Raw genomic sequence first — 72,089 nt, forward strand, 5'->3', positions numbered from 1 at the left:
GCTAAAATATAAGGGGAATTTTTGACTTTTTGACCCTAAATAAGTGGAATTTCTGTCTTTTTCCCTCAAAACAAAGGAAATTTCTGTCTTTTTTACCCCAAACTAAGGGGAATTTCTGACTTATTACTCTGAAATAAGTGAAATTTCTGCAATTTTGCCTCAAAATAAGCGAAATTTCTGGCTTTTTGCCCCCAAATAAGGGGAATTTCAGCCTTTTTACCTCAAAATAAGGGGAATTTTATCATTTTGGCCACAAAATATTAGAAATTTCTGGCTTTTGCCCGCAAAATAATGGAAATTTCTGGAATTTGCCCCAAAATAAGTGGAATTTTTGCAATTTTGCCCCAAAATACGGGAAATTTCTGGAATTTTGCCCCAAAATATGTGGAATTTCTGAGTATTGCCCCAAAATAAAAAGAATTTCTGTCTTTTTGCCCCAACATATAGAGAATTTCTGCATTTTTGCCCCACAATTAAAGGAATTTCTGCAATTTTGCTCCAAAATACAGGGAATTTCTGCATTTTTGCCCGAAAATAAGGGGAATTTCTTACTTATTACCCTGAAATAAGTGAAATTTCTGCAATTTTGCCCCAAAATAAAGGAAATTTCTGCATTTTTGCCCTGAAATATATGAAATTTCTGCAATTTTACCCCAAAATATGGTGAATTTCGGCCTTTTTGCCCCAAAATAATGGGAATTTCTGCCTTTTTGCCCTAATATAAAAAAAATTTTTGCTTTTTTTCTCTGAAATAAGTGAAATTTCTGCAATTTTGCCCCAATATAAGATAAATTTCTGCAATTTTTCCCCATAATAAAGGAAATTTCTGCAATTTTACCCCAAAATAAGGGGATTTCTTCCTTTTTGCCCCAAAATAAAACAAATTTCAGTTTTTTACCTAAAAATAAGTGAAATTTCTGCAATTTTGCACCAAATAAGGTAAATTCCTGCAATTTTGCTCCAAAATAAAGGAAATTTCTGGAATTTTGCCTCAAAATAAAGAGAATTTCTGTTTTTTGGCCCAAAATAAAGGGAATTTCTGCCTTTTGCCCCAAAATTAGGGGAATTTCTGTAATTTTGCTCCAAAATACGGGGAATTTCTGCCTTTTTGCACGAAAATAATGGGGATGCATACCTTTTTGCCATATAAGGGAAATTTCTTCATTTTTGCTCCAAAATAAAGGGAATTTCTGCCTTGTGGCCTCTAAATAAGTGGAATTTCTGTCTTTTTCCCTCAAAACAAAGGAAATTTCTCATATTTTTGCCCCAAAATAAGGGAAATATCTGACTTATTACCCTGAAATAAGTGAAATTTCTGCAATTTTGCCCCAAAATAAGGGAAATTTCTGCTTTTTTTCCCTAAAATAAGTGAAATTTCTGAAATTTTGCCAAAAAATAAGTGAAATTTCTGCAATTTTGCCCGAAAATAAGGAAAATTTCTGCTATTTTGCCCCAATGGAAAAAAAATTTCTGCAATTTTGCCCCAAAATAAGGGGATTTTCTGACGGTATGCTCCCGAAAAAAGGAGATTTTCTGTCTTTTTGCCCCAAAATAAGGAGAATTTCTGCATTTTTGCCCAAAAATTATGAGAATTTCTGCAATTTTGCTTCAAAATACGGGGAATTTCTGCTTTTTATCCCGAAAGTAAAGGAATGTATACCTTTTGCCACAAAAAAGGAAAATTTCTTCATTTTTGCCCCGAAATAAGAGGAATTTCTGCCTTTTTACCTCAAAATAAGAGAAATTTCGAACTTTTTACACAAAAATAAACGGAATTTCTGTCTTTTGCCCCAAAATAAAAGAAAATTTTGAATTATGCCCTGAAATAAGTGAAATTTCTGCAATTTTGCCCCAAAATAAAAGAAATTTCTGCTTTTTTGCCACAAAATAAGGGGAATTTCTGTCTTTTGCCCCAAAATAAGGGATTTCTGCCTTTTTGCCCCCAAATAAAAGGAATTTCAGCCTTTTTATCTCAAAATAAGAGGAATTTCTGCATTTTTGCCACAAAATATTAAGAATTTCTGCATTTTTGCCACAAAATAAGAAAATTTCTGTCTTTTTCCCCTGAAATAAGTAAAATTTCTGCAATTTTGCCCCAAAATAAGTGAAATTTCTGCAATTTTGCTCCAAAATACGGGAAATTTCTGGAATTTTGCTCCAAAATAAGTAGAATTTCTGAGTTTTGCCCCAAAATAAGGAGAATTTCTGTCTTTCTGCCACACCATATAGGGAATTTCTGCCTTTTTGCCCCACAATTAGGGGAATTTTTGCAACTTTACTCCAAAATACGGAGAATTTCTGCCGTTTTGCCCGAAAATAATGGGAATGCATATATTTTTGCCATAAAAAGGGAAATTTCTTCATTTTTGCTAAAATATAAGGGGAATTTCTGACTTTTTGCCCCTAAATAAGTGGCATTTCTGTCTTTTTCCCTCAAAACAAATGAAATTTCTGTCTTTTTTCCCCAAAATAAAGGGAATTTCTGACTTATTACCCTGAAATAAGTGAAATTTCTGCAATTTTGCCTCAAAATAAGCGAAATTTCTGCCTTTTTGCCCTCAAATAAGGGGAATTTCAGCCTTTTTACCTCAAAATAAGGGGAATTTTTGCATTTTTGCCACAAAATATTAGGAATTTCTGCCTTTTGCCCCAAAATAAGGGAAATTTCTGGAATTTGCCCCAAAATAAGTGGAATTTTTGCAATTTTGCCCCAAAAAAAGGGAAATTTCTGGAATTTTGCCCCAAAATATGTGGAATTTCTGAGTATTGCCTCAAAATAAAAAGAATTTCTGTCTTTTTGCCCCACCATATAGGGAATTTCTGCCATTTTGCCCCACAATTAGGGGAATTTTTGCACTTTTGCTCCAAAATACGGAGAATTTCTGCCTTTTTGCCAGAAAATAATGGGAATGCATATATTTTTGCCATAAAAAGGGAAATTTCTTCATTTTTGCTAAAATATAAGGGGAATTTCTGAATTTTTGCCCATAAATAAGTGGAATTTCTGTCTTTTTCCCTCAAAACAAAGGAAATTTCTGTCTTTTTTGCCCCAAAATAAGGGGAATTTCTGACTTATTACCCTGAAATAAGTGAAATTTCTGCAATTTTGCCTCAAAATAAGCGAAATTTCTGCCTTTTTGCCCTCAAATAAGGGGAATTTCAGTTTTTTTACCTCAAAATAAGGGGAATTTTTGCATTTTTGCCACAAAATATTAGGAATTTCTGCCTTTTGCCCCAAAATAAGGGAAATTTCTGGAATTTACCCCAAAATAAGTGGAATTTTTGCAATTTTGCCCCAAAATAAGGGAAAATTCTGGAATATTGCCCCAAAATATTTGGAATTTAAGAGTATTGCCCGAAAATCAAAAGAATTTCTGTCTTTTTGCCCCAACATATAGAGAATTTCTGCATTATTGCCCTAGAATTAAAGGAATTTCTGCAATTTTGCCCCAAAATACAGGGAATTTCTGCATTTTTGCCCGAAAATAAGGAGAATTTCTTACTTATTACCCTGAAATAAGTGAAATTTCTGCAATTTTGCCCCAAAATAAAGGAAATTTCTGCATTTTTGCCCTGAAATATATGAAATTTCTGCAATTTTACCCCAAAATATGGTGAATTACTGCCTTTTTGCCTCAAAATAATGGGAATTTCTGCCTTTTTGCCCCAATATAAAAAAAATTTTTGCTTTTTTTCTCTGAAATAAGTGAAATTTCTGCAATTTTGCCCCAATATAAGGGAAATTTCTGCAATTTTTCCCCATAATAAGGGAAATTTCTTCAATTTTACCCCAAAATAAGGGGATTTCTTCCTTTTTGACCCAAAATAAAGGAAATTTCAGCTTTTTTACCTAAAAATAAGTGAAATTTCTGCAATTTTGCACCAAATAAGGGAAATTTCTGCAATTTTGCCCCAAAATAAGGTAAATTCCTGCAATTTTGCTCCAAAATTAAAAAAATTTCTGGACTTTTGCCTCAAAATAAAGGGAATTTCTGTTTTTTGGCCCAAAATAAAGGGAATTTCTGCCTTTTGCCCCACAATTAGGGGAATTTCTGTAATTTTGCTCCAAAATACGGGGAATTTCTGCCTTTTTGCCCGAAAATAATGGGGATGCATATTTTTTTGCCATATAAGAAAATTTTCTTCATTTTTGCTCCAAAATAAGGGGAATTTCTGCCTTTTTGCCTCTAAATAAGTGGAATTTCCGTCTTTTTCCCTCAAAACAAAGGGAATTTCTCTTATTTTTGCCCCAAAATAAGGGAAATATCTGACTTATTACCCTGAAATAAGTGAAATTTCTGCAATTTTGCCCCAAAATAAGGGAAATTTCTGCCTTTTTTCCCTAAAATAAGTGAAATTTCTGAAATTTTGCCACAAAATAAGTGAAATTTCTGCAATTTTGCCCGAAAATAAGGAAAATTTCTGCTATTTTGCCCCAATGTAAAGGAAATTTCTGCAATTTTGCCCCAAAATAAGGGGAATTTCTGACGGTTTGCTCCCGAAAAAAGGAGATTTTCTGTCTTTTTGCCCCAAAATAAGGAGAATTTCTGCATTTTTGCCCAAAAATTATGAGAATTTCTGCAATTTTGCTTCAAAATACGGGGAATTTCTGCTTTTTATCCCGAAAGTAAAAGGAATGTATACCTTTTGCCACAAAAAAGGAAAATTTCTTCATTTTTGCCCCGAAATAAGAGGAATTTCTGCCTTTTTTCCTCAAAATAAGAGAAATTTCGAACTTTTTACCCAAAAATAAACGGAATTTCTGTCTTTTGCCCCAAAATAAAAGGAATTTTTGAATTATGCCCTGAAATAAGAGAAATTTCTGCAATTTTGCCCCAAAATAAAAGAAATTTCTGCTTTTTTGCCACAAAATAAGGGGAATTTCTGTCTTTTTGCCCCAAAATAAGGGAAATTTCTGCCTTTTTGCCCCCAAATAAAAGGAATTTCAGCTTTTTTACCTCAAAATAAAAGTAATTTCTGCATTTTTGCCACAAAATATTAAGAATTTCTGCATTTTTGCCACAAAATAAGAAAATTTCTGTCTTTTTCCCCCGAAATAAGTAAAATTTCTGCAATTTTGCCCCAAAATAAGTGAAATTTCTGCAATTTTGCTCCAAAATATGGGAAATTTCTAGAATTTTTGCCCCAAAATAAGTGGAATTTCTGAGTTTTGCCCCAAAATAAGTAGAATTTCTGTCTTTTTGCCCCACCATATAGGGAATTTCTGCCATTTTGCCCCACAATTAGGGGAATTTTTGCACTTTTGCTCCAAAATACGGAGAATTTCTGCCTTTTTGCCAGAAAATAATGGGAATGCATATATTTTTGCCATAAAAAGGGAAATTTCTTCATTTTTGCTAAAATATAAGGGGAATTTCTGAATTTTTGCCCATAAATAAGTGGAATTTCTGTCTTTTTCCCTCAAAACAAAGGAAATTTCTGTCTTTTTTGCCCCAAAATAAGGGGAATTTCTGACTTATTACCCTGAAATAAGTGAAATTTCTGCAATTTTGCCTCAAAATAAGCGAAATTTCTGCCTTTTTGCCCTCAAATAAGGGGAATTTCAGTTTTTTTACCTCAAAATAAGGGGAATTTTTGCATTTTTGCCACAAAATATTAGGAATTTCTGCCTTTTGCCCCAAAATAAGGGAAATTTCTGGAATTTACCCCAAAATAAGTGGAATTTTTGCAATTTTGCCCCAAAATAAGGGAAAATTCTGGAATATTGCCCCAAAATATTTGGAATTTAAGAGTATTGCCCGAAAATCAAAAGAATTTCTGTCTTTTTGCCCCAACATATAGAGAATTTCTGCATTATTGCCCTAGAATTAAAGGAATTTCTGCAATTTTGCCCCAAAATACAGGGAATTTCTGCATTTTTGCCCGAAAATAAGGAGAATTTCTTACTTATTACCCTGAAATAAGTGAAATTTCTGCAATTTTGCCCCAAAATAAAGGAAATTTCTGCATTTTTGCCCTGAAATATAAGAAATTTCTGCAATTTTACCCCAAAATATGGTGAATTACTGCCTTTTTGCCTCAAAATAATGGGAATTTCTGCCTTTTTGCCCCAATATAAAAAAAATTTTTGCTTTTTTTCTCTGAAATAAGTGAAATTTCTGCAATTTTGCCCCAATATAAGGGAAATTTCTGCAATTTTTCCCCATAATAAGGGAAATTTCTTCAATTTTACCCCAAAATAAGGGGATTTCTTCCTTTTTGACCCAAAATAAAGGAAATTTCAGCTTTTTTACCTAAAAATAAGTGAAATTTCTGCAATTTTGCACCAAATAAGGGAAATTTCTGCAATTTTGCCCCAAAATAAGGTAAATTCCTGCAATTTTGCTCCAAAATTAAAAAAATTTCTGGACTTTTGCCTCAAAATAAAGGGAATTTCTGTTTTTTGGCCCAAAATAAAGGGAATTTCTGCCTTTTGCCCCACAATTAGGGGAATTTCTGTAATTTTGCTCCAAAATACGGGGAATTTCTGCCTTTTTGCCCGAAAATAATGGGGATGCATATTTTTTTGCCATATAAGAAAATTTTCTTCATTTTTGCTCCAAAATAAGGGGAATTTCTGCCTTTTTGCCTCTAAATAAGTGGAATTTCCGTCTTTTTCCCTCAAAACAAAGGGAATTTCTCTTATTTTTGCCCCAAAATAAGGGAAATATCTGACTTATTACCCTGAAATAAGTGAAATTTCTGCAATTTTGCCCCAAAATAAGGGAAATTTCTGCCTTTTTTCCCTAAAATAAGTGAAATTTCTGAAATTTTGCCACAAAATAAGTGAAATTTCTGCAATTTTGCCCGAAAATAAGGAAAATTTCTGCTATTTTGCCCCAATGTAAAGGAAATTTCTGCAATTTTGCCCCAAAATAAGGGGAATTTCTGACGGTTTGCTCCCGAAAAAAGGAGATTTTCTGTCTTTTTGCCCCAAAATAAGGAGAATTTCTGCATTTTTGCCCAAAAATTATGAGAATTTCTGCAATTTTGCTTCAAAATACGGGGAATTTCTGCTTTTTATCCCGAAAGTAAAAGGAATGTATACCTTTTGCCACAAAAAAGGAAAATTTCTTCATTTTTGCCCCGAAATAAGAGGAATTTCTGCCTTTTTTCCTCAAAATAAGAGAAATTTCGAACTTTTTACCCAAAAATAAACGGAATTTCTGTCTTTTGCCCCAAAATAAAAGGAATTTTTGAATTATGCCCTGAAATAAGAGAAATTTCTGCAATTTTGCCCCAAAATAAAAGAAATTTCTGCTTTTTTGCCACAAAATAAGGGGAATTTCTGTCTTTTTGCCCCAAAATAAGGGAAATTTCTGCCTTTTTGCCCCCAAATAAAAGGAATTTCAGCTTTTTTACCTCAAAATAAAAGTAATTTCTGCATTTTTGCCACAAAATATTAAGAATTTCTGCATTTTTGCCACAAAATAAGAAAATTTCTGTCTTTTTCCCCCGAAATAAGTAAAATTTCTGCAATTTTGCCCCAAAATAAGTGAAATTTCTGCAATTTTGCTCCAAAATATGGGAAATTTCTAGAATTTTTGCCCCAAAATAAGTGGAATTTCTGAGTTTTGCCCCAAAATAAGTAGAATTTCTGTCTTTTTGCCCCACCATATAGGGAATTTCTGCCATTTTGCCCCACAATTAGGGGAATTTTTGCACTTTTGCTCCAAAATACGGAGAATTTCTGCCTTTTTGCCAGAAAATAATGGGAATGCATATATTTTTGCCATAAAAAGGGAAATTTCTTCATTTTTGCTAAAATATAAGGGGAATTTCTGAATTTTTGCCCATAAATAAGTGGAATTTCTGTCTTTTTCCCTCAAAACAAAGGAAATTTCTGTCTTTTTTGCCCCAAAATAAGGGGAATTTCTGACTTATTACCCTGAAATAAGTGAAATTTCTGCAATTTTGCCTCAAAATAAGGGAAATTTCTGCCTTTTTGCCCTCAAATAAGGGGAATTTCAGTTTTTTTACCTCAAAATAAGGGGAATTTTTGCATTTTTGCCACAAAATATTAGGAATTTCTGCCTTTTGCCCCAAAATAAGGGAAATTTCTGGAATTTACCCCAAAATAAGTGGAATTTTTGCAATTTTGCCCCAAAATAAGGGAAAATTCTGGAATATTGCCCCAAAATATGTGGAATTTAAGAGTATTGCCCGAAAATCAAAAGAATTTCTGTCTTTTTGCCCCAACATATAGAGAATTTCTGCATTATTGCCCTACAATTAAAGGAATTTCTGCAATTTTGCCCCAAAATACAGGGAATTTCTGCATTTTTGCCCGAAAATAAGGAGAATTTCTTACTTATTACCCTGAAATAAGTGAAATTTCTGCAATTTTGCCCCAAAATAAAGGAAATTTCTGCATTTTTGCCCTGAAATATATGAAATTTCTGCAATTTTACCCCAAAATATGGTGAATTACTGCCTTTTTGCCTCAAAATAATGGGAATTTCTGCCTTTTTGCCCCAATATAAAAAAAATTTTTGCTTTTTTTCTCTGAAATAAGTGAAATTTCTGCAATTTTGCCCCAATATAAGGGAAATTTCTGCAATTTTTCCCCATAATAAGGGAAATTTCTTCAATTTTACCCCAAAATAAGGGGATTTCTTCCTTTTTGACCCAAAATAAAGGAAATTTCAGCTTTTTTACCTAAAAATAAGTGAAATTTCTGCAATTTTGCACCAAATAAGGGAAATTTCTGCAATTTTGCCCCAAAATAAGGTAAATTCCTGCAATTTTGCTCCAAAATTAAAAAAATTTCTGGACTTTTGCCTCAAAATAAAGGGAATTTCTGTTTTTTGGCCCAAAATAAAGGGAATTTCTGCCTTTTGCCCCACAATTAGGGGAATTTCTGTAATTTTGCTCCAAAATACGGGGAATTTCTGCCTTTTTGCCCGAAAATAATGGGGATGCATATTTTTTTGCCATATAAGAAAATTTTCTTCATTTTTGCTCCAAAATAAGGGGAATTTCTGCCTTTTTGCCTCTAAATAAGTGGAATTTCCGTCTTTTTCCCTCAAAACAAAGGGAATTTCTCTTATTTTTGCCCCAAAATAAGGGAAATATCTGACTTATTACCCTGAAATAAGTGAAATTTCTGCAATTTTGCCCCAAAATAAGGGAAATTTCTGCCTTTTTTCCCTAAAATAAGTGAAATTTCTGAAATTTTGCCACAAAATAAGTGAAATTTCTGCAATTTTGCCCGAAAATAAGGAAAATTTCTGCTATTTTGCCCCAATGTAAAGGAAATTTCTGCAATTTTGCCCCAAAATAAGGGGAATTTCTGACGGTTTGCTCCCGAAAAAAGGAGATTTTCTGTCTTTTTGCCCCAAAATAAGGAGAATTTCTGCATTTTTGCCCAAAAATTATGAGAATTTCTGCAATTTTGCTTCAAAATACGGGGAATTTCTGCTTTCTATCCTGAAAGTAAAAGGAATGTATACCTTTTGCCACAAAAAAGAAAAATTTCTTCATTTTTGCCCCGAAATAAGAGGAATTTCTGCCTTTTTACCTCAAAATAAGAGAAATTTCGAACTTTTTACCCAAAAATAAACGGAATTTCTGTCTTTTGCCCCAAAATAAAAGAAAATTTTTAATTATGCCCTGAAATAAGTGAAATTTCTGCAATTTTGCCCCAAAATAAAAGAAATTTCTGCTTTTTGCCACAAAATAAGGGGAATTTCTGTTTTTTTGCCCCAAAATAAGGGAAATTTCTGCCTTTTTGCCCACAAATAAAAGGAATTTCAGCCTTTTTACCTCAAAATAAGAGTAATTTCTGCATTTTTCCACAAAATATTAAGAATTTCTGCATTTTTGCCACAAAATAAGAAAATTTCTGTCTTTTTCCCCTGAAATATGTAAAATTTCTGCAATTTTGCCCCAAAATAAGTGAAATTTCTGCAATTTTGCTCCAAAATACGGGAAATTTCTGGAATTTTGCCCCAGAATAAGTGGAATTTCTGAGTTTTGCCCCAAAATAAGGAGAATTTCTGTCTTTTTGCCACACCATATAGGGAATTTCTGCCTTTTTGCCCCACAATTAGGGGAATTTTTGCAATTTTGCTCCAAAATACGGAGAATTTCTGCCTTTTTGCCAGAAAATAATGGGAATGCATATATTTTTGCCATAAAAAGGGAAATTTCTTCATTTTTGCTAAAATATAAGGGGAATTTTTGACTTTTTGACCCTAAATAAGTGGAATTTCTGTCTTTTTCCCTCAAAACAAAGGAAATTTCTGTCTTTTTTACCCCAAACTAAGGGGAATTTCTGACTTATTACTCTGAAATAAGTGAAATTTCTGCAATTTTGCCTCAAAATAAGCGAAATTTCTGGCTTTTTGCCCCCAAATAAGGGGAATTTCAGCCTTTTTACCTCAAAATAAGGGGAATTTTATCATTTTGGCCACAAAATATTAGAAATTTCTGGCTTTTGCCCGCAAAATAATGGAAATTTCTGGAATTTGCCCCAAAATAAGTGGAATTTTTGCAATTTTGCCCCAAAATACGGGAAATTTCTGGAATTTTGCCCCAAAATATGTGGAATTTCTGAGTATTGCCCCAAAATAAAAAGAATTTCTGTCTTTTTGCCCCAACATATAGAGAATTTCTGCATTTTTGCCCCACAATTAAAGGAATTTCTGCAATTTTGCTCCAAAATACAGGGAATTTCTGCATTTTTGCCCGAAAATAAGGGGAATTTCTTACTTATTACCCTGAAATAAGTGAAATTTCTGCAATTTTGCCCCAAAATAAAGGAAATTTCTGCATTTTTGCCCTGAAATATATGAAATTTCTGCAATTTTACCCCAAAATATGGTGAATTTCGGCCTTTTTGCCCCAAAATAATGGGAATTTCTGCCTTTTTGCCCTAATATAAAAAAAATTTTTGCTTTTTTTCTCTGAAATAAGTGAAATTTCTGCAATTTTGCCCCAATATAAGATAAATTTCTGCAATTTTTCCCCATAATAAAGGAAATTTCTGCAATTTTACCCCAAAATAAGGGGATTTCTTCCTTTTTGCCCCAAAATAAAACAAATTTCAGTTTTTTACCTAAAAATAAGTGAAATTTCTGCAATTTTGCACCAAATAAGGTAAATTCCTGCAATTTTGCTCCAAAATAAAGGAAATTTCTGGAATTTTGCCTCAAAATAAAGAGAATTTCTGTTTTTTGGCCCAAAATAAAGGGAATTTCTGCCTTTTGCCCCAAAATTAGGGGAATTTCTGTAATTTTGCTCCAAAATACGGGGAATTTCTGCCTTTTTGCACGAAAATAATGGGGATGCATACCTTTTTGCCATATAAGGGAAATTTCTTCATTTTTGCTCCAAAATAAAGGGAATTTCTGCCTTGTGGCCTCTAAATAAGTGGAATTTCTGTCTTTTTCCCTCAAAACAAAGGAAATTTCTCATATTTTTGCCCCAAAATAAGGGAAATATCTGACTTATTACCCTGAAATAAGTGAAATTTCTGCAATTTTGCCCCAAAATAAGGGAAATTTCTGCTTTTTTTCCCTAAAATAAGTGAAATTTCTGAAATTTTGCCAAAAAATAAGTGAAATTTCTGCAATTTTGCCCGAAAATAAGGAAAATTTCTGCTATTTTGCCCCAATGGAAAAAAAATTTCTGCAATTTTGCCCCAAAATAAGGGGATTTTCTGACGGTATGCTCCCGAAAAAAGGAGATTTTCTGTCTTTTTGCCCCAAAATAAGGAGAATTTCTGCATTTTTGCCCAAAAATTATGAGAATTTCTGCAATTTTGCTTCAAAATACGGGGAATTTCTGCTTTTTATCCCGAAAGTAAAGGAATGTATACCTTTTGCCACAAAAAAGGAAAATTTCTTCATTTTTGCCCCGAAATAAGAGGAATTTCTGCCTTTTTACCTCAAAATAAGAGAAATTTCGAACTTTTTACACAAAAATAAACGGAATTTCTGTCTTTTGCCCCAAAATAAAAGAAAATTTTGAATTATGCCCTGAAATAAGTGAAATTTCTGCAATTTTGCCCCAAAATAAAAGAAATTTCTGCTTTTTTGCCACAAAATAAGGGGAATTTCTGTCTTTTGCCCCAAAATAAGGGATTTCTGCCTTTTTGCCCCCAAATAAAAGGAATTTCAGCCTTTTTATCTCAAAATAAGAGGAATTTCTGCATTTTTGCCACAAAATATTAAGAATTTCTGCATTTTTGCCACAAAATAAGAAAATTTCTGTCTTTTTCCCCTGAAATAAGTAAAATTTCTGCAATTTTGCCCCAAAATAAGTGAAATTTCTGCAATTTTGCTCCAAAATACGGGAAATTTCTGGAATTTTGCTCCAAAATAAGTAGAATTTCTGAGTTTTGCCCCAAAATAAGGAGAATTTCTGTCTTTCTGCCACACCATATAGGGAATTTCTGCCTTTTTGCCCCACAATTAGGGGAATTTTTGCAACTTTACTCCAAAATACGGAGAATTTCTGCCGTTTTGCCCGAAAATAATGGGAATGCATATATTTTTGCCATAAAAAGGGAAATTTCTTCATTTTTGCTAAAATATAAGGGGAATTTCTGACTTTTTGCCCCTAAATAAGTGGCATTTCTGTCTTTTTCCCTCAAAACAAATGAAATTTCTGTCTTTTTTCCCCAAAATAAAGGGAATTTCTGACTTATTACCCTGAAATAAGTGAAATTTCTGCAATTTTGCCTCAAAATAAGCGAAATTTCTGCCTTTTTGCCCTCAAATAAGGGGAATTTCAGCCTTTTTACCTCAAAATAAGGGGAATTTTTGCATTTTTGCCACAAAATATTAGGAATTTCTGCCTTTTGCCCCAAAATAAGGGAAATTTCTGGAATTTGCCCCAAAATAAGTGGAATTTTTGCAATTTTGCCCCAAAATAAGGGAAATTTCTGGAATTTTGCCCCAAAATATGTGGAATTTCTGAGTATTGCCTCAAAATCAAAAGAATTTCTGTCTTTTTGCCCCAACATATAGAGAATTTCTGCATTTTTGCCCCACAATTAAAGGAATTTCTGCAATTTTGCTCCAAAATACAAGGAATTTCTTCATTTTTGCCAGAAAATAAGGGGAATTTCTTACTTATTACCCTAAAATAAGTGAAATTTCTGCAATTTTGCCCCAAAATAAAGGAAATTTCTGCATTTTTGCCCTGAAATATATGAAATTTCTGCAATTTTACCCCAAAATATGGTGAATTTCTGCCTTTTTGCCCCAAAATAATGGGAATTTCTGCCTTTTTGCCCTAATATAAAAAAAAATTTTTGCTTTTTTCTCTAAAATAAGTGAAATTTCTGCAATTTTGCCCCAAGATAAGATAAATTTCTGCAATTTTTCCCCATAATAAGGGAAATTTCTGCAATTTTACCCCAAAATAAGGGGATTTCTTCATTTTTGCCCCAAAATAAAGGAAATTTCAGCTTTTTTACCTAAAAATAAGTGAAATTTCTGCAATTTTGCACCAAATAAGGGAAATTTCTGCAATTTTGCCCCCAAATAAGGTAAATTCCTGCAATTTTGCTCCAAAATAAAGGAAATTTCTGGAATTTTGCCTCAAAATAAAGGGAATTTCTGTTTTTTGGCCCAAAATAAAGGGAATTTCTGCCTTTTGCCCCAAAATTAGGGAAATTTCTGTAATTTTGCTCCAAAATACTGGGAATTTCTGTCTTTTTGCCCGAAAATAATGGGGATGTATACCTTTTTGCCATATAAGGGAAATTTCTTCATTTTTGCTCCAAAATAAAGTGAATTTCTCCCTTTTTGCCTCTAAATAAGTGGAATTTCTGTCTTTTTCCCTCAAAACAAAGGGAATTTCTCTTATTTTTGCCCCAAAATAAGGGAAATATCTGACTTATTACCCTGAAATAAGTGAAATTTCTGCAATTTTGCCCCAAAATAAGGGAAATTTCTGTCTTTTTTCCCTTAAATAAGTGAAATTTCTGAAATTTTGCCACAAAATAAGGGAAATTTCTGCAATTTTGCCCGAAAACAAGGAAAATTTCTGCTATTTTGCCCCAATGTAAAGTAAATTTCTGCAATTTTGCCCCAAAATAAGGGGAATTTCTGACGGTTTGCTCCCGAAAAAAGGAGATTTTCTGTCTTTTTGCCCCAAAATAAGGAGAATTTCTGCATTTTTGCCCAAAAATTATGAGAATTTCTGCAATTTTGCTTCAAAATACGTGGAATTTCTGCTTTTTATCCCGAAAGTAAAAGGAATGTATACCTTTTGCCACAAAAAAAAAAATTTCTTCATTTTTGCCCCGAAATAAGAGGAATTTCTGCCTTTTTATCTCAAAATAAAAGAAATTTCGAACTTTTTACCCAAAAATAAACGGAATTTCTGTCTTTTGCCCCAAAATATAAGAAAATTTTGAATTATGCCCTGAAATAAGTGAAATTTCTGCAATTTTGCCCCAAAATAAAAGAAATTTCTGCTTTTTTGCCACAAAATAAGGGGAATTTCTGTCTTTTGCCCCAAAATAAGGGAAATTTCTGCCTTTTTGACCACAAATAAAAGGAATTTCAGCCTTTTTACCTTAAAATAAGAGGAATTTCTGCATTTTTGCCACAAAATATTAAGAATTTCTGCATTTTTGCCACAAAATAAGAAAATTTCTGTCTTTTTCCCCTGAAATAAGTAAAATTTCTGCAACTTTGCCCCAAAATAAGTGAAATTTCTGCAATTTTGCTCCAAAATATGGGAAATTTCTAGAATTTTGCCCCAAAATAAGTGGAATTTCTGAGTTTTGCCCCAAAATAAGGAGAATTTCTGTCTTTTTGCCCCACCATATAGGGAATTTCTGCCATTTTGCCCCACAATTAGGGGAATTTTTGCACTTTTGCTCCAAAATACGGAGAATTTCTGCCTTTTTGCCAGAAAATAATGGGAATGCATATATTTTTGCCATAAAAAGGGAAATTTCTTCATTTTTGCTAAAATATAAGGGGAATTTCTGACTTTTTGCCCCTAAATAAGTGGAATTTCTGTCTTTTTCCCTCAAAACAAAGGAAATTTCTGTCTTTTTTGCCCCAAAATAAGGGGAATTTCTGACTTATTACCCTGAAATAAGTGAAATTTCTGCAATTTTGCCTCAAAATAAGGGAAATTTCTGCCTTTTTGCCCCCAAATAAGGGGAATTTCAGCCTTTTTACCTCAAAATAAGGGGAATTTTTGCATTTTTGCCACAAAATATTAGGAATTTCTGCCTTTTGCCCCAAAATAAGGGAAATTTCTGGAATTTGCCCCAAAATAAGTGGAATTTTTGCAATTTAGCCCCAAAATAAGGGAAATTTCTGGAATTATGCCCCAAAATATGTGGAATTTCTGAGTATTGCCACAAAATAAAAAGAATTTCTGTCTTTTTGCCCCAACATATAGAGAATTTCTGCATTTTTGCCCCACAATTAAAGGAATTTCTGCAATTTTGCTCCAAAATACAGGGAATTTCTGCATTTTTGCAAGAAAATAAGGGGAATTTCTTACTTATTACCCTGAAATAAGTGAAATTTCTGCAATTTTGCCCCAAAATAAAGGAAATTTCTGCATTTTTGCCCTGAAATATATGAAATTTCTGCAATTTTACCCCAAAATATGGTGAATTTCTGCCTTTTTGCCCCAAAATAATGGGAATTTCTGACTTTTTACCCTAATATAAAAAAAATTTTGCTTTTTTTCTATGAAATAAGTGAAATTTCTGCAATTTTGCCCCAATATAAGATAAATTTCTGCAATTTTTCCCCATAATAACGGAAATTTCTGCAATTTTACCCCAAAATAAGGGGATTTCTTCCTTTTTGCCCCAAAATAAAGGAAATTTCAGCTTTTTTACTTAAAAATAAGTGAAATTTCTGCAATTTTACACCAAATAAGGTAAATTCCTGCAATTTTGCTCCAAAATAAAGGAAATTTCTGGAATTTTGCCTCAAAATAAAGGGAATTTCTGTTTTTTGGCCCAAAATAAAGGGAATTTCTGCCTTTTGCCCCAAAAATAGGGTAATTTCTGTAATTTTGCTCCAAAATACGGGGAATTTCTGCCTTTTTGCCCGAAAATAATGGGGATGCATACCTTTTTGCCATATAAGTGAAATTTCTTCATTTTTGCTCCAAAATAAAGGGAATTTCTGCCTTGTGGCCTCTAAATATGTGGAATGTCTGTCTTTTTCCCTCAAAACAAAGGGAATTTCTCTTATTTTTTACCCAAAATAAGGGAAATATCTGACTTATTACCCTGAAATAAGTGAAATTTCTGCAATTTTGCCCCAAAATAAGGGAAATTTCTGCCTTTTTTCCCTAAAATAAGTGAAATTTCTGAAATTTTGCCACAAAATAAGTGAAATTTCTGCAATTTTGCCTGAAAATAAGGAAAATTTCTGCTATTTTGCCCCAATGTAAAAGAAATTTCTGCAATTTTGCCCCAAAATAAGGGGAATTTCTGACGGTTTGCTCCCGAAAAAAAAAAGATTTTTCTGTCTTTTTGCCCCAAATTAAGGAGAATTTCTGCATTTTTGCCCAAAAATTATGAGAATTTCTGCAATTTTGCTTCAAAATACGGGGAATTTCTGCTTTTTATCCCGAAAGTAAAAGGAATGTATACCTTTTGCCACAAAAAAAAAAAATTTTCTTCATTTTTGCCCCGAAATAAGAGGAATTTCTGCCTTTTTTCCTCAAAATAAGAGAAATTTCGAACTTTTTACCCAAAAATAAACGGAATTTCTGTCTTTTGCCCCAAAATAAAAGGAATTTTTGAATTATGCCCTGAAATAAGAGAAATTTCTGCAATTTTGCCCCAAAATAAAAGAAATTTCTGCTTTTTTGCCACAAAATAAGGGGAATTTCTGTCTTTTTGCCCCAAAATAAGGGAAATTTCTGCCTTTTTGCCCCCAAATAAAAGGAATTTCAGCTTTTTTACCTCAAAATAAAAGTAATTTCTGCATTTTTGCCACAAAATATTAAGAATTTCTGCATTTTTGCCACAAAATAAGAAAATTTCTGTCTTTTTCCCCTGAAATAAGTAAAATTTCTGCAATTTTGCCCCAAAATAAGTGAAATTTCTGCAATTTTGCTCCAAAATATGGGAAATTTCTAGAATTTTGCCCCAAAATAAGTGAAATTTCTGAGTTTTGCCCCAAAATAAGTAGAATTTCTGTCTTTTTGCCCCACCATATAGGGAATTTCTGCCTTTTGCCCCAAAATTAGGGGAATTTCTGTAATTTTGCTCCAAAATACTGGGAATTTCTGCCTTTTTGCCCGAAAATAATGGGGATGCATACCTTTTTGCCATATAAGGGAAATTTCTTCATTTTTGCTCCAAAATAAAGTGAATTTCTCCCTTTTTGCCTCTAAATAAGTGGAATTTCTGTCTTTTTCCCTCAAAACAAAGGGAATTTCTCTTATTTTTGCCCCAAAATAAGGAAAATATCTGACTTATTACCCTGAAATAAGTGAAATTTTTGCAATTTTGCCCCAAAATAAGGGAAATTTCTGTCTTTTTTCCCTTAAATAAGTGAAATTTCTGAAATTTTGCCACAAAATAAGGGAAATTTCTGCAATTTTTCCCCATAATAAGGGAAATTTCTTCAATTTTACCCCAAAATAAGGGGATTTCTTCCTTTTTGCCCCAAAATAAAGGAAATTTCAGCTTTTTTACCTAAAAATAAGTGAAATTTCTGCAATTTTGCACCAAATAAGGAAAATTTCTGCAATTTTGCCCCAAAATAAGGTAAATTCCTGCAATTTTGCTCCAAAATAAAAAAAAAATTTCTGGAATTTTGCCTCAAAATAAAGGGAATTTCTGTTTTTTGGCCCAAAATAAAGGGAATTTCTGCCTTTTGCCCCAAAATTAGGGGAATTTCTGTAATTTTGCTCCAAAATACAGGGAATTTCTGCCTTTTTGCCCGGAAATAATGGGGATGCATACCTTTTTGCCATATAAGAAAAATTTCTTCATTTTTGCTCCAAAATAAGGGGAATTTCTGCCTTTTTGCCTCTAAATAAGTGGAATTTCTGTATTTTCCCTCACAACAAAGGGAATTTATCTTATTTTTGCCCCAAAATAAGGGAAATATCTGACTTATTACCCTGAAATAAGTGAAATTTCTGCAATTTTGCCCCAAAATAAGGGAAATTTCTGCCTTTTTTCCCTAAAATAAGTGAAATTTCTGAAATTTTGCCACAAAATAAGTGAAATTTCTGCAATTTTGCCTGAAAATAAGGAAAATTTCTGCTATTTTGCCCCAATGTAAAAGAAATTTCTGCAATTTTGCCCCAAAATAAGGGGAATTTCTGACGGTTTGCTCCCGAAAAAAAAAAGATTTTTCTGTATTTTTGCCCCAAATTAAGGAGAATTTCTGCATTTTTGCCCAAAAATTATGAGAATTTCTGCAATTTTGCTTCAAAATACGGGGAATTTCTGCTTTTTATCCCGAAAGTAAAAGGAATGTATACCTTTTGCCACAAAAATGGTAAATTTCTTCATTTTTGCCCCGAAATAAGAGGAATTTCTGCCTTTTTACCTCAAAATAAGAGAAATTTCGAACTTTTTACCCAAAAATAAACGGAATTTCTGTCTTTTGCCCCAAAATAAAAGAAAATTTTGAATTATGCCCTGAAATAAGTGAAATTTCTGCAATTTTGCCCCAAAATAAAAGAAATTTCTGCTTTTTTGCCACAAAATAAGGGGAATTTCTGTCTTTTTGCCCCAAAATAAGGGAAATTTCTGCCTTTTTGCCCCCAAATAAAAGGAATTTCAGCCTTTTTACCTCAAAATAAGAGGAATTTCTGCATTTTTGACACAAAATATTAAGAATTTCTGCATTTTTGCCACAAAATAAGAAAATTTCTGTCTTTTTCCCCTGAAATAAGTAAAATTTCTGCAATTTTGCCCCAAAATAAGTGAAATTTCTGCAATTTTGCTCCAAAATACGGGAAATTTCTGGAATTTTGCCCCAAAATAAGTAGAATTTCTGAGTTTTGCCCCAAAATAAAAAGAATTTCTGTCTTTTTGCCACACCATATAGGGAATTTCTGCCTTTTTGCCCCACAATTAGGGGAATTTTTGCAATTTTGCTCCAAAATACGGAGAATTTCTGCCTTTTTGCCCGAAAATAATGGGAATGCATATATTTTTGCCATAAAAAGGGAAATTTCTTCATTTTTGCTAAAATATAAGGGGAATTTCTGACTTTTTGCCCCTAAATAAGTGGAATTTCTATCTTTTTCCCTCAAAACAAAGGAAATTTCTGTCTTTTTTGCCCCAAAATAAAGGGAATTTCTGACTTATTACCCTGAAATAAGTGAAATTTCTGCAATTTTGCCTCAAAATAAGCGAAATTTCTGCCTTTTTGCCCTCAAATAAGGGGAATTTCAGCCTTTTTACCTCAAAATAAGGGGAATTTTTGCATTTTTGCCACAAAATATTAGGAATTTCTGCCTTTTGCCCCAAAATAAGAAAAATTTCTGGAATTTGCCCCAAAATAAGTGGAATTTTTGCAATTTTGCCCCAAAATAAGGGAAATTTCTGGAATTTTGCCCCAAAATATGTGGAATTTCTGAGTATTGCCCCAAAATAAAAAGAATTTCTGTCTTTTTGCCCCAACATATAGAGAATTTCTGCATTTTGGCCCCACAATTTAAGGAATTTCTGCAATTTTGCTCCAAAATACAGGGAATTTCTGCATTTTTGCCCGAAAATAAGGGGAATTTCTTACTTATTACCCTGAAATAAGTGAAATTTCTGCAATTTTGCCCCAAAATAAAGGAAATTTCTGCATTTTGCCCTGAAATATATGAAATTTCTGCAATTTTACCCCAAAATATGGTGAATTTCTGCCTTTTTGCCCCAAAATAATGGGAATTTCTGCCTTTTTGCCCCAATATAAAAAAAATTTTTGCTTTTTTTCTCTGAAATAAGTGAAATTTCTGCAATTTTGCCCCAATATAAGGGAAATTTCTGCAATTTTTCCCCATAATAAGGGAAATTTCTGCAATTTTACCCCAAAATAAGGGGATTTCTTCATTTTTGCCCCAAAATAAAGGAAATTTCAGCTTATTTACCTAAAAATAAGTGAAATTTCTGCAATTTTGCACCAAATAAGGGAAATTTCTGCAATTTTGCCCCCAAATAAGGTAAATTCCTGCAATTTTGCTCCAAAATAAAAAAAAATTCTGGAATTTTGCCTCAAAATAAAGGGAATTTCTGTTTTTTGGCCCAAAATAAAGGGAATTTCTGCCTTTTGCCCCAAAATTAGGGGAATTTCTGTAATTTTGCTCCAAAATACGGGGAATTTCTGCCTTTTTGCCCGAAAATAATGGGGATGCATACCTTTTTGCCATATAAGGAAAATTTCTTCATTTTTGCTCCAAAATAAGGGGAATTTCTGCCTTTTTGCCTCTAAATAAGTGGAATTTCTGTCTTTTTCCCTCAAATAAAGGGAATTTCTCTTATTTTTGCCCCAAAAGAAGGGAAATATATGACTTATTACCCTGAAATAAGTGAAATTTCTGCAATTTTGCCCCAAAATAAGGGAAATTTCTGCCTTTTTTCCCTAAAATAAGTGAAATTTCTGAAATTTTGCCACAAAATAAGTGAAATTTCTGCAATTTTGCCCGAAAATAAGGAAAATTTCTGCTATTTTCCCCAATGTAAAGGAAATTTCTGCAAAATTGCCCCAAAATAAGGGGAATTTCTGACGGTTTGCTCCCGAAAAAAGGAGATTTTTCTGTCTTTTTGCCCCAAAATAAGGAGAATTTCTGCATTTTTGCCCAAAAATTATGAGAATTTCTGCAATTTTGCTTCAAAATACAGGGAATTTCTGCTTTTTATCCTGAAAGTAAAAGGAATGTATACCTTTTGCCACAAAAAAGGAAAATTTCTTCATTTTTGCCCCGAAATAAGAGGAATTTCTGCCTTTTTTCCTCAAAATAAGAGAAATTTCGAACTTTTTACCCAAAAATAAACGGAATTTCTGTCTTTTGCCCCAAAATAAAGAAAATTTTAAATTATGCCCTGAAATAAGTGAAATTTCTGCAATTTTGCCCCAAAATAAAAGAAATTTCTGCTTTTTTGCCACAAAATAAGGGGAATTTCTGTCTTTTTGCCCCAAAATAAGGGAAATTTCTGCCTTTTTGCCCCCAAATAAAAGGAATTTCAGCCTTTTTACCTCAAAATAAGAGGAATTTCTGCATTTTTGACACAAAATATTAAGAATTTCTGCATTTTTGCCACCAAATAAGAAAATTTCTGTTTTTTTCCCCTGAAATAAGAAAAATTTTTGCAATTTTGCCCCAAAATAAGTGAAATTTCTGCAATTTTGCTCCAAAATACGGGAAATTTCTGGAATTTTGCCCCAAAATAAGTAGAATTTCTGAGTTTTGCCCCAAAATAAGGAGAATTTCTGTCTTTTTGCCACACCATATAGGGAATTTCTGCCTTTTTGCCCCACAATTAGGGGAATTTTTGCAATTTTGCTCCAAAATACGGAGAATTTCTGCCGTTTTGCCCGAAAATAATGGGAATGCATATATTTTTGCCATAAAAATGGAAATTTCTTCATTTTTGCTAAAATATAAGGGGAATTTCTGACTTTTTGCCCCTAAATAAGTGGAATTTCTGTCTTTTTCCCTCAAAACAAAGGAAATTTCTGTCTTTTTTGCCCCAAAATAAGGGAAATTTCTGACTTATTACCCTGAAATAAGTGAAATTTCTGCAATTTTGCCTCAAAATAAGCGAAATTTCTGCCTTTTTGCCCTCAAATAAGGGGAATTTCAGCCTTTTTACCTCAAAATAAGGGGAATTTTTGCATTTTTGGCACAAAATATTAGGAATTTTTGCCTTTTGCCCCAAAATAAGGGAAAATTCTGGAATTTGCCCCAAAATAAGTGGAATTTTTGCAATTTTGCACCAAAATTAGGGAAATTTCTGGAATTTTGCCCCAAAATATGTGGAATATCTGAGTATTGCCCCAAAATAAAAAGAATTTCTGTCTTTTTGCCCCAACATATAGAGAATTTCTGCATTTTGGCCCCACAATTAAAGGAATTTCTGCAAATTTGCTCCAAAATACAGGGAATTTCTGCATTTTTGCCCGAAAATAAGGGGAATTTCTTATTTATTACCCTGAAATAAGTGAAATTTCTGCAAGTTTGCCCCAAAATAAAGGAAATTTCTGCATTTTTGCCCTGAAATATATGAAATTTCTGCAATTTTACCCCAAAATATGGTGAATTTCTGCCTTTTTGCCCCAAAATAATGGGAATTTCTGCCTTTTTGCCCTAATATAAAAAAAATTTTTGCTTTTTTTCTCTGAAATAAGTGAAATTTCTGCAATTTTGCCCCAATATAAGATAAATTCCTGCAATTTTTGACCATAATAAGGGAAATTTCTGCAATTTTACAACAAAATAAGGGGATTTCTTCCTTTTTGACACAAAATAAAGGAAATTTCAGCTTTTTTACCTAAAAATAAGTGAAATTTCTGCAATTTTGCACCAAATAAGGGAAATTTCTGCAATTTTGCCCCAAAATAAGGTAAATTCCTGCAATTTTGCTCCAAAATAAAAAAAATTTCTGGAATTTTGGCTCAAAATAAAGGGAATTTCTGTTTTTTGGCCAAAATAAAGGGAATTTCTGTCTTTTGCCCCAAAATTAGGGGAATTTCTGTAATTTTGCTCCAAAATACTGGGAATTTCTGCCTTTTTGCCCAAAAATAATGGGGATGCATACCTTTTTGCCATATAAGGGAAATTTCTTCATTTTTGCTCCAAAATAAAGTGAATTTCTCCCTTTTTGCCTCTAAATAAGTGGAATTTCTGTCTTTTTCTCTCAAAACAAAGGGAATTTCTCTTATTTTTGCCCCAAAATAAGGGAAATATCTGACTTATTACCCTGAAATAAGTGAAATTTCTGCAATTTTGCCCCAAAATAAGGGAAATTTCTACCTTTTTTCCCTAAAATAAGTGAAATTTCTAAAATTTTGCCACAAAATAAGTGAAATTTCTGCAATTTTGCCCGAAAATAAGGAAAATTTCTGCTATTTTGCCCCAATGTAAAGGAAATTTCTGCAATTTTGCCCCAAAATAAGGGGAATTTCTGACGGTTTGCTCCCGAAAAAAGGAGATTTTTCTGTCTTTTTGCCCCAAAATAAGGAGAATTTCTGCATTTTTGCCCAAAAATTATGAGAATTTCTGCAATTTTGCTTCAAAATACGGGGAATTTCTGCTTTTTATCCCGAAAGTAAAAGGAATGTATACCTTTTGCCACAAAAAAGGAAAATTTCTTCATTTTTGCCCCGAAATAAGAGGAATTTCTGCCTTTTTTCCTCAAAATAAGAGAAACTTCGAACTTTTTACCCAAAAATAAACGGAATTTCTGTCTTTTGCCCCAAAATAAAAGAAAATTTTGAATTATGCCCTGAAATAAGTGAAATTTCTGCAATTTTGCCCCAAAATAAAAGAAATTTCTGCTTTTTTGCCACAAAATAAGGGGAATTTCTGTCTTTTTGCCCCAAAATAAGGGAAATTTCTGCCTTTTTGCCCCCAAATAAAAGGAATATCAGCATTTTTACCTCAAAATAAGAGGAATTTCTGCATTTTTGCCACAAAATATTAAGAATTTCTGCATTTTTGCCACAAAATAAGAAAATTTCTGTCTTTATCCCCTGAAATAAGTAAAATTTCTGCAATTTTGCCCCAAAATAAGTGAAATTTCTGCAATTTTGCTCCAAAATACGGGAAATTTCTGGAATTTTGCCCCAAAATAAGTAGAATTTCTGAGATTTGCCCCAAAATAAGGAGAATTTCTGTCTTTTTGCCACACCATATAGGGAATTTCTTCCCATTTGCCCCACAATTAGGGGAATTTTTGCAATTTTGCTCCAAAATAAAAAGAATTTCTGCCTTTTTGCCCGAAAATAATGGGAATGCATATATTTTTGCCATAAAAAGGGAAATTTCTTCATTTTTGCTAAAATATAAGGGGAATTTCTGCCTTTTTGCCCCTAAATAAGTGGAATTTCTGTTTTTTTCCCTCAAAACAAAGGAAATTTCTGTCTTTTTTGCCCCAAAATAAGGGGAATTTCTGACTTATTACCCTGAAATAAGTGAAATTTCTGCAATTTTGCCTCAAAATAAGCGAAATTTCTGCCTTTTTGCCCTCAAATAAGGGGAATTTCAGCCTTTTTACCTCAAAATAAGGGGAATTTTTGCATTTTTGCCACAAAATATTAGGAATTTCTGCCTTTTGCCCCAAAATAAGGGAAAATTCTGGAATTTGCCCCAAAATAAGTGGAATTTTTGCAATTTTGCCCCAAAATAAGGGAAATTTCTGGAATTTTGCCCCAAAATATGTGGAATTTCTGAGTATTGCCCCAAAATAAAAAGAATTTCTGTCTTTTTGCCCCAACATATAGAGAATTTCTGCATTTTTGCCCCACAATTAAAGGAATTTCTGCAATTTTGCTCCAAAATACAGGGAATTTCTGCATTTTTGCCCGAAAATAAGGGGAATTTCTTACTTATTACCCTGAAATAAGTGAAATTTCTGCAATTTTGCCCCAAAATAAAGGAAATTTCTGCATTTTTGCCCTGAAATATATGAAATTTCTGCAATTTTACCCCAAAATATGGTGAATTTCTGCCTTTTTGCCCCAAAATAATGGGAATTTCTGCCTTTTTGCCCCAATATAAAAAAAATTTTTGCTTTTTTTCTCTGAAATAAGTGAAATTTCTGCAATTTTGCCCCAATATAAGGGAAATTTCTGCAATTTTTGACCATAATAAGGGAAATTTCTTCAATTTTACCCCAAAATAAGGGGATTTCTTCCTTTTTGCCCCAAAATAAAGGAAATTTCAGCTTTTTTACCTAAAAATATGTGAAATTTCTGCAATTTTGCACCAAATAAGGGAAATTTCTGCAATTTTGTCACAAATTAAGGTAAATTCCTGCAATTTTGCTCCAAAATAAAGGAAATTTCTGGAATTTTGCCTCAAAATAAAGGGAATTTCTGTTTTTTGGCCCAAAATAAAAGGAATTTCTGCCTTTTGCCCCAAAATTAGGGGAATTTCTGTAATTTTGCTCCAAAATACGGGGAATTTCTACCTTTTTGCCCGAAAATAATGGGGATGCATACCTTTTTGCCATATAAGGAAAATTTCTTCATTTTTGCTCAAAAATAAGGGGAATTTCTGCCTTTTTGCCTCTAAATAAGTGGAATTTCTGTCTTTTTCCCTCAAATAAAGGGAATTTCTCTTATTTTTGCCACAAAATAAGGGAAATATATGACTTATTACCCTGAAATAAGTGAAATTTCTGCAATTTTGCCCCAAAATAAGGGAAATTTCTGACTTTTTTCCCTAAAATAAGTGAAATTTCTGAAATTTTGCCACAAAATACGTGAAATTTCTGCAAATTTGCCCGAAAATAAGAAAAATTTCTGCTATTTTGCCCCAATGTAAAGGAACTTTCTGCAATTTTGCCCCAAAATAAGGGGAATTTCTGACGGTTTGCTCCCGAAAAAAGGAGATTTTTCTGTCTTTTTGCCCCAAAATAAGGAGAATTTCTGCATTTTTGCCCAAAAATTATGAGAATTTCTGCAATTTTGCTTCAAAATACAGGGAATTTCTGCTTTTTATCCTGAAAGTAAAAGGAATGTATACCTTTTGCCACCAAAAAGGAAAATTTCTTCATTTTTGCCCCGAAATAAGAGGAATTTCTGCCTTTCTTCCTCAAAATAAGAGAAATTTCGAACTTTTTACACAAAAATAAAAGGAATTTCTGTCTTTTTCCCCAAAATAAAAAAAATTTTGAATTATGCCCTGAAATAAGTGAAATTTCTGCAATTTTGCCCCAAAATAATAGAAATTTCTACTTTTTTGCCACAAAATAAGGGGAATTTCTGTCTTTTTGCCCCAAAATAAGGGAAATTTCTGCCTTTTTGCCCCCAAATAAAAGGAATTTCAGCCTTTTTACCTCAAAATAAGAGGAATTTCTGCATTTTTGCCACAAAATATTAAGAATTTCTGCATTTTTTGCCACAAAATAAGAAAATTTCTGTCTTTTTCCCCTGAAATAAGAAAAATTTTTGCAATTTTGCCCCAAAATAAGTGAAATTTCTGCAATTTTGCTCCAAAATACAGGAAATTTCTAGAATTTTGCCCTAAATAAGTAGAATTTCTGAGTTTTGACCCAAAATAAAGAGAATTTCTGTCTTTTTGCCACACCATATAGGGAATTTCTGCCTTTTTGCCCCACAACTAGGGGAATTTTTGCAATTTTGCTCCAAAATACGGAGAATTTCTGCCTTTTTGCCCGAAAATTATGGGAATGCATATATTTTTGCCATAAAAAGGGAAATTTCTTCATTTTTGCTAAAATATAAGGGGAATTTCTGCCTTTTTGCCCCTAAATAAGTGGAATTTCTGTCTTTTTCCCTCAAAACAAAGGAAATTTCTGTCTTTTTTGCCCAAAAATAAGGGGAATTTCTGACTTATTACCCTGAAATAAGTGAAATTTCTGCAATTTTGCCTCAAAATAAGCGAAATTTCTGCCTTTTTGCCATCAAATAAGGGGAATTTCAGCCTTTTTACCTCAAAATAAGGGGAATTTTTGCATTTTTGCCACAAAATATTAGGAATTTCTGCCTTTTGCCCCAAAATAAGGGAAAATTCTGGAATTTGCCCCAAAATAAGTGGAATTTTTGCAATTTTGCCCCAAAATAAGGGAAATTTCTGGAATTTTGCCCCAAAATATGTGGAATTTCTGAGTATTGCCCCAAAATAAAAAGAATTTCTGTCTTTTTGCCCCAACATATAGAGAATTTCTGCATTTTTGCCCCACAATTAAAGGAATTTCTGCAATTTTGCTCCAAAATACAGGGAATTTCTGCATTTTTGCCCGAAAATAAGGGGAATTTCTTACTTATTACCCTGAAATAAGTGAAATTTCTGCAATTTTGCCCCAAAATAAAGGAAATTTCTGCATTTTTGCCCTGAAATATATGAAATTTCTGCAATTTTACCCCAAAATATGGTGAATTTCTGCCTTTTTGCCCCAAAATAATGGGAATTTCTGCCTTTTTGCCCCAATATAAAAAAAAATTTTGCTTTTTTTCTCTGAAATAAGTGAAATTTCTGCAATTTTGTCCCAATATAAGGGAAATTTCTGCAATTTTTCTCCATAGTAAGGGAAATTTCTTCAATTTTACCCCAAAATAAGGGGATTTCTTCCTTTTTGCCCCAAAATAAAGGAAATTTCAGCTTTTTTACCTAAAAATATGTGAAATTTCTGCAATTTTGCACCAAATAAGGGAAATTTCTGCAATTTTGCCACAAATTAAGGTAAATTCCTGCAATTTTGCTCCAAAATAAAGGAAATTTCTGGAATTTTGCCTCAAAATAAAGGGAATTTCTGTTTTTTGGCCCAAAATAAAGGGAATTTCTGCCTTTTGCCCCAAAATTAGGGGAATTTCTGTAATTTTGCTCCAAAATACGGGGAATTTCTACCTTTTTGCCCGAAAATAATGGGGATGCATACCTTTTTGCCATATAAGGAAAATTTCTTCATTTTTGCTCCAAAATAAGGGGAATTTCTGCCTTTTTGCCTCTAAATAAGTGGAATTTCTGTCTTTTTCCCTCAAATAAAGGGAATTTCTCTTATTTTTGCCCCAAAATAAGGGAAATATATGACTTATTACCCTGAAATAAGTGAAATTTCTGCAATTTTGCCCCAAAATAAGGGAAATTTCTGACTTTTTTCCATAAAATAAGTGAAATTTCTGAAATTTTGCCACAAAATACGTGAAATTTCTGCAAATTTGCCCGAAAATAAGAAAAATTTCTGCTATTTTGCCCCAATGTAAAGGAAATTTCTGCAATTTTGCCCCAAAATAAGGGGAATTTCTGACGGTTTGCTCCCGAAAAAAGGAGATTTTTCTGTCTTTTTGCCCCAAAATAAGGAGAATTTCTGCATTTTTGCCCAAAAATTATGAGAATTTCTGCAATTTTGCTTCAAAATACAGGGAATTTCTGCTTTTTATCCTGAAAGTAAAAGGAATGTATACCTTTTGCCACCAAAAAGGAAAATTTCTTCATTTTTGCCCCGAAATAAGAGGAATTTCTGCCTTTCTTCCTCAAAATAAGAGAAATTTCGAACTTTTTACACAAAAATAAACGGAATTTCTGTCTTTTGCCCCAAAATAAAGAAAATTTTGAATTATGCCCTGAAATAAGTGAAATTTCTGCAATTTTGCCCCAAAATAAAAGAAATTTCTGCTTTTTTGCCACAAAATAAGGGGAATTTCTGTCTTTTTGCCCCAAAATAAGGGAAATTTCTGCCTTTTTGCCCCCAAATAAAAGGAATTTCAGCCTTTTTACCTCAAAATAAGAGGAATTTCTGCATTTTTGCCACAAAATATTAAGAATTTCTGCATTTTTGCCACAAAATAAGAAAATTTCTGTCTTTTTCCCCTGAAATAAGAAAAATTTTTGCAATTTTGCCCCAAAATAAGTGAAATTTCTGCAATTTTGCTCCAAAATACAGGAAATTTCTAGAATTTTGCCCTAAATAAGTAGAATTTCTGAGTTTTGCCCCAAAATAAAGAGAATTTCTGTCTTTTTGCCACACCATATAGGGAATTTCTGCCTTTTTGCCCCACAACTAGGGGAATTTTTGCAATTTTGCTCCAAAATACGGAGAATTTCTGCCTTTTTGCCCGAAAATTATGGGAATGCATATATTTTTGCCATAAAAAGGGAAATTTCTTCATTTTTGCTAAAATATAAGGGGAATTTCTGCCTTTTTGCCCCTAAATAAGTGGAATTTCTGTCTTTTTCCCTCAAAACAAAGGAAATTTCTGTCTTTTTTGCCCAAAAATAAGGGGAATTTCTGACTTATTACCCTGAAATAAGTGAAATTTCTGCAATTTTGCCTCAAAATAAGCGAAATTTCTGCCTTTTTGCCATCAAATAAGGGGAATTTCAGCCTTTTTACCTCAAAATAAGGGGAATTTTTGCATTTTTGCCACAAAATATTAGGAATTTCTGCCTTTTGCCCCAAAATAAGGGAAAATTCTGGAATTTGCCCCAAAATAAGTGGAATTTTTGCAATTTTGCCCCAAAATAAGGGAAATTTCTGGAATTTTGCCCCAAAATATGTGGAATTTCTGAGTATTGCCCCAAAATAAAAAGAATTTCTGTCTTTTTGCCCCAACATATAGAGAATTTCTGCATTTTTGCCCCACAATTAAAGGAATTTCTGCAATTTTGCTCCAAAATACAGGGAATTTCTGCATTTTTGCCCGAAAATAAGGGGAATTTCTTACTTATTACCCTGAAATAAGTGAAATTTCTGCAATTTTGCCCCAAAATAAAGGAAATTTCTGCATTTTTGCCCTGAAATATATGAAATTTCTGCAATTTTACCCCAAAATATGGTGAATTTCTGCCTTTTTGCCCCAAAATAATGGGAATTTCTGCCTTTTTGCCCCAATATAAAAAAAATTTTTGCTTTTTTCTCTGAAATAAGTGAAATTTCTGCAATTTTGTCCCAATATAAGGGAAATTTCTGCAATTTTTCTCCATAGTAAGGGAAATTTCTTCAATTTTACCCCAAAATAAGGGGATTTCTTCCTTTTTGCCCCAAAATAAAGGAAATTTCAGCTTTTTTACCTAAAAATATGTGAAATTTCTGCAATTTTGCACCAAATAAGGGAAATTTCTGCAATTTTGCCACAAATTAAGGTAAATTCCTGCAATTTTGCTCCAAAATAAAGGAAATTTCTGGAATTTTGCCTCAAAATAAAGGGAATTTCTGTTTTTTGGCCCAAAATAAAGGGAATTTCTGCCTTTTGCCCCAAAATTAGGGGAATTTCTGTAATTTTGCTCCAAAATACGGGGAATTTCTACCTTTTTGCCCGAAAATAATGGGGATGCATACCTTTTTGCCATATAAGGAAAATTTCTTCATTTTTGCTCCAAAATAAGGGGAATTTCTGCCTTTTTGCCTCTAAATAAGTGGAATTTCTGTCTTTTTCCCTCAAATAAAGGGAATTTCTCTTATTTTTGCCCCAAAATAAGGGAAATATATGACTTATTACCCTGAAATAAGTGAAATTTCTGCAATTTTGCCCCAAAATAAGGGAAATTTCTGACTTTTTTCCATAAAATAAGTGAAATTTCTGAAATTTTGCCACAAAATATGTGAAATTTCTGTAAATTTGCCCGAAAATAAGAAAAATTTCTGCTATTTTGCCCCAATGTAAAGGAAATTTCTGCAATTTTGCCCCAAAATAAGGGGAATTTCTGACGGTTTGCTCCCGAAAAAAGGAGATTTTTCTGTCTTTTTGCCCCAAAATAAGGAGAATTTCTGCATTTTTGCCCCAAAATTATGAGAATTTCTGCAATTTTGCTTCAAAATACAGGGAATTTCTGCTTTTTATCCTGAAAGTAAAAGGAATGTATACCTTTTGCCACCAAAAAGGAAAATTTCTTCATTTTTGCCCCGAAATAAGAGGAATTTCTGCCTTTCTTCCTCAAAATAAGAGAAATTTCGAACTTTTTACACAAAAATAAACGGAATTTCTGTCTTTTGCCCCAAAATAAAGAAAATTTTGAATTATGCCCTGAAATAAGTGAAATTTCTGCAATTTTGCCCCAAAATAATAGAAATTTCTACTTTTTTGCCACAAAATAGGGGGAATTTCTGTCTTTTTGCCCCAAAATAAGGGAAATTTCTGCCTTTTTGCCCCCAAATAAAAGGAATTTCAGCCTTTTTACCTCAAAATAAGAGGAATTTCTGCATTTTTGCCACAAAATATTAAGAATTTCTGCATTTTTGCCACAAAATAAGAAAATTTCTGTCTTTTTCCCCTGAAATAAGAAAAATTTTTGCAATTTTGCCCCAAAATAAGTGAAATTTCTGCAATTTTGCTCCAAAATACAGGAAATTTCTAGAATTTTGCCCTAAATAAGTAGAGTTTCTGAGTTTTGCCCCAAAATAAAGAGAATTTCTGTCTTTTTGCCACACCATATAGGGAATTTCTGCCTTTTTGCCCCACAACTAGGGGAATTTTTGCAATTTTGCTCCAAAATACGGAGAATTTCTGCCTTTTTGCCCGAAAATTATGGGAATGCATATATTTTTGCCATAAAAAGGGAAATTTCTTCATTTTTGCTAAAATATAAGGGGAATTTCTGCCTTTTTGCCCCTAAATAAGTGGAATTTCTGTCTTTTTCCCTCAAAACAAAGGAAATTTCTGTCTTTTTTGCCCAAAAATAAGGGGAATTTCTGACTTATTACCCTGAAATAAGTGAAATTTCTGCAATTTTGCCTCAAAATAAGCGAAATTTCTGCCTTTTTGCCATCAAATAAGGGGAATTTCAGCCTTTTTACCTCAAAATAAGGGGAATTTTTGCATTTTTGCCACAAAATATTAGGAATTTCTGCCTTTTGCCCCAAAATAAGGGAAAATTCTGGAATTTGCCCCAAAATAAGTGGAATTTTTGCAATTTTGCCCCAAAATAAGGGAAATTTCTGGAATTTTGCCCCAAAATATGTGGAATTTCTGAGTATTGCCCCAAAATAAAAAGAATTTCTGTCTTTTTGCCCCAACATATAGAGAATTTCTGCATTTTTGCCCCACAATTAAAGGAATTTCTGCAATTTTGCTCCAAAATACAGGGAATTTCTGCATTTTTGCCCGAAAATAAGGGGAATTTCTTACTTATTACCCTGAAATAAGTGAAATTTCTGCAATTTTGCCCCAAAATAAAGGAAATTTCTGCATTTTTGCCCTGAAATATATGAAATTTCTGCAATTTTACCCCAAAATATGGTGAATTTCGGCCTTTTTGCCCCAAAATAATGGGAATTTCTGCCTTTTTGCCCTAATATAAAAAAAATTTTTGCTTTTTTTCTCTGAAATAAGTGAAATTTCTGCAATTTTGCCCCAATATAAGATAAATTTCTGCAATTTTTGACCATAATAAGGGAAATTTCTGCAATTTTACCCCAAAATAAGGGGATTTCTTCCTTTTTGCCCCAAAATAAAGGAAATTTCAGCTTTTTTACCTAAAAATAAGTGAAATTTCTGCAATTTTGCACCAAATAAGGGAAATTTCTGCAATTTTGCCCCAAAATAAGGTAAATTCCTGCAATTTTGCTCCAAAATAAAAAAAATTTCTGGAATTTTGGCTCAAAATAAAGGGAATTTCTGTTTTTTGGCCAAAATAAAGGGAATTTCTGCCTTTTGCCCCAAAATTAGGGGAATTTCTGTAATTTTGCTCCAAAATACGGGGAATTTCTGCCTTTCTGCCCGAAAATAACGGGGATGCATACCTTTTTGCCATATAAGGAAAATTTCTTCATTTTTGCTCCAAAATAAGGGGAATTTCTGCCTTTTTGCCTCTAAATAAGTGGAATTTCTGTCTTTTTCCCTCAAATAAAGGGAATTTGTCTTATTTTTGCCCCAAAATAAGGGAAATATATGACTTATTACCCTGAAATAAGTGAAATTTCTGCAATTTTGCCCCAAAATAAGGGAAATTTCTGACTTTTTTCCATAAAATAAGTGAAATTTCTGAAATTTTGCCACAAAATACGTGAAATTTCTGCAAATTTGCCCGAAAATAAGAAAAATTTCTGCTATTTTGCCCCAATGTAAAGGAAATTTCTGCAATTCTGCCCCAAAATAAGGGGAATTTCTGACGGTTTGCTCCCGAAAAAAGGAGATTTTTCTGTCTTTTTGCCCCAAAATAAGGAGAATTTGTGCATTTTTGCCCAAAAATTATGAGAATTTCTGCAATTTTGCTTCAAAATACGGGGAATTTCTGCTTTTTATCCCGAAAGTAAAAGGAATGTATACCTTTTGCCACAAAAAAGGAAAATTTCTTCATTTTTGCCCCGAAATAAGAGGAATTTCTGCCTTTTTTCCTCAAATAAGAGAAATTTCGAACTTTTTACCCAAAAATAAACGGAATTTCTGTCTTTTGCCCCAAAATAAAAGAAAATTTTGAATTATGCCCTGAAATAAGTGAAATTTCTGCAATTTTGCCCCAAAATAAAAGAAATTTCTGCTTTTTTTGCCACAAAATAAGGGGAATTTCTGTCTTTTTGCCCCAAAATAAGGGAAATTTCTGCCTTTTTGCCCCCAAATAAAAGGAATTTCAGCCTTTTTACCTCAAAATAAGAGGAATTTCAGCATTTTTGCCACAAAATATTAAGAATTTCTGCATTTTTGCCACAAAATAAGAAAATTTCTGTCTTTTTCCCCTGAAATAAGTAAAATTTCTGCAATTTTGCACCAAAATAAGTGAAATTTCTGCAATTTTGCTCCAAAATACGGGAAATTTCTGGAATTTTGCCCCAAAATAAGTAGAATTTCTGAGTTTTGCCCCAAAATAAGGAGAATTTCTGTCTTTTTGCCACACCATATAGGGAATTTCTGCCTTTTTGCCCCACAATTAGGGGAATTTTTGCAATTTTGCTCCAAAATACGGAGAATTTCTGCCTTTTTGCCCGAAAATAATGGGAATGCATATATTTTTGCCATAAAAAGGGAAATTTCTTCATTTTTGCTAAAATATAAGGGGAATTTCTGCCTTTTTGCCCCTAAATAAGTGGAATTTCTGTCTTTTTCCCTCAAAACAAAGGAAATTTCTGTCTTTTTTGCCCCAAAATAAGGGGAATTTCTGACTTATTACCCTGAAATAAGTGAAATTTCTGCAATTTTGCCTCAAAATAAGCGAAATTTCTGCCTTTTTGCCCTCAAATAAGGGGAATTTCAGCCTTTTTACCTCAAAATAAGGGGAATTTTTGCATTTTTGCCACAAAATATTAGGAATTTCTGCCTTTTGCCCCAAAATAAGGCAAAATTCTGGAATTTGCCCCAAAATAAGTGGAATTTTTGCAATTTTGCCCCAAAATAAGGGAAATTTCTGGAATTTTGCCCCAAAATATGTGGAATTTCTGAGTATTGCCCCAAAATAAAAAGAATTTCTGTCTTTTTGCCCCAACATATAGAGAATTTCTGCATTTTTGCCCCACAATTAAAGGAATTTCTGCAATTTTGCTCCAAAATACAGGGAATTTCTGCATTTTTGCCCGAAAATAAGGGGAATTTCTGCATTTTTGCCCGAAAATAAGGGGAATTTCTTACTTATTACCCTGAAATAAGTGAAATTTCTGCAATTTTGCCCCAAAATAAAGGAAATTTCTGCATTTTTGCCCTGAAATATATGAAATTTCTGCAATTTTACCCCAAAATATGGTGAATTTCTGCCTTTTTGCCCCAAAATAATGGGAATTTCTGCCTTTTTGCCCTAATATAAAAAAATTTTTGCTTTTTTTCTCTGAAATAAGTGAAATTTCTGCAATTTTGCCCCAATATAAGAGAAATTTCTGCAATTTTTGACCATAATAAGGGAAATTTCTGCAATTTTACCCCAAAATAAGGGGATTTCTTCCTTTTTGCCCCAAAATAAAGGAAATTTCAGCTTTTTTACCTAAAAATAAGTGAAATTTCTGCAATTTTGCACCAAATAAGGGAAATTTCTGCAATTTTGCCCCAAAATAAGGTAAATTCCTGCAATTTTGCTCCAAAATAAAAAAAATTTCTGGAATTTTGGCTCAAAATAAAGGGAATTTCTGTTTTTTGGCCAAAATAAAGGGAATTTCTGCCTTTTGCCCCAAAATTAGGGGAATTTCTGTAATTTTGCTCCAAAATACGGGGAATTTCTGCCTTTCTGCCCGAAAATAACGGGGATGCATACCTTTTTGCCATATAAGGAAAATTTCTTCATTTTTGCTCCAAAATAAGGGGAATTTCTCTGCCTTTTTACCTCTAAATAAGTGGAATTTCTGTCTTTTTCCCTAAAAACAAAGGGAATTTCTCTTATTTTTGCCCCAAAATAAGGGAAATATCTGACTTATTACCCTGTAAAAAGTGAAATTTTTGCAATTTTGCCCCAAAATAAGAGAAATTTCTCCCTTTTTTCCCTAAAATAAGTGAAATTTCTGAAATTTTGCTACAGAATAAGTGAAATTTCTGCAATTTTGCCCGAAAATAAGGAAAATTTCTGCTATTTTGCCCCAATGTAAAGGAAATTTCTGCAATTTTGCCCCAAAATAAGGGGAATTTCTGACGGTTTGCTCCCGACAAAAGGAGATTTTTCTGTCTTTTTGCCCCAAAATAAGGAGAATTTGTGCATTTTTGCCCAAAAATTATGAGAATTTCTGCAATTTTGCTTCACAATACGGGGAATTTCTGCTTTTTATCCCGAAAGTAAAAGGAATGTATACCTTTTGCCACAAAAAAGGAAAATTTCTTCATTTTTGCCCCGAAATAAGAGGAATTTCTTCCTTTTTTCCTCAAATAAGAGAAATTTCGAACTTTTTACCCAAAAATAAACGGAATTTCTGTCTTTTGCCCCAAAATAATAGAAAATTTTGAATTATGCCCTGAAATAAGTGAAATTTCTGCAATTTTGCCCCAAAATAAAAGAAATTTCTGCTTTTTTGCCACAAAATAAGGGGAATTTCTGTCTTTTTGCCCCAAAATAAGGGAAATTTCTGCCTTTTTGCCCCCAAATAAAAGGAATTTCAGCCTTTTTACCTCAAAATAAGAGGAATTTCTGCATTTTTGCCACAAAATATTAAGAATTTCTGCATTTTTGCCACAAAATAAGAAAATTTCTGTCTTTTTCCCCTGAAATAAGTAAAATTTCTGCAATTTTGCCCCAAAATAAGTGAAATTTCTGCCATTTTGCTCCAAAATACGGGAAATTTCTGGAATTTTGCCCCAAAATAAGTAGAATTTCTGAGTTTTGCCCCAAAATAAGGAGAATTTCTGTCTTTTTGCCACACCATATAGGGAATTTGTGCCTTTTAGCCCCACAATTAGGGGAATTTTTGCAATTTTGCTCCAAAATACGGAGAATTTCTGCCTTTTTGCCCGAAAATAATGGGAATGCATATATTTTTGCCATAAAAAGGGAAATTTCTTCATTTTTGCTAAAATATAAGGGGAATTTCTGACTTTTTGCCCCTAAATAAGTGGAATTTCTGTCTTTTTCCCTCAAAACAAAGGAAATTTCTGTCTTTTTTGCCTCAAAATAAGGGGAATTTCTGACTTATTACCCTGAAATAAGTGAAATTTCTGCAATTTTGCCTCAAAATAAGCGAAATTTCTGCCTTTTTGCCCTCAAATAAGGGGAATTTCAGCCTTTTTACCTCAAAATAAGGGGAATTTTTGCATTTTTGCCACAAAATATTAGGAATTTCTGCCTTTTGCCCCAAAATAAAGGAAAATTCTGGAATTTGCCCCAAAATAAGTGGAATTTTTGCAATTTTGCCCCAAAATAAGGGAAATTTCTGGAATTTTGCCCCAAAATAAGTAGAATTTCTGAGTTTTGCCCCAAAATAAGGAGAATTTCTGTCTTTTTGCCACACCATATAGGGAATTTCTGCCTTTTTGCCCCACAATTAGGGGAATTTTTGCAATTTTGCTCCAAAATACGGAGAATTTCTGCCTTTTTGCCCGAAAATAATGGGAATGCATATATTTTTGCCATAAAAAGGGAAATTTCTTCATTTTTGCTAAAATATAAGGGGAATTTCTGACTTTTTGCCCCTAAATAAGTGGAATTTCTGTCTTTTTCCCTCAAAACAAAGGAAATTTCTGTCTTTTTTGCCTCAAAATAAGGGGAATTTCTGACTTATTACCCTGAAATAAGTGAAATTTCTGCAATTTTGCCTCAAAATAAGCGAAATTTCTGCCTTTTTGCCCTCAAATAAGGGGAATTTCAGGCTTTTTACCTCAAAATAAGGGGAATTTTTGCATTTTTGCCACAAAATATTAGGAATTTCTGCCTTTTGCCCCAAAATAAGGGAAAATTCTGGAATTTGCCCCAAAAGAAGTGGAATTTTTGCAATTTTGCCCCAAAATAAGGGAAATTTCTGGAATTTTGCCCCAAAATATGTGGAATTTCTAAGTATTGCCCCAAAATAAAAAGAATTTCTGTCTTTTTGCCCCAACATATAGAGAATTTCTGCATTTTTGCCCCACATTAAAGGAATTTCTGCAATTTTGCTCCAAAATACAGGGAATTTCTGCATTTTTGCCCGAAAATAAGGGGAATTTCTTACTTATTACCCTGAAATAAGTGAAATTTCTGCAATTTTGCCCCAAAATAAGGGAAATTTCTATCTTTTTTCCCTAAAATAAGTGAAATTTCTGAAATTTTGCCACAAAATAAGTGAAATTTCTGCAATTTTGCCCGAAAATAAGGAAAATTTCTGCTATTTTGCCCCAATGTAAAGGAAATTTCTGCAATTTTGCCCCAAAATAAGGGGAATTTCTGACGGTTTGCTCCCGAAAAAAGGAGATTTTTCTGTCTTTTTGCCCCAAAATAAGGAGAATTTGTGCATTTTTGCCCAAAAATTATGAGAATTTCTGCAATTTTGCTTCACAATACGGGGAATTTCTGCTTTTTATCACGAAAGTAAAAGGAATGTATACCTTTTGCCACAAAAAAGGAAAATTTCTTCATTTTTGCCCCGAAATAAGAGGAATTTCTGCCTTTTTTCCTCAAAATAAGAGAAATTTCGAACTTTTTACCAAAAAATAAACGGAATTTCTGTCTTTTGCCCCAAAATAAAAGAAAATTTTGAATTATGCCCTGAAATAAGTGAAATTTCTGCAATTTTGCCCCAAAATAAAAGAAATTTCTGCTTTTTTGCCAAAAAATAAGGGGAATTTCTGTCTTTTTGCCCCAAAATAAGGGAAATTTCTGCCTTTTTGCCCCCAAATAAAAGGAATTTCAGCCTTTTTACCTCAAAATAAGAGGAATTTCTGCATTGTTGCCACAAAATATTAAGAATTTCTGCATTTTTGCCACAAAATAAAAAAATTTCTGTCTTTTTCCCCTGAAATAAGTAAAATTTCTGCAATTATGCCCCAAAATAAGTGAAATTTCTGCCATTTTGCTCAAAAATACGGGAAATTTCTGGAATTTTGCCCCAAAATAAGTAGAATTTCTGAGTTTTGCCCCAAAATAAGGAGAATTTCTGTCTTTTTGCCACACCATATAGGGAATTTGTGCCTTTTAGCCCCACAATTAGGGGAATTTTTGCAATTTTGCTCCAAAATACGGAGAATTTCTGCCTTTTTGCCCAAAATAATGGGAATGCATATATTTTTGCCATAAAAAGGGAAATTTCTTCATTTTTGCTAAAATATAAAAGGAATTTCTGCCTTTTTGCCCCTAAATAAGTGGAATTTCTGTCTTTTTCCCTCAAAACAAAGGAAATTTCTGTCTTTTTTGCCCCAAAATAAGGGGAATTTCTGAGTTATTACCCTGAAATAAGGGAAATTTCTGCAATTTTGCCTCAAAATAAGCGAAATTTCTGCCTTTTTGCCCTCAAATAAGGGGAATTTCAGCCTTTTTACCTCAAAATAAGTGGAATTTTTGCATTTTTGCCACAAAATATTAGGAATTTCTGCCTTTTGCCCCAAAATAAGGGAAAATTCTGGAATTTGCCCCAAAATAAGTGGAATTTTTGCAATTTTGCCCCAAAATAAGGGAAATTTCTGGAATTTTGCCCCAAAATATGTGGAATTTCTGAGTATTGCCCCAAAATAAAAAGAATTTCTGTCTTTTTGCCCCAACATATAGAGAATTTCTGCATTTTTGCCCCACAATTAAAGGAATTTCTGCAATTTTGCTCCAAAATACAGGGAATTTCTGCATTTTTGCCCGAAAATAAGGGGAATTTCTTACTTATTACCCTGAAATAAGTGAAATTTCTGCAATTTTGCCCCAAAATAAAGGAAATTTCTGCATTTTTGCCCTGAATTATATGAAATTTCTGCAATTTTACTCCAAAATATGGTGAATTTCTGCCTTTTTGCCCCAAAATAATGGGAATTTCTGCATTTTTGCCCTAATATAAAAAAAATTTTTGCTTTTTTTCTCTGAAATAAGTGAAATTTCTGCAATTTTGCCCCAATATAAGATAAATTTCTGCAATTTTTGACCACAATAAGGGAAATTTCTGCAATTTTACCCCAAAATAAGGTGATTTCTTCCTTTTTGCCCCAAAATAAAGGAAATTTCAGCTTTTTTACCTAAAAATAAGTGAAATTTCTGCAATTTTGCACGAAATAAGGGAAATTGCTGCAATTTTGCCCCAAAATAAGGTCAATTCCTGGAATTTTGCTCCAAAATAAAAAAAATTTCTGGAATTTTGGCTCAAAATAAAGGGAATTTCTGTTTTTTGGCCCAAAATAAAGGGAATTTCTGCCTTTTGCCCTTAAATTAGGGGAATTTCTGTAATTTTGCTCCAAAATACGGGGAATTTCTGCCTTTCTGCCCGAAAATAACGGGGATGCATACCTTTTTGCCATATAAGGAAAATTTCTTCATTTTTGCTCCAAAATAAGGGGAATTTCTCCCTTTTTGCCTCTAAATAAGTGGAATTTCTGTCTTTTTCCCTCAGAACAAAGGGAATTTCTCTTATTTTTGCCCCAAAATAAGGGAATTATCTGACTTAGTACCCTGAAATAAGTGAAATTTCTGCAATTTTGCCCCAAAATAAGGGAAATTTCTGCCTTTTTTCCCTAAAATAAGTGAAATTTCTGAAATTTTGCCACAAAATAAGTGAAATTTCTGCAATTTTGCCCGAAAATAAGGAAAATTTCTGCTATTTTGCCCCAATGTAAAGGAAATTTCTGCAATTTTGCCCCAAAATAAGGGGAATTTCTGACGGTTTGCTCCCGAAAAAAGGAGATTTTTCTGTCTTTTTGCCCCAAAATAAGGAGAATTTCTGCATTTTTGCCCAAAAATTATGAGAATTTCTGCAATTTTGCTTCAAAATACGGGGAATTTCTGCTTTTTATCCCGAAAGTAAAAGGAATGTATACCTTTTGCCACAAAAAAGGAAAATTTCTTCATTTTTGCCCCGAAATAAGAGGAATTTCTGCCTTTTTTCCTCAAAATAAGAGAAATTTCGAACTTTTTACCCAAAAATAAACGGAATTTCTGTCTTTTGCCCCAAAATAAAAGAAAATTTTGAATTATGCCCTGAAATAAGTGAAATTTCTGCAATTTTGCCCCAAAATAAAAGAAATTTCTGCTTTTTTGCCAAAAAATAAGGGGAATTTCTGTCTTTTTGCCCCAAAATAAGGGAAATTTCTGCCTTTTTGCCCCCCAAAAAAAGGAATTTCAGCCTTTTTACCTCAAAATAAGAGGAATTTCTGCATTTTTGCCACAAAATATTAAGAATTTCTGCATTTTTGCCACAAAATAAGAAAATTTCTGTCTTTTTCCCCTGAAATAAGTAAAATTTCTGCAATTTTGCCCCAAAATAAGTGAAATTTCTGCAATTTTGCTCCAAAATACGGGAAATTTCTAGAATTTTGCCCGAAAATAAGTGGAATTTCTGAGTTTTGTCCCAAAATAAGGAGAATTTCCGTCTTTTTGCCCCACCATATAGGGAATTTCTGCCATTTTGCCCCACAATTAGGGGAATTTTTGCAATTTTGCTCCAAAATACGGAGAATTTCTGCCTTTTTGCCCGAAAATAATGGGAATGCATATATTTTTGCCATAAAAAGGGAAATTTCTTCATTTTTGCTAAAATATAAGGGGAATTTCTGACTTTTTGCCCCTAAATAAGTGGAATTTCTGTCCTTTTCCCTCAAAACAAAGGAAATTTCTGTCTTTTTTGCCCCAAAATAAGTGGAATTTCTGACTTATTACCCTGAAATAAGTGAAATTTCTGCAATTTTGCCTCAAAATAAGCGAAATTTCTGCCTTTTTGCCCTCAAATAAGGGGAATTTCAGCCTTTTTACCTCAAAATAAGGGGAATTTTTGCATTTTTGCCACAAAATATTAGGAATTTCTGCCTTTTGCCCCAAAATAAGGGAAAATTCTGGAATTTGCCCCAAAATAAGTGGAATTTTTGCAATTTTGCCCCAAAATAAGGGAAATTTCTGGAATTTTGCCCCAAAATATGTGGAATTTCTAAGTATTGCCCCAAAATAAAAAGAATTTCTGTCTTTTTGCCCCAACATATAGAGAATTTCTGCATTTTTGCCCCACAATTAAAGGAATTTCTGCAATTTTGCTCCAAAATACAGGGAATTTCTGCATTTTTGCCCGAAAATAAGGGGAATTTCTTACTTATTACCCTGAAATAAGTGAAATTTCTGCAATTTTGCCCCAAAATAAAGGAAATTTCTGCATTTTTGCTCTGAATTATATGAAATTTCTGCAATTTTACCCCAAAATATGGTGAATTTCTGCCTTTTTGCCCCAAAATAATGGGAATTTCTGCCTTTTTTCCCTAATATAAAAAAATTTTTGCTTTTTTTCTCTGAAATAAGTGAAATTTCTGCAATTTTGCCCCAATATAAGATAAATTTCTGCAATTTTTGACCATAATAATGGAAATTTCTGCAATTTTACCCGAAAATAAGGGGATTTCTTCCTTTTTGCCCCAAAATAAAGGAAATTTCAGCTTTTTTACCTAAAAATAAGTGAAATTTCTGCAATTTTGCACCAAATAAGGGAAATTTCTGCAATTTTGCCCCAAAATAAGGTAAATTCCTGCAATTTTGCTCCAAAATAAAAAAAATTTCTGGAATTTTGGCTCAAAATAAAGGGAATTTCTGTTTTTTGGCCCAAAATAAAGGGAATTTCTGCCTTTTGCCCTTAAATTAGGGGAATTTCTGTAATTTTGCTCCAAAATACGGGGAATTTCTGCCTTTCTGCCCGAAAATAACGGGGATGCATACCTTTTTGCCATATAAGGAAAATTTCTTCATTTTTGCTCCAAAATAAGGGGAATTTCTGCCTTTTTGCCTCTAAATAAGTGGAATTTCTGTCTTTTTCCCTCAAAACAAAGGGAATTTCTCTTATTTTTGCCCCAAAATAAGGGAAATATCTGACTTATTACCCTGAAATAAGTGAAATTTCTGCAATTTTGCCCCAATATAAGGGAAATTTCTATCTTTTTTCCCTAAAATAAGTGAAATTTCTGAAATTTTGCCACAAAATAAGTGAAATTTCTGCAATTTTGCCCGAAAATAAGGAAAATTTCTGCTATTTTGCCCCAATGTAAAGGAAATTTCTGCAATTTTGCCCCAAAATAAGGGGAATTTCTGACGGTTTGCTCCCGAAAAAAGGAGATTTTTCTGTCTTTTTGCCCCAAAATAAGGAGAATTTGTGCATTTTTGCCCAAAAATTATGAGAATTTCTGCAATTTTGCTTCACAATACGGGGAATTTCTGCTTTTTATCACGAAAGTAAAAGGAATGTATACCTTTTGCCACAAAAAAGGAAAATTTCTTCATTTTTGCCCCGAAATAAGAGGAATTTCTGCCTTTTTTCCTCAAAATAAGAGAAATTTCGAACTTTTTACCAAAAAATAAACGGAATTTCTGTCTTTTGCCCCAAAATAAAAGAAAATTTTGAATTATGCCCTGAAATAAGTGAAATTTCTGCAATTTTGCCCCAAAATAATAGAAATTTCTGCTTTTTTGCCAAAAAATAAGGGGAATTTCTGTCTTTTTGCCCCAAAATAAGGGAAATTTCTGCCTTTTTGCCCCCAAATAAAAGGAATTTCAGCCTTTTTACCTCAAAATAAGAGGAATTTCTGCATTGTTGCCACAAAATATTAAGAATTTCTGCATTTTTGCCACAAAATAAAAAAATTTCTGTCTTTTTCCCCTGAAATAAGTAAAATTTCTGCAATTTTGCCCCAAAATAAGTGAAATTTCTGCCATTTTGCTCAAAAATACGGGAAATTTCTGGAATTTTGCCCCAAAATAAGTAGAATTTCTGAGTTTTGCCCCAAAATAAGGAGAATTTCTGTCTTTTTGCCACACCATATAGGGAATTTGTGCCTTTTAGCCCCACAATTAGGGGAATTTTTGCAATTTTGCTCCAAAATACGGAGAATTTCTGCCTTTTTGCCCGAAAATAATGGGAATGCATATATTTTTGCCATAAAAAGGGAAATTTCTTCATTTTTGCTAAAATATAAAAGGAATTTCTGCCTTTTTGCCCCTAAATAAGTGGAATTTCTGTCTTTTTCCCTCAAAACAAAGAAAATTTCTGTCTTTTTTGCCCCAAAATAAGGGGAATTTCTGAGTTATTACCCTGAAATAAGGGAAATTTCTGCAATTTTGCCTCAAAATAAGCGAAATTTCTGCCTTTTTGCCCTCAAATAAGGGGAATTTCAGCCTTTTTACCTCAAAATAAGTGGAATTTTTGCATTTTTGCCACAAAATATTAGGAATTTCTGCCTTTTGCCCCAAAATAAGGGAAAATTCTGGAATTTGCCCCAAAATAAGTGGAATTTTTGCAATTTTGCCCCAAAATAAGGGAAATTTCTGGAATTTTGCCCCAAAATATGTGGAATTTCTGAGTATTGCCCCAAAATAAAAAGAATTTCTGTCTTTTTGCCCCAACATATAGAGAATTTCTGCATTTTTGCCCCACAATTAAAGGAATTTCTGCAATTTTGCTCCAAAATACAGGGAATTTCTGCATTTTTGCCCGAAAATAAGGGGAATTTCTTACTTATTACCCTGAAATAAGTGAAATTTCTGCAATTTTGCCCCAAAATAAAGGAAATTTCTGCATTTTTGCCCTGAATTATATGAAATTTCTGCAATTTTACTCCAAAATATGGTGAATTTCTGCCTTTTTGCCCCAAAATAATGGGAATTTCTGCATTTTTGCCCTAATATAAAAAAAATTTTTGCTTTTTTTCTCTGAAATAAGTGAAATTTCTGCAATTTTGCCCCAATATAAGATAAATTTCTGCAATTTTTGACCACAATAAGGGAAATTTCTGCAATTTTACCCCAAAATAAGGTGATTTCTTCCTTTTTGCCCCAAAATAAAGGAAATTTCAGCTTTTTTACCTAAAAATAAGTGAAATTTCTGCAATTTTGCACGAAATAAGGGAAATTGCTGCAATTTTGCCCCAAAATAAGGTCAATTCCTGGAATTTTGCTCCAAAATAAAAAAAATTTCTGGAATTTTGGCTCAAAATAAAGGGAATTTCTGTTTTTTGGCCCAAAATAAAGGGAATTTCTGCCTTTTGCCCTTAAATTAGGGGAATTTCTGTAATTTTGCTCCAAAATACGGGGAATTTCTGCCTTTCTGCCCGAAAATAACGGGGATGCATACCTTTTTGCCATATAAGGAAAATTTCTTCATTTTTGCTCCAAAATAAGGGGAATTTCTCCCTTTTTGCCTCTAAATAAGTGGAATTTCTGTCTTTTTCCCTCAAATAAAGGGAATTTCTCTTATTTTTGCCCCAAAATAAGGGAATTATCTGACTTAGTACCCTGAAATAAGTGAAATTTCTGCAATTTTGCCCCAAAATAAGGGAAATTTCTGCCTTTTTTCCCTAAAATAAGTGAAATTTCTGAAATTTTGCCACAAAATAAGTGAAATTTCTGCAATTTTGCCCGAAAATAAGGAAAATTTCTGCTATTTTGCCCCAATGTAAAGGAAATTTCTGCAATTTTGCCCCAAAATAAGGGGAATTTCTGACGGTTTGCTCCCGAAAAAAGGAGATTTTTCTGTCTTTTTGCCCCAAAATAAGGAGAATTTCTGCATTTTTGCCCAAAAATTATGAGAATTTCTGCAATTTTGCTTCAAAATACGGGGAATTTCTGCTTTTTATCCCGAAAGTAAAAGGAATGTATACCTTTTGCCACAAAAAAGGAAAATTTCTTCATTTTTGCCCCGAAATAAGAGGAATTTCTGCCTTTTTTCCTCAAAATAAGAGAAATTTCGAACTTTTTACCCAAAAATAAACGGAATTTCTGTCTTTTGCCCCAAAATAAAAGAAAATTTTGAATTATGCCCTGAAATAAGTGAAATTTCTGCAATTTTGCCCCAAAATAAAAGAAATTTCTGCTTTTTTGCCAAAAAATAAGGGGAATTTCTGTCTTTTTGCCCCAAAATAAGGGAAATTTCTGCCTTTTTGCCCCCCAAAAAAAGGAATTTCAGCCTTTTTACCTCAAAATAAGAGGAATTTCTGCATTTTTGCCACAAAATATTAAGAATTTCTGCATTTTTGCCACAAAATAAGAAAATTTCTGTCTTTTTCCCCTGAAATAAGTAAAATTTCTGCAATTTTGCCCCAAAATAAGTGAAATTTCTGCAATTTTGCTCCAAAATACGGGAAATTTCTAGAATTTTGCCCGAAAATAAGTGGAATTTCTGAGTTTTGTCCCAAAATAAGGAGAATTTCCGTCTTTTTGCCCCACCATATAGGGAATTTCTGCCATTTTGCCCCACAATTAGGGGAATTTTTGCAATTTTGCTCCAAAATACGGAGAATTTCTGCCTTTTTGCCCGAAAATAATGGGAATGCATATATTTTTGCCATAAAAAGGGAAATTTCTTCATTTTTGCTAAAATATAAGGGGAATTTCTGACTTTTTGCCCCTAAATAAGTGGAATTTCTGTCCTTTTCCCTCAAAACAAAGGAAATTTCTGTCTTTTTTGCCCCAAAATAAGTGGAATTTCTGACTTATTACCCTGAAATAAGTGAAATTTCTGCAATTTTGCCTCAAAATAAGCGAAATTTCTGCCTTTTTGCCCTCAAATAAGGGGAATTTCAGCCTTTTTACCTCAAAATAAGGGGAATTTTTGCATTTTTGCCACAAAATATTAGGAATTTCTGCCTTTTGCCCCAAAATAAGGGAAAATTCTGGAATTTGCCCCAAAATAAGTGGAATTTTTGCAATTTTGCCCCAAAATAAGGGAAATTTCTGGAATTTTGCCCCAAAATATGTGGAATTTCTAAGTATTGCCCCAAAATAAAAAGAATTTCTGTCTTTTTGCCCCAACATATAGAGAATTTCTGCATTTTTGCCCCACAATTAAAGGAATTTCTGCAATTTTGCTCCAAAATACAGGGAATTTCTGCATTTTTGCCCGAAAATAAGGGGAATTTCTTACTTATTTCCCTGAAATAAGTGAAATTTCTGCAATTTTGCCCCAAAATAAAGGAAATTTCTGCATTTTTGCTCTGAATTATATGAAATTTCTGCAATTTTACCCCAAAATATGGTGAATTTCTGCCTTTTTGCCCCAAAATAATGGGAATTTCTGCCTTTTTTCCCTAATATAAAAAAATTTTTGCTTTTTTTCTCTGAAATAAGTGAAATTTCTGCAATTTTGCCCCAATATAAGATAAATTTCTGCAATTTTTGACCATAATAATGGAAATTTCTGCAATTTTACCCGAAAATAAGGGGATTTCTTCCTTTTTGCCCCAAAATAAAGGAAATTTCAGCTTTTTTACCTAAAAATAAGTGAAATTTCTGCAATTTTGCACCAAATAAGGGAAATTTCTGCAATTTTGCCCCAAAATAAGGTAAATTCCTGCAATTTTGCTCCAAAATAAAAAAAATTTCTGGAATTTTGGCTCAAAATAAAGGGAATTTCTGTTTTTTGGCCCAAAATAAAGGGAATTTCTGCCTTTTGCCCTTAAATTAGGGAAATTTCTGTAATTTTGCTCCAAAATACGGGGAATTTCTGCCTTTCTGCCCGAAAATAACGGGGATGCATACCTTTTTGCCATATAAGGAAAATTTCTTCATTTTTGCTCCAAAATAAGGGGAATTTCTGCCTTTTTGCCTCTAAATAAGTGGAATTTCTGTCTTTTTCCCTCAAAACAAAGGGAATTTCTCTTATTTTTGCCCCAAAATAAGGGAAATATCTGACTTATTACCCTGAAATAAGTGAAATTTCTGCAATTTTGCCCCAATATAAGGGAAATTTCTATCTTTTTTCCCTAAAATAAGTGAAATTTCTGAAATTTTGCCACAAAATAAGTGAAATTTCTGCAATTTTGCCCGAAAATAAGGAAAATTTCTGCTATTTTGCCCCAATGTAAAGGAAATTTCTGCAATTTTGCCCCAAAATAAGGGGAATTTCTGACGGTTTGCTCCCGAAAAAAGGAGATTTTTCTGTCTTTTTGCCCCAAAATAAGGAGAATTTGTGCATTTTTGCCCAAAAATTATGAGAATTTCTGCAATTTTGCTTCACAATACGGGGAATTTCTGCTTTTTATCACGAAAGTAAAAGGAATGTATACCTTTTGCCACAAAAAAGGAAAATTTCTTCATTTTTGCCCCGAAATAAGAGGAATTTCTGCCTTTTTTCCTCAAAATAAGAGAAATTTCGAACTTTTTACCAAAAAATAAACGGAATTTCTGTCTTTTGCCCCAAAATAAAAGAAAATTTTGAATTATGCCCTGAAATAAGTGAAATTTCTGCAATTTTGCCCCAAAATAAAAGAAATTTCTGCTTTTTTGCCAAAAAATAAGGGGAATTTCTGTCTTTTTGCCCCAAAATAAGGGAAATTTCTGCCTTTTTGCCCCCAAATAAAAGGAATTTCAGCCTTTTTACCTCAAAATAAGAGGAATTTCTGCATTGTTGCCACAAAATATTAAGAATTTCTGCATTTTTGCCACAAAATAAAAAAATTTCTGTCTTTTTCCCCTGAAATAAGTAAAATTTCTGCAATTTTGCCCCAAAATAAGTGAAATTTCTGCCATTTTGCTCAAAAATACGGGAAATTTCTGGAATTTTGCCCCAAAATAAGTAGAATTTCTGAGTTTTGCCCCAAAATAAGGAGAATTTCTGTCTTTTTGCCACACCATATAGGGAATTTGTGCCTTTTAGCCCCACAATTAGGGGAATTTTTGCAATTTTGCTCCAAAATACGGAGAATTTCTGCCTTTTTGCCCGAAAATAATGGGAATGCATATATTTTTGCCATAAAAAGGGAAATTTCTTCATTTTTGCTAAAATATAAAAGGAATTTCTGCCTTTCTGCCCCTAAATAAGTGGAATTTCTGTCTTTTTCCCTCAAAACGAAGGAAATTTCTGTCTTTTTTGCCCCAAAATAAGGGGAATTTCTGAGTTATTACCCTGAAATAAGTGAAATTTCTGCAATTTTGCCTCAAAATAAGCGAAATTTCTGCCTTTTTGCCCTCAAATAAGGGGAATTTCAGCCTTTTTACCTCAAAATAAGTGGAATTTTTGCATTTTTTGCCACAAAATATTAGGAATTTCTGCCTTTTGCCCCAAAATAAGGGAAAATTCTGGAATTTGCCCCAAAATAAGTGGAATTTTTGCAATTTTGCCCCAAAATAAGGGAAATTTCTGGAATTTTGCCCCAAAATATGTGGAATTTCTGAGTATTGCCCCAAAATAAAAAGAATTTCTGTCTTTTTGCCCCAACATATAGAGAATTTCTGCATTTTTGCCCCACAATTAAAGGAATTTCTGCAATTTTGCTCCAAAATACAGGGAATTTCTGCATTTTTGCCCGAAAATAAGGGGAATTTCTTACTTATTACCCTGAAATAAGTGAAATTTCTGCAATTTTGCCCCAAAATAAAGGAAATTTCTGCATTTTTGCCCTGAATTATATGAAATTTCTGCAATTTTACTCCAAAATATGGTGAATTTCTGCCTTTTTGCCCCAAAATAATGGGAATTTCTGCCTTTTTGCCCTAATATAAAAAAAATTTTTGCTTTTTTTCTCTGAAATAAGTGAAATTTCTGCAATTTTGCCCCAATATAAGATAAATTTCTGCAATTTTTGACCACAATAAGGGAAATTTCTGCAATTTTACCCCAAAATAAGGTGATTTCTTCCTTTTTGCCCCAAAATAAAGGAAATTTCAGCTTTTTTACCTAAAAATAAGTGAAATTTCTGCAATTTTGCACGAAATAAGGGAAATTTCTGCAATTTTGCCCCAAAATAAGGTCAATTCCTGGAATTTTGCTCCAAAATAAAAAAAATTTCTGGAATTTTGGCTCAAAATAAAGGGAATTTCTGTTTTTTGGCCCAAAATAAAGGGAATTTCTGCCTTTTGCCCTTAAATTAGGGGAATTTCTGTAATTTTGCTCCAAAATACGGGGAATTTCTGCCTTTCTGCCCGAAAATAACGGGGATGCATACCTTTTTGCCATATAAGGAAAATTTCTTCATTTTTGCTCCAAAATAAGGGGAATTTCTCCCTTTTTGCCTCTAAATAAGTGGAATTTCTGTCTTTTTCCCTCAGAACAAAGGGAATTTCTCTTATTTTTGCCCCAAAATAAGGGAATTATCTGACTTAGTACCCTGAAATAAGTGAAATTTCTGCAATTTTGCCCCAAAATAAGGGAAATTTCTGCCTTTTTTCCCTAAAATAAGTGAAATTTCTGAAATTTTGCCACAAAATAAGTGAAATTTCTGCAATTTTGCCCGAAAATAAGGAAAATTTCTGCTATTTTGCCCCAATGTAAAGGAAATTTCTGCAATTTTGCCCCAAAATAAGGGGAATTTCTGACGGTTTGCTCCCGAAAAAAGGAGATTTTTCTGTCTTTTTGCCCCAAAATAAGGAGAATTTCTGCATTTTTGCCCAAAAATTATGAGAATTTCTGCAATTTTGCTTCAAAATACGGGGAATTTCTGCTTTTTATCCCGAAAGTAAAAGGAATGTATACCTTTTGCCACAAAAAAGGAAAATTTCTTCATTTTTGCCCCGAAATAAGAGGAATTTCTGCCTTTTTTCCTCAAAATAAGAGAAATTTCGAACTTTTTACCCAAAAATAAACGGAATTTCTGTCTTTTGCCCCAAAATAAAAGAAAATTTTGAATTATGCCCTGAAATAAGTGAAATTTCTGCAATTTTGCCCCAAAATAAAAGAAATTTCTGCTTTTTTGCCAAAAAATAAGGGGAATTTCTGTCTTTTTGCCCCAAAATAAGGGAAATTTCTGCCTTTTTGCCCCCCAAAAAAAGGAATTTCAGCCTTTTTACCTCAAAATAAGAGGAATTTCTGCATTTTTGCCACAAAATATTAAGAATTTCTGCATTTTTGCCACAAAATAAGAAAATTTCTGTCTTTTTCCCCTGAAATAAGTAAAATTTCTGCAATTTTGCCCCAAAATAAGTGAAATTTCTGCAATTTTGCTCCAAAATACGGGAAATTTCTAGAATTTTGCCCGAAAATAAGTGGAATTTCTGAGTTTTGTCCCAAAATAAGGAGAATTTCCGTCTTTTTGCCCCACCATATAGGGAATTTCTGCCATTTTGCCCCACAATTAGGGGAATTTTTGCAATTTTGCTCCAAAATACGGAGAATTTCTGCCTTTTTGCCCGAAAATAATGGGAATGCATATATTTTTGCCATAAAAAGGGAAATTTCTTCATTTTTGCTAAAATATAAGGGGAATTTCTGACTTTTTGCCCCTAAATAAGTGGAATTTCTGTCCTTTTCCCTCAAAACAAAGGAAATTTCTGTCTTTTTTGCCCCAAAATAAGTGGAATTTCTGACTTATTACCCTGAAATAAGTGAAATTTCTGCAATTTTGCCTCAAAATAAGCGAAATTTCTGCCTTTTTGCCCTCAAATAAAGGGAATTTCAGCCTTTTTACCTCAAAATAAGGGGAATTTTTGCATTTTTGCCACAAAATATTAGGAATTTCTGCCTTTTGCCCCAAAATAAGGGAAAATTCTGGAATTTGCCCCAAAATAAGTGGAATTTTTGCAATTTTGCCCCAAAATAAGGGAAATTTCTGGAATTTTGCCCCAAAATATGTGGAATTTCTAAGTATTGCCCCAAAATAAAAAGAATTTCTGTCTTTTTGCCCCAACATATAGAGAATTTCTGCATTTTTGCCCCACAATTAAAGGAATTTCTGCAATTTTGCTCCAAAATACAGGGAATTTCTGCATTTTTGCCCGAAAATAAGGGGAATTTCTTACTTATTACCCTGAAATAAGTGAAATTTCTGCAATTTTGCCCCAAAATAAAGGAAATTTCTGCATTTTTGCTCTGAATTATATGAAATTTCTGCAATTTTACCCCAAAATATGGTGAATTTCTGCCTTTTTGCCCCAAAATAATGGGAATTTCTGCCTTTTTTCCCTAATATAAAAAAATTTTTGCTTTTTTTCTCTGAAATAAGTGAAATTTCTGCAATTTTGCCCCAATATAAGATAAATTTCTGCAATTTTTGACCATAATAATGGAAATTTCTGCAATTTTACCCGAAAATAAGGGGATTTCTTCCTTTTTGCCCCAAAATAAAGGAAATTTCAGCTTTTTTACCTAAAAATAAGTGAAATTTCTGCAATTTTGCACCAAATAAGGGAAATTTCTGCAATTTTGCCCCAAAATAAGGTAAATTCCTGCAATTTTGCTCCAAAATAAAAAAAAATTCTGGAATTTTGGCTCAAAATAAAGGGAATTTCTGTTTTTTGGCCCAAAATAAAGGGAATTTCTGCCTTTTGCCCTTAAATTAGGGGAATTTCTGTAATTTTGCTCCAAAATACGGGGAATTTCTGCCTTTCTGCCCGAAAATAACGGGGATGCATACCTTTTTGCCATATAAGGAAAATTTCTTCATTTTTGCTCCAAAATAAGGGGAATTTCTGCCTTTTTGCCTCTAAATAAGTGGAATTTCTGTCTTTTCCCCTCAAAACAAAGGGAATTTCTCTTATTTTTGCCCCAAAATAAGGGAAATATCTGACTTATTACCCTGAAATAAGTGAAATTTCTGCAATTTTGCCCCAAAATAAGGGAAATTTCTATCTTTTTTCCCTAAAATAAGTGAAATTTCTGAAATTTTGCCACAAAATAAGTGAAATTTCTGCAATTTTGCCCGAAAATAAGGAAAATTTCTGCTATTTTGCCCCAATGTAAAGGAAATTTCTGCAATTTTGCCCCAAAATAAGGGGAATTTCTGACGGTTTGCTCCTGAAAAAAGGAGATTTTTCTGTCTTTTTGCCCCAAAATAAGGAGAATTTGTGCATTTTTGCCCAAAAATTATGAGAATTTCTGCAATTTTGCTTCACAATACGGGGAATTTCTGCTTTTTATCACGAAAGTAAAAGGAATGTATACCTTTTGCCACAAAAAAGGAAAATTTCTTCATTTTTGCCCCGAAATAAGAGGAATTTCTGCCTTTTTTCCTCAAAATAAGAGAAATTTCGAACTTTTTACCAAAAAATAAACGGAATTTCTGTCTTTTGCCCCAAAATAAAAGAAAATTTTGAATTATGCCCTGAAATAAGTGAAATTTCTGCAATTTTGCCCCAAAATAAAAGAAATTTCTGCTTTTTTGCCAAAAAATAAGGGGAATTTCTGTCTTTTTGCCCCAAAATAAGGGAAATTTCTGCCTTTTTGCCCCCAAATAAAAGGAATTTCAGCCTTTTTACCTCAAAATAAGAGGAATTTCTGCATTGTTGCCACAAAATATTAAGAATTTCTGCATTTTTGCCACAAAATAAAAAAATTTCTGTCTTTTTCCCCTGAAATAAGTAAAATTTCTGCAATTTTGCCCCAAAATAAGTGAAATTTCTGCCATTTTGCTCAAAAATACGGGAAATTTCTGGAATTTTGCCCCAAAATAAGTAGAATTTCTGAGTTTTGCCCCAAAATAAGGAGAATTTCTGTCTTTTTGCCACACCATATAGGGAATTTGTGCCTTTTAGCCCCACAATTAGGGGAATTTTTGCAATTTTGCTCCAAAATACGGAGAATTTCTGCCTTTTTGCCCGAAAATAATGGGAATGCATATATTTTTGCCATAAAAAGGGAAATTTCTTCATTTTTGCTAAAATATAAAAGGAATTTCTGCCTTTTTGCCCCTAAATAAGTGGAATTTCTGTCTTTTTCCCTCAAAACAAAGGAAATTTCTGTCTTTTTTGCCCCAAAATAAGGGGAATTTCTGAGTTATTACCCTGAAATAAGTGAAATTTCTGCAATTTTGCCTCAAAATAAGCGAAATTTCTGCCTTTTTGCCCTCAAATAAGGGGAATTTCAGCCTTTTTACCTCAAAATAAGTGGAATTTTTGCATTTTTGCCACAAAATATTAGGAATTTCTGCCTTTTGCCCCAAAATAAGGGAAAATTCTGGAATTTGCCCCAAAATAAGTGGAATTTTTGCAATTTTGCCCCAAAATAAGGGAAATTTCTGGAATTTTGCCCCAAAATATGTGGAATTTCTGAGTATTGCCCCAAAATAAAAAGAATTTCTGTCTTTTTGCCCCAACATATAGAGAATTTCTGCATTTTTGCCCCACAATTAAAGGAATTTCTGCAATTTTGCTCCAAAATACAGGGAATTTCTGCATTTTTGCCCGAAAATAAGGGGAATTTCTTACTTATTACCCTGAAATAAGTGAAATTTCTGCAATTTTGCCCCAAAATAAAGGAAATTTCTGCATTTTTGCCCTGAATTATATGAAATTTCTGCAATTTTACTCCAAAATATGGTGAATTTCTGCCTTTTTGCCCCAAAATAATGGGAATTTCTGCCTTTTTGCCCTAATATAAAAAAAATTTTTGCTTTTTTTCTCTGAAATAAGTGAAATTTCTGCAATTTTGCCCCAATATAAGATAAATTTCTGCAATTTTTGACCACAATAAGGGAAATTTCTGCAATTTTACCCCAAAATAAGGTGATTTCTTCCTTTTTGCCCCAAAATAAAGGAAATTTCAGCTTTTTTACCTAAAAATAAGTGAAATTTCTGCAATTTTGCACGAAATAAGGGAAATTTCTGCAATTTTGCCCCAAAATAAGGTCAATTCCTGGAATTTTGCTCCAAAATAAAAAAAATTTCTGGAATTTTGGCTCAAAATAAAGGGAATTTCTGTTTTTTGGCCCAAAATAAAGGGAATTTCTGCCTTTTGCCCTTAAATTAGGGGAATTTCTGTAATTTTGCTCCAAAATACGGGGAATTTCTGCCTTTCTGCCCGAAAATAACGGGGATGCATACCTTTTTGCCATATAAGGAAAATTTCTTCATTTTTGCTCCAAAATAAGGGGAATTTCTCCCTTTTTGCCTCTAAATAAGTGGAATTTCTGTCTTTTTCCCTCAGAACAAAGGGAATTTCTCTTATTTTTGCCCCAAAATAAGGGAATTATCTGACTTAGTACCCTGAAATAAGTGAAATTTCTGCAATTTTGCCCCAAAATAAGGGAAATTTCTGCCTTTTTTCCCTAAAATAAGTGAAATTTCTGAAATTTTGCCACAAAATAAGTGAAATTTCTGCAATTTTGCCCGAAAATAAGGAAAATTTCTGCTATTTTGCCCCAATGTAAAGGAAATTTCTGCAATTTTGCCCCAAAATAAGGGGAATTTCTGACGGTTTGCTCCCGAAAAAAGGAGATTTTTCTGTCTTTTTGCCCCAAAATAAGGAGAATTTCTGCATTTTTGCCCAAAAATTATGAGAATTTCTGCAATTTTGCTTCAAAATACGGGGAATTTCTGCTTTTTATCCCGAAAGTAAAAGGAATGTATACCTTTTGCCACAAAAAAGGAAAATTTCTTCATTTTTGCCCCGAAATAAGAGGAATTTCTGCCTTTTTTCCTCAAAATAAGAGAAATTTCGAACTTTTTACCCAAAAATAAACGGAATTTCTGTCTTTTGCCCCAAAATAAAAGAAAATTTTGAATTATGCCCTGAAATAAGTGAAATTTCTGCAATTTTGCCCCAAAATAAAAGAAATTTCTGCTTTTTTGCCAAAAAATAAGGGGAATTTCTGTCTTTTTGCCCCAAAATAAGGGAAATTTCTGCCTTTTTGCCCCCCAAAAAAAGGAATTTCAGCCTTTTTACCTCAAAATAAGAGGAATTTCTGCATTTTTGCCACAAAATATTAAGAATTTCTGCATTTTTGCCACAAAATAAGAAAATTTCTGTCTTTTTCCCCTGAAATAAGTAAAATTTCTGCAATTTTGCCCCAAAATAAGTGAAATTTCTGCAATTTTGCTCCAAAATACGGGAAATTTCTAGAATTTTGCCCGAAAATAAGTGGAATTTCTGAGTTTTGTCCCAAAATAAGGAGAATTTCCGTCTTTTTGCCCCACCATATAGGGAATTTCTGCCATTTTGCCCCACAATTAGGGGAATTTTTGCAATTTTGCTCCAAAATACGGAGAATTTCTGCCTTTTTGCCCGAAAATAATGGGAATGCATATATTTTTGCCATAAAAAGGGAAATTTCTTCATTTTTGCTAAAATATAAGGGGAATTTCTGACTTTTTGCCCCTAAATAAGTGGAATTTCTGTCCTTTTCCCTCAAAACAAAGGAAATTTCTGTCTTTTTTGCCCCAAAATAAGTGGAATTTCTGACTTATTACCCTGAAATAAGTGAAATTTCTGCAATTTTGCCTCAAAATAAGCGAAATTTCTGCCTTTTTGCCCTCAAATAAGGGGAATTTCAGCCTTTTTACCTCAAAATAAGGGGAATTTTTGCATTTTTGCCACAAAATATTAGGAATTTCTGCCTTTTGCCCCAAAATAAGGGAAAATTCTGGAATTTGCCCCAAAATAAGTGGAATTTTTGCAATTTTGCCCCAAAATAAGGGAAATTTCTGGAATTTTGCCCCAAAATATGTGGAATTTCTAAGTATTGCCCCAAAATAAAAAGAATTTCTGTCTTTTTGCCCCAACATATAGAGAATTTCTGCATTTTTGCCCCACAATTAAAGGAATTTCTGCAATTTTGCTCCAAAATACAGGGAATTTCTGCATTTTTGCCCGAAAATAAGGGGAATTTCTTACTTATTACCCTGAAATAAGTGAAATTTCTGCAATTTTGCCCCAAAATAAAGGAAATTTCTGCATTTTTGCTCTGAATTATATGAAATTTCTGCAATTTTACCCCAAAATATGGTGAATTTCTGCCTTTTTGCCCCAAAATAATGGGAATTTCTGCCTTTTTTCCCTAATATAAAAAAATTTTTGCTTTTTTTCTCTGAAATAAGTGAAATTTCTGCAATTTTGCCCCAATATAAGATAAATTTCTGCAATTTTTGACCATAATAATGGAAATTTCTGCAATTTTACCCGAAAATAAGGGGATTTCTTCCTTTTTGCCCCAAAATAAAGGAAATTTCAGCTTTTTTACCTAAAAATAAGTGAAATTTCTGCAATTTTGCACCAAATAAGGGAAATTTCTGCAATTTTGCCCCAAAATAAGGTAAATTCCTGCAATTTTGCTCCAAAATAAAAAAAATTTCTGGAATTTTGGCTCAAAATAAAGGGAATTTCTGTTTTTTGGCCCAAAATAAAGGGAATTTCTGCCTTTTGCCCTTAAATTAGGGAAATTTCTGTAATTTTGCTCCAAAATACGGGGAATTTCTGCCTTTCTGCCCGAAAATAACGGGGATGCATACCTTTTTGCCATATAAGGAAAATTTCTTCATTTTTGCTCCAAAATAAGGGGAATTTCTGCCTTTTTGCCTCTAAATAAGTGGAATTTCTGTCTTTTTCCCTCAAAACAAAGGGAATTTCTCTTATTTTTGCCCCAAAATAAGGGAAATATCTGACTTATTACCCTGAAATAAGTGAAATTTCTGCAATTTTGCCCCAATATAAGGGAAATTTCTATCTTTTTTCCCTAAAATAAGTGAAATTTCTGAAATTTTGCCACAAAATAAGTGAAATTTCTGCAATTTTGCCCGAAAATAAGGAAAATTTCTGCTATTTTGCCCCAATGTAAAGGAAATTTCTGCAATTTTGCCCCAAAATAAGGGGAATTTCTGACGGTTTGCTCCCGAAAAAAGGAGATTTTTCTGTCTTTTTGCCCCAAAATAAGGAGAATTTGTGCATTTTTGCCCAAAAATTATGAGAATTTCTGCAATTTTGCTTCACAATACGGGGAATTTCTGCTTTTTATCACGAAAGTAAAAGGAATGTATACCTTTTGCCACAAAAAAGGAAAATTTCTTCATTTTTGCCCCGAAATAAGAGGAATTTCTGCCTTTTTTCCTCAAAATAAGAGAAATTTCGAACTTTTTACCAAAAAATAAACGGAATTTCTGTCTTTTGCCCCAAAATAAAAGAAAATTTTGAATTATGCCCTGAAATAAGTGAAATTTCTGCAATTTTGCCCCAAAATAAAAGAAATTTCTGCTTTTTTGCCAAAAAATAAGGGGAATTTCTGTCTTTTTGCCCCAAAATAAGGGAAATTTCTGCCTTTTTGCCCCCAAATAAAAGGAATTTCAGCCTTTTTACCTCAAAATAAGAGGAATTTCTGCATTGTTGCCACAAAATATTAAGAATTTCTGCATTTTTGCCACAAAATAAAAAAATTTCTGTCTTTTTCCCCTGAAATAAGTAAAATTTCTGCAATTTTGCCCCAAAATAAGTGAAATTTCTGCCATTTTGCTCAAAAATACGGGAAATTTCTGGAATTTTGCCCCAAAATAAGTAGAATTTCTGAGTTTTGCCCCAAAATAAGGAGAATTTCTGTCTTTTTGCCACACCATATAGGGAATTTGTGCCTTTTAGCCCCACAATTAGGGGAATTTTTGCAATTTTGCTCCAAAATACGGAGAATTTCTGCCTTTTTGCCCGAAAATAATGGGAATGCATATATTTTTGCCATAAAAAGGGAAATTTCTTCATTTTTGCTAAAATATAAAAGGAATTTCTGCCTTTCTGCCCCTAAATAAGTGGAATTTCTGTCTTTTTCCCTCAAAACAAAGGAAATTTCTGTCTTTTTTGCCCCAAAATAAGGGGAATTTCTGAGTTATTACCCTGAAATAAGTGAAATTTCTGCAATTTTGCCTCAAAATAAGCGAAATTTCTGCCTTTTTGCCCTCAAATAAGGGGAATTTCAGCCTTTTTACCTCAAAATAAGTGGAATTTTTGCATTTTTTGCCACAAAATATTAGGAATTTCTGCCTTTTGCCCCAAAATAAGGGAAAATTCTGGAATTTGCCCCAAAATAAGTGGAATTTTTGCAATTTTGCCCCAAAATAAGGGAAATTTCTGGAATTTTGCCCCAAAATATGTGGAATTTCTGAGTATTGCCCCAAAATAAAAAGAATTTCTGTCTTTTTGCCCCAACATATAGAGAATTTCTGCATTTTTGCCCCACAATTAAAGGAATTTCTGCAATTTTGCTCCAAAATACAGGGAATTTCTGCATTTTTGCCCGAAAATAAGGGGAATTTCTTACTTATTACCCTGAAATAAGTGAAATTTCTGCAATTTTGCCCCAAAATAAAGGAAATTTCTGCATTTTTGCCCTGAATTATATGAAATTTCTGCAATTTTACTCCAAAATATGGTGAATTTCTGCCTTTTTGCCCCAAAATAATGGGAATTTCTGCCTTTTTGCCCTAATATAAAAAAAATTTTTGCTTTTTTTCTCTGAAATAAGTGAAATTTCTGCAATTTTGCCCCAATATAAGATAAATTTCTGCAATTTTTGACCACAATAAGGGAAATTTCTGCAATTTTACCCCAAAATAAGGTGATTTCTTCCTTTTTGCCCCAAAATAAAGGAAATTTCAGCTTTTTTACCTAAAAATAAGTGAAATTTCTGCAATTTTGCACGAAATAAGGGAAATTTCTGCAATTTTGCCCCAAAATAAGGTCAATTCCTGGAATTTTGCTCCAAAATAAAAAAAATTTCTGGAATTTTGGCTCAAAATAAAGGGAATTTCTGTTTTTTGGCCCAAAATAAAGGGAATTTCTGCCTTTTGCCCTTAAATTAGGGGAATTTCTGTAATTTTGCTCCAAAATACGGGGAATTTCTGCCTTTCTGCCCGAAAATAACGGGGATGCATACCTTTTTGCCATATAAGGAAAATTTCTTCATTTTTGCTCCAAAATAAGGGGAATTTCTCCCTTTTTGCCTCTAAATAAGTGGAATTTCTGTCTTTTTCCCTCAGAACAAAGGGAATTTCTCTTATTTTTGCCCCAAAATAAGGGAATTATCTGACTTAGTACCCTGAAATAAGTGAAATTTCTGCAATTTTGCCCCAAAATAAGGGAAATTTCTGCCTTTTTTCCCTAAAATAAGTGAAATTTCTGAAATTTTGCCACAAAATAAGTGAAATTTCTGCAATTTTGCCCGAAAATAAGGAAAATTTCTGCTATTTTGCCCCAATGTAAAGGAAATTTCTGCAATTTTGCCCCAAAATAAGGGGAATTTCTGACGGTTTGCTCCCGAAAAAAGGAGATTTTTCTGTCTTTTTGCCCCAAAATAAGGAGAATTTCTGCATTTTTGCCCAAAAATTATGAGAATTTCTGCAATTTTGCTTCAAAATACGGGGAATTTCTGCTTTTTATCCCGAAAGTAAAAGGAATGTATACCTTTTGCCACAAAAAAGGAAAATTTCTTCATTTTTGCCCCGAAATAAGAGGAATTTCTGCCTTTTTTCCTCAAAATAAGAGAAATTTCGAACTTTTTACCCAAAAATAAACGGAATTTCTGTCTTTTGCCCCAAAATAAAAGAAAATTTTGAATTATGCCCTGAAATAAGTGAAATTTCTGCAATTTTGCCCCAAAATAAAAGAAATTTCTGCTTTTTTGCCAAAAAATAAGGGGAATTTCTGACTTTTTGCCCCAAAATAAGGGAAATTTCTGCCTTTTTGCCCCCCAAAAAAAGGAATTTCAGCCTTTTTACCTCAAAATAAGAGGAATTTCTGCATTTTTGCCACAAAATATTAAGAATTTCTGCATTTTTGCCACAAAATAAGAAAATTTCTGTCTTTTTCCCCTGAAATAAGTAAAATTTCTGCAATTTTGCCCCAAAATAAGTGAAATTTCTGCAATTTTGCTCCAAAATACGGGAAATTTCTAGAATTTTGCCCGAAAATAAGTGGAATTTCTGAGTTTTGTCCCAAAATAAGGAGAATTTCCGTCTTTTTGCCCCACCATATAGGGAATTTCTGCCATTTTGCCCCACAATTAGGGGAATTTTTGCAATTTTGCTCCAAAATACGGAGAATTTCTGCCTTTTTGCCCGAAAATAATGGGAATGCATATATTTTTGCCATAAAAAGGGAAATTTCTTCATTTTTGCTAAAATATAAGGGGAATTTCTGACTTTTTGCCCCTAAATAAGTGGAATTTCTGTCCTTTTCCCTCAAAACAAAGGAAATTTCTGTCTTTTTTGCCCCAAAATAAGTGGAATTTCTGACTTATTACCCTGAAATAAGTGAAATTTCTGCAATTTTGCCTCAAAATAAGCGAAATTTCTGCCTTTTTGCCCTCAAATAAAGGGAATTTCAGCCTTTTTACCTCAAAATAAGGGGAATTTTTGCATTTTTGCCACAAAATATTAGGAATTTCTGCCTTTTGCCCCAAAATAAGGGAAAATTCTGGAATTTGCCCCAAAATAAGTGGAATTTTTGCAATTTTGCCCCAAAATAAGGGAAATTTCTGGAATTTTGCCCCAAAATATGTGGAATTTCTAAGTATTGCCCCAAAATAAAAAGAATTTCTGTCTTTTTGCCCCAACATATAGAGAATTTCTGCATTTTTGCCCCACAATTAAAGGAATTTCTGCAATTTTGCTCCAAAATACAGGGAATTTCTGCATTTTTGCCCGAAAATAAGGGGAATTTCTTACTTATTACCCTGAAATAAGTGAAATTTCTGCAATTTTGCCCCAAAATAAAGGAAATTTCTGCATTTTTGCTCTGAATTATATGAAATTTCTGCAATTTTACCCCAAAATATGGTGCATTTCTGCCTTTTTGCCCCAAAATAATGGGAATTTCTGCCTTTTTTCCCTAATATAAAAAAATTTTTGCTTTTTTTCTCTGAAATAAGTGAAATTTCTGCAATTTTGCCCCAATATAAGATAAATTTCTGCAATTTTTGACCATAATAATGGAAATTTCTGCAATTTTACCCGAAAATAAGGGGATTTCTTCCTTTTTGCCCCAAAATAAAGGAAATTTCAGCTTTTTTACCTAAAAATAAGTGAAATTTCTGCAATTTTGCACCAAATAAGGGAAATTTCTGCAATTTTGCCCCAAAATAAGGTAAATTCCTGCAATTTTGCTCCAAAATAAAAAAAAATTCTGGAATTTTGGCTCAAAATAAAGGGAATTTCTGTTTTTTGGCCCAAAATAAAGGGAATTTCTGCCTTTTGCCCTTAAATTAGGGGAATTTCTGTAATTTTGCTCCAAAATACGGGGAATTTCTGCCTTTCTGCCCGAAAATAACGGGGATGCATACCTTTTTGCCATATAAGGAAAATTTCTTCATTTTTGCTCCAAAATAAGGGGAATTTCTGCCTTTTTGCCTCTAAATAAGTGGAATTTCTGTCTTTTCCCCTCAAAACAAAGGGAATTTCTCTTATTTTTGCCCCAAAATAAGGGAAATATCTGACTTATTACCCTGAAATAAGTGAAATTTCTGCAATTTTGCCCCAAAATAAGGGAAATTTCTATCTTTTTTCCCTAAAATAAGTGAAATTTCTGAAATTTTGCCACAAAATAAGTGAAATTTCTGCAATTTTGCCCGAAAATAAGGAAAATTTCTGCTATTTTGCCCCAATGTAAAGGAAATTTCTGCAATTTTGCCCCAAAATAAGGGGAATTTCTGACGGTTTGCTCCTGAAAAAAGGAGATTTTTCTGTCTTTTTGCCCCAAAATAAGGAGAATTTGTGCATTTTTGCCCAAAAATTATGAGAATTTCTGCAATTTTGCTTCACAATACGGGGAATTTCTGCTTTTTATCACGAAAGTAAAAGGAATGTATACCTTTTGCCACAAAAAAGGAAAATTTCTTCATTTTTGCCCCGAAATAAGAGGAATTTCTGCCTTTTTTCCTCAAAATAAGAGAAATTTCGAACTTTTTACCAAAAAATAAACGGAATTTCTGTCTTTTGCCCCAAAATAAAAGAAAATTTTGAATTATGCCCTGAAATAAGTGAAATTTCTGCAATTTTGCCCCAAAATAAAAGAAATTTCTGCTTTTTTGCCAAAAAATAAGGGGAATTTCTGTCTTTTTGCCCCAAAATAAGGGAAATTTCTGCCTTTTTGCCCCCAAATAAAAGGAATTTCAGCCTTTTTACCTCAAAATAAGAGGAATTTCTGCATTGTTGCCACAAAATATTAAGAATTTCTGCATTTTTGCCACAAAATAAAAAAATTTCTGTCTTTTTCCCCTGAAATAAGTAAAATTTCTGCAATTTTGCCCCAAAATAAGTGAAATTTCTGCCATTTTGCTCAAAAATACGGGAAATTTCTGGAATTTTGCCCCAAAATAAGTAGAATTTCTGAGTTTTGCCCCAAAATAAGGAGAATTTCTGTCTTTTTGCCACACCATATAGGGAATTTGTGCCTTTTAGCCCCACAATTAGGGGAATTTTTGCAATTTTGCTCCAAAATACGGAGAATTTCTGCCTTTTTGCCCGAAAATAATGGGAATGCATATATTTTTGCCATAAAAAGGGAAATTTCTTCATTTTTGCTAAAATATAAAAGGAATTTCTGCCTTTTTGCCCCTAAATAAGTGGAATTTCTGTCTTTTTCCCTCAAAACAAAGGAAATTTCTGTCTTTTTTGCCCCAAAATAAGGGGAATTTCTGAGTTATTACCCTGAAATAAGTGAAATTTCTGCAATTTTGCCTCAAAATAAGCGAAATTTCTGCCTTTTTGCCCTCAAATAAGGGGAATTTCAGCCTTTTTACCTCAAAATAAGTGGAATTTTTGCATTTTTGCCACAAAATATTAGGAATTTCTGCCTTTTGCCCCAAAATAAGGGAAAATTCTGGAATTTGCCCCAAAATAAGTGGAATTTTTGCAATTTTGCCCCAAAATAAGGGAAATTTCTGGAATTTTGCCCCAAAATATGTGGAATTTCTGAGTATTGCCCCAAAATAAAAAGAATTTCTGTCTTTTTGCCCCAACATATAGAGAATTTCTGCATTTTTGCCCCACAATTAAAGGAATTTCTGCAATTTTGCTCCAAAATACAGGGAATTTCTGCATTTTTGCCCGAAAATAAGGGGAATTTCTTACTTATTACCCTGAAATAAGTGAAATTTCTGCAATTTTGCCCCAAAATAAAGGAAATTTCTGCATTTTTGCCCTGAATTATATGAAATTTCTGCAATTTTACTCCAAAATATGGTGAATTTCTGCCTTTTTGCCCCAAAATAATGGGAATTTCTGCCTTTTTGCCCTAATATAAAAAAAATTTTTGCTTTTTTTCTCTGAAATAAGTGAAATTTCTGCAATTTTGCCCCAATATAAGATAAATTTCTGCAATTTTTGACCACAATAAGGGAAATTTCTGCAATTTTACCCCAAAATAAGGTGATTTCTTCCTTTTTGCCCCAAAATAAAGGAAATTTCAGCTTTTTTACCTAAAAATAAGTGAAATTTCTGCAATTTTGCACGAAATAAGGGAAATTTCTGCAATTTTGCCCCAAAATAAGGTCAATTCCTGGAATTTTGCTCCAAAATAAAAAAAATTTCTGGAATTTTGGCTCAAAATAAAGGGAATTTCTGTTTTTTGGCCCAAAATAAAGGGAATTTCTGCCTTTTGCCCTTAAATTAGGGGAATTTCTGTAATTTTGCTCCAAAATACGGGGAATTTCTGCCTTTCTGCCCGAAAATAACGGGGATGCATACCTTTTTGCCATATAAGGAAAATTTCTTCATTTTTGCTCCAAAATAAGGGGAATTTCTGCCTTTTTGCCTCTAAATAAGTGGAATTTCTGTCTTTTTCCCTCAAAACAAAGGGAATTTCTCTTATTTTTGCCCCAAAATAAGGGAAATATCTGACTTATTACCCTGAAATAAGTGAAATTTCTGCAATTTTGCCCCAAAATAAGGGAAATTTCTGCCTTTTTTCCCTAAAATAAGTGAAATTTCTGAAATTTTGCCACAAAATAAGTGAAATTTCTGCAATTTTGCCCGAAAATAAGGAAAATTTCTGCTATTTTGCCCCAATGTAAAGGAAATTTCTGCAATTTTGCCCCAAAATAAGGGGAATTTCTGACGGTTTGCTCCCGAAAAAAGGAGATTTTTCTGTCTTTTTGCCCCAAAATAAGGAGAATTTCTGCATTTTTGCCCAAAAATTATGAGAATTTCTGCAATTTTGCTTCAAAATACGGGGAATTTCTGCTTTTTATCCCGAAAGTAAAAGGAATGTATACCTTTTGCCACAAAAAAGGAAAATTTCTTCATTTTTGCCCCGAAATAAGAGGAATTTCTGCCTTTTTTCCTCAAAATAAGAGAAATTTCGAACTTTTTACCCAAAAATAAACGGAATTTCTGTCTTTTGCCCCAAAATAAAAGAAAATTTTGAATTATGCCCTGAAATAAGTGAAATTTCTGCAATTTTGCCCCAAAATAAAAGAAATTTCTGCTTTTTTGCCAAAAAATAAGGGGAATTTCTGTCTTTTTGCCCCAAAATAAGGGAAATTTCTGCCTTTTTGCCCCCCAAAAAAAGGAATTTCAGCCTTTTTACCTCAAAATAAGAGGAATTTCTGCATTTTTGCCACAAAATATTAAAAATTTCTGCATTTTTGCCACAAAATAAGAAAATTTCTGTCTTTTTCCCCTGAAATAAGTAAAATTTCTGCAATTTTGCCCCAAAATAAGTGAAATTTCTGCAATTTTGCTCCAAAATACGGGAAATTTCCAGAATTTTGCCCGAAAATAAGTGGAATTTCTGAGTTTTGTCCCAAAATAAGGAGAATTTCCGTCTTTTTGCCCCACCATATAGGGAATTTCTGCCATTTTGCCCCACAATTAGGGGAATTTTTGCTCTTTTGCTCCAAAATACGGAGAATTTCTGCCTTTTTGCCCGAAAATAATTGGAATGCATATATTTTTGCCATAAAAAGGGAAATTTCTTCATTTTTGCTAAAATATAAGGGGAATTTCTGACTTTTTGCCCCTAAATAAGTGGAATTTCTGTCTTTTTCCCTCAAAACAAAGGAAATTTCTGTCTTTTTTGCCCCAAAATAAGTGGAATTTCTGACTTATTACCCTGAAATAAGTGAAATTTCTGCAATTTTGCCTCAAAATAAGCGAAATTTCTGCCTTTTTGCCCTCAAATAAGGGGAATTTCAGCCTTTTTACCTCAAAATAAGGAGAATTTTTGCATTTTTGCCACAAAATATTAGGAATTTCTGCCTTTTGCCCCAAAATAAGGGAAATTTCTGGAATTTGCCCCAAAATAAGTGGAATTTTTGCAATTTTGCCCCAAAATAAGGGAAATTTCTGGAATTCTGCCCCAAAATATGTGGAATTTCTGAGTATTGCCCCAAAATAAAAAGAATTTCTGTCTTTTTGCCCCAACATATAGAGAATTTCTGCATTTTTGCCCCACAATTAAAGGAATTTCTGCAATTTTGCTCCAAAATACAGGGAATTTCTGCATTTTTGCCCGAAAATAAGGGGAATTTCTTACTTATTACCCTGAAATAAGTGAAATTTCTGCAATTTTGCCCCAAAATAAAGGAAATTTCTGCATTTTTGCCCTGAAATATATGAAATTTCTGCAATTTTATCCCAAAATATGGTGAATTTCTGCCTTTTTGCCCCAAAATAATGGGAATTTCTGCATTTTTGCTTTAATATAAAAAAAATTTTTGCTTTTTTTCTCTGAAATAAGTGGAATTTCTGCAATTTTGCCCCAATATAAGATAAATTTCTGCAATTTTTGACCATAATAATGGAAATTTCTGCAATTTTACCCCAAAATAAGGGGATTTCTTCCTTTTTGCCCCAAAATAAAGGAAATCTCAGCTTTTTTACCTAAAAATAAGTGAAATTTCTGCAATTTTGCACCAAATAAGGGAAATTTCTGCAATTTTGCCCCCAAATAAGGTAAATTCCTGGAATTTTGCTCCAAAATAAAAAAAATTTCTGGAATTTTGCCTCAAAATAAAGGGAATTTCTGTTTTTTGGCCCAAAATAAAGGGAATTTCTGCCTTTTGCCCTTAAATTAGGGGAATTTCTGTAATTTTGCTCCAAAATACGGGGAATTTCTGCCTTTCTGCCCGAAAATAACGGGGATGCATACCTTTTTGCCATATAAGGAAAATTTCTTCATTTTTGCTCCAAAATAAGGGGAATTTCTCCCTTTTTGCCTCTAAATAAGTGGAATTTCTGTCTTTTTCCCTCAAAACAAAGGAAATTTCTCTTATTTTTGCCCCAAAATAAGGGAATTATCTGACTTATTACCCTGAAATAAGTGAAATTTCTGCAATTTTGCCCCAAAATAAGGGAAATTTCTGCCTTTTTTCCCTAAAATAAGTGAAATTTCTGAAATTTTGCCACAAAATAAGTGAAATTTCTGCAATTTTGCCCGAAAATAAGGAAAATTTCTGCTATTTTGCCCCAATGTAAAGGAAATTTCTGCAATTTTGCCCCAAAATAAGGGGAATTTCTGACAGTTTGCTCCCGAAAAAAGGAGATTTTCTGTCTTTTTGCCCCAAAATAAGGAGAATTTCTGCATTTTTGCCCAAAAATTATGAGAATTTCTGCAATTTTGCTTCAATATACGGGGAATTTCTGCTTTTTATCCCAAAAGTAAAAGGAATGTATACCTTTTGCCACAAAAAAGGAAAATTTCTTCATTTTTGCCCCGAAATAAGAGGAATTTCTGCCTTTTTAACTCAAAATAAAAGAAATTTTGAACTTTTTACCCAAAAATAAACGGAATTTCTGTCTTTTGCCCCAAAATAAAAGAAAATTTTGAATTATGCCCTGAAATAAGTGAAATTTCTACAATTTTGCCCCAAAATAAAAGAAATTTCTGCTTTTTTGCCACAAAATAAGGGAATTTCTGTCTTTTTGCCCCAAAATAAGGGAAATTTCTGCCTTTTTGCCCCCAAATAAAAGGAATTTCAGCCTTTTTACCTCAAAATAAGAGGAATTTCTGCATTTTTGCCACAAAATATTAAGAATTTCTGCATTTTTGCCACAAAATAAGAAAATTTCTGTCTTTTTCCCCTGAAATAAGTAAAATTTCTGCAATTTTGCCCCAAAAAAGTGAAATTTCTGCAATTTTGCTCCAAAATACGGGAAATTTCTAGAATTTTGCCCGAAAATAAGTGGAATTTCTGAGTTTTGCCCCAAAATAATAAGAATTTCCGTCTTTTTGCCCCACCATATAGGGAATTTCTGCCATTTTGCCCCACAATTAGGGGAATTTTTGCTCTTTTGCTCCAAAATACGGAGAATTTCTGCCTTTTTGCACGAAAATAATGGGAATGCATATATTTTTGCCATAAAAAGAGAAATTTCTTCATTTTTGCTAAAATATAAGGGGAATTTCTGACTTTTTGCCCCTAAATAAGTGGAATTTCTGTCTTTTTCCCTCAAAACAAAGGAAATTTCTGTCTTTTTTGCCCCAAAATAAGGGGAATTTCTGACTTATTACCCCCAAATAAGGGGAATTTCAGCCTTTTTACCTCAAAATAAGGGGAATTTTTGCATTTTTGCCACAAAATATTAGGAATTTCTGCCTTTTGCCCCAAAATAAGAGAAATTTCTGGAATTTGCCCCAAAATAAGTGGAATTTTTGCAATTTTACCCCAAAATAAGGGAAATTTCTGGAATTTTGCCCCAAAATATGTGGAATTTCAGAATATTGCCCCAAAATAAAAAGAATTTCTGTCTTTTTGCCCCAACATATAGAGAATTTCTGCATTTTTGCCCTAAAATTAAAGGAATTTCTGCAATTTTGCTCCAAAATACAGGGAATTTCTGCATTTTTGCCCGAAAATAAGGAGAATTTCTTTCTTATTACCCTGAAATAAGTGAAATTTCTGCAATTTTGCCCCAAAATAAGGAAAATTTCTGCATTTTTGCCCTGAAATATATAAAATTTCTGCAATTTTACCCCAAAATATGGTGAATTACTGCATTTTTGCCCCAAAATAATGGGAATTTCTGCCTTTTTGCCCCAATATAAACAAAATTTTTGCTTTTTTTCTCTGAAATAAGTGAAATTTCGGCAATTTTGCCCCAATATAAGGGAAATTTCTGCAATTTTTCCCCATAATAAGGGTAATTTCTTCAATTTTACCCCAAAATAGGGGAATTTCTTCCTTTTTGCCCCAAAATAAAGGAAATTTCAGCTTTTTTACCTAAAAATAAGTGAAATTTCTGCAATTTTGCACCAAATAAGGGAAATTTCTGCAATTTTGCCCCAAAATAAGGTAAATTCCTGCAATTTTGCTCCAAAATAAAAGAAATTTCTGGAATTTTGCCTCAAAATAAAGGGAATTTCTGTTTTTTGGCCCAAAATAAAGGGAATTTCTGCCTTTTGCCCCAAAATTAGGGGAATTTCTATAATTTTGCTCTAAAACACGGGGAATTTCTGCCTTTTTGCCCGAAAATAATGGGGATGCATACCTTTTTGCCATATAAGGGAAATTTCTTCATTTTTGCTCCAAAATAAGGGGAATTTCTGCCTTTTGCCTCTAAATAAGTGGAATTTCTGTCTTTTTCCCTCAAAACAAAGGGAATTTCTCTTATTTTTGCCCCAAAATATGGGAATTATCTGACTTATTACCCTGAAATAAGTGAAATTTCTGCAATTTTGCCCCAAAATAAGGGAAATTTCTGCCTTTTTTCCCTAAAATAAGTGAAATTTCTGAAATTTTGCCACAAAATAAGTGAAATTTCTGCAATTTTGCCCGAAAATAATGAAAATTTCTGCTATTTTGCCCCAATGTAAAGGAAAGTTCTACAATTTTGCCCCAAAATAAGGGGAATTTATGACGGTTTGCTCCCGAAAAAAGGAGATTTTCTGTCTTTTTGCCCCAAAATAAGGAGAATTTCTGTATTTTTGCCCAAAAATTATGAGAATTTCTGCAATTTTGCTTCAAAATACGGGGAATTTCTGCTTTTTATCCCGAAAGTAAAAGGAATGTATACCCTTTGCCACAAAAAAGGAAAATTTCTTCATTTTTGCCCCGAAATAAGAGGAATTTCTGACTTTTTACCTCAAAATAAGAGAAATTTCGAACTTTTTACCCAAAACTGAACGGAATTTCTGTCTTTTGCCCCAAAATAAAAGGAATTTTTGAATTATGCCCTGAAATAAGTGAAATTTCTTCAATTTTGCCCTAAAATAAAAGAAATTTCTGCTTTTTTGCCACAAAATAAGGGGAATTTCTGTCTTTTTGCCCCAAAATAAGGGAAATTTCTGCCTTTTTGCCCCCAAATAAAAGGAATTTCAGCCTTTTTACCTCAAAATAAGAGGAATTTCTGCATTTTTGCCACAAAATATTAAGAATTTCTGCATTTTTGCCACAAAATAAGAAAATTTCTGTCTTTTTCCCCTGAAATAAGTAAAATTTCTGCAATTTTGCCCCAAAATAAGTGAAATTTCTGCAATTTTACTCCAAAATACAAGAAATTTCTGGAATTTTGCCCCAAAATAAGTGGAATTTCTGAGTTTTGCCCCAAAATAAGGAGAATTTCTGTCTTTTTGCCCCACCATATAGGAATTTCTGCATTTTTGCCCCACAATTAGGGGAATTTTTACAATTTTGCTCCAAAATACGGAGAATTTCTGCCTTTTTGCACGAAAATAATGAGAATGCATATATTTTTGCCATAAAAAGGGAAATTTCTTCATTTTTGCTAAAATATAAGGGGAATTTCTGCCTTTTTGCCCCTAAATAAGTGGAATTTCTGTCTTTTTCCCTCAAAACAAAGGAAATTTCTGTCTTTTTTGCCCCAAAATAAGGGGAATTTCTGACTTATTACCCTGAAATAAGTGAAATTTCTGCAATTTTGCCTCAAAATAAGGAAAATTTCTGCCTTTTTGCCCCCAAATAAGAGGAATTTCAGCCTTTTTACCTCAAAATAAGGAGAATTTTTGCATTTTTGCCGCAAAATATTAGGAATTTCTGCCTTTTGCCCCAAAATAAGGGAAATTTCTGGAATTTGCCCCAAAATAAGTGGAATTTTTGCAATTTTGCCCCAAAATAAGGGAAATTTCTGGAATTTTGCCCCAAAATATGTGGAATTTCTGAGTATTGCCCCAAAATAAAAAGAATTTCTGTCTTTTGCCCCAACATATAGAGAATTTCTGCATTTTTGCCCCACAATTAAAGGAATTTCTGAAATTTTGCTCCAAAATACAGGGAATTTCTGCATTTTTGCCCGAAAATAAGGGGAATTTCTTACTTATTACCCTGAAATAAGTGAAATTTCTGCAATTTTGCCCCAAAATAAAGGAAATTTCTGCATTTTTGCTCTGAATTATATGAAATTTCTGCAATTTTACCCCAAAATATGGTGAATTTCTGCCTTTTTGCCCCAAAATAATGGGAATTTCTCCCTTTTTGCCCTAATATAAAAACAATTTTTGCTTTTTTTCTCTGAAATAAGTGAAATTTCTGCAATTTTGCCCCAATATAAGATAAATTTCTGCAATTTTTGACCATAATAAGGGAAATTTCTGCAATTTTACCCCAAAATAAGGGGATTTCTTCCTTTAGCCCCAAAATAAAGGAAATTTCAGCATTTTACCAAAAAAATAAGTGAAATTTCTGCAATTTTGCACCAAATAAGGGAAATTTCTGCAATTTTGCCCCCAAATAAGGTAAATTCCTGGAATTTTGCTCCAAAATAAAAAAAATTTCTGGAATTTTGGCTCAAAATAAAGGGAATTTCTGTTTTTTGGCCCAAAATAAAGGGAATTTCTGCCTTTTGCCCTTAAATTAGGGGAATTTCTGTAATTTTGCTCCAAAATACGGGGAATTTCTGCCTTTCTGCCCGAAAATAACGGGGATGCATACCTTTTTGCCATATAAGGAAAATTTCTTCATTTTTGCTCCAAAATAAGGGGAATTTCTCCCTTTTTGCCTCTAAATAAGTGGAATTTCTGTCTTTTTCCCTCAAAACAAAGGAAATTTCTCTTATTTTTGCCCCAAAATAAGGGAATTATCTGACTTATTACCCTGAAATAAGTGAAATTTCTGCAATTTTGCCCCAAAATAAGGGAAATTTCTGCCTTTTTTCCCTAAAATAAGTGAAATTTCTGAAATTTTGCCACAAAATAAGTGAAATTTCTGCAATTTTGCCCGAAAATAAGGAAAATTTCTGCTATTTTGCCCCAATGTAAAGGAAATTTCTGCAATTTTGCCCCAAAATAAGGGGAATTTCTGACAGTTTGCTCCCGAAAAAAGGAGATTTTCTGTCTTTTTGCCCCAAAATAAGGAGAATTTCTGCATTTTTGCCCAAAAATTATGAGAATTTCTGCAATTTTGCTTCAAAATACGGGGAATTTCTGCTTTTTATCCCAAAAGTAAAAGGAATGTATACCTTTTGCCACAAAAAAGGAAAATTTCTTCATTTTTGCCCCGAAATAAGAGGAATTTCTGCCTTTTTAACTCAAAATAAAAGAAATTTTGAACTTTTTACCCAAAAATAAACGGAATTTCTGTCTTTTGCCCCAAAATAAAAGAAAATTTTGAATTATGCCCTGAAATAAGTGAAATTTCTACAATTTTGCCCCAAAATAAAAGAAATTTCTGCTTTTTTGCCACAAAATAAGGGAATTTCTGTCTTTTTGCCCCAAAATAAGGGAAATTTCTGCCTTTTTGCCCCCAAATAAAAGGAATTTCAGCCTTTTTACCTCAAAATAAGAGGAATTTCTGCATTTTTGCCACAAAATATTAAGAATTTCTGCATTTTTGCCACAAAATAAGAAAATTTCTGTCTTTTTCCCCTGAAATAAGTAAAATTTCTGCAATTTTGCCCCAAAAAAGTGAAATTTCTGCAATTTTGCTCCAAAATACGGGAAATTTCTAGAATTTTGCCCGAAAATAAGTGGAATTTCTGAGTTTTGCCCCAAAATAATAAGAATTTCCGTCTTTTTGCCCCACCATATAGGGAATTTCTGCCATTTTGCCCCACAATTAGGGGAATTTTTGCTCTTTTGCTCCAAAATACGGAGAATTTCTGCCTTTTTGCACGAAAATAATGGGAATGCATATATTTTTGCCATAAAAAGAGAAATTTCTTCATTTTTGCTAAAATATAAGGGGAATTTCTGATTTTGGCCCCTAAATAAGTGGAATTTCTGTCTTTTTCCCTCAAAACAAAGGAAATTTCTGTCTTTTTTGCCCCAAAATAAGGGGAATTTCTGACTTATTACCCCCAAATAAGGGGAATTTCAGCCTTTTTACCTCAAAATAAGGGGAATTTTTGCATTTTTGCCACAAAATATTAGGAATTTCTGCCTTTTGCCCCAAAATAAGAGAAATTTCTGGAATTTGCCCCAAAATAAGTGGAATTTTTGCAATTTTACCCCAAAATAAGGGAAATTT

This window comes from Micromys minutus (assembly GCF_963924665.1).
Source record: "Micromys minutus genome assembly, contig: SCAFFOLD_47, whole genome shotgun sequence".
NCBI classification, from domain to species: domain Eukaryota; kingdom Metazoa; phylum Chordata; class Mammalia; order Rodentia; family Muridae; genus Micromys; species Micromys minutus.